We start from the raw sequence: 57,500 nt of genomic DNA on the forward strand, positions 1-57,500 counted from the left end.
ATTTTTTTTTAACCAGATTTTTTTATTCAACATCAATTTAAACCTTTTTGAACTAAGGTTTGCAAACTAGTTTCAAAAAACTCCTGCAAAAACATTGACAAATTCACCCAAAATCCCCAAATTCACTATATACTGTCATAATTCAGTTTCGATCGTTAAGGATTCACATCATTTATTGTGCCGAAATGTATTTTATATTTTCCACACACACTACAGTAAATGGTGTAGTTGAATCAGCTTACTCAAAGTATTCTTGAGCTGGAGTAGCTTTGTAAATGTCACTGATTGTGCTGTTGTCAGCCCAGTCAGAGCAGTTTGGACTGTTCCATGTGTTGTTGCAATGCACCCAGGGGAGCTCGGCAGTGAACGAGGAGAAGAGGTAGAAGAGAGCCCAAGAGATGATAACATTATAGTAGAATCCAACATAGAGGGAAATGAGGATCACTGTAAATCCTACACCTGTGATACAAAAACAGTCATTGTTTCAAGTAAACACAAAAACATTTGAAAATGATGTAAATATTCACATCTATTTATTTAGTGTGACTGGAACTACTGTGGTGCTTGATATAACCCTACATCACTGTAAATTTTAGTGAGCAGCTTCAGCGGTAGTTCTAAAATGAACCATACAGGCTTCACTATAAGTAACACATCAAATACATATAAATGTAAATATTATTATAACAAGATATAGTGGTAAAAGAACTAAAAAAATAATTGTAATTCATGTTAATTTATTTTTTAAGGTAATTACAGGACTCATGCATCTATCTATCTATCTATCTATCTATCTATCTATCTATCATCCATCCATCCATCCATCCATCCATCCAACTAGCTAGCTAGCTAGGTATGATCAATGTCAAAACTTTAAAATTATATTTCCTCAAAACTAGGAATTTTAACAAATTGTTATATTTTCAAAATGTCAATTTTTGAGCTACCTCTATGTGTATACGTATAACATATTAAAGGGACTGACTGTCAGCGTAACATTAGAATCTACCAATACCTCAGTATTTTCTAAGACATTACATTACATTTTTTTCGAAAAATATCTCTCGCACACACGCACACACGCGCACACGCGCACACACACACACACACACACACACACACACACACACAAACGAACACACCTATGTGACATTAGCAAAACAACGTTGCAATTCACAAGCTTTCAAATACAATAGTTTTCCTACAGCAATGCCTTTTATTTGTGCCACATGTAGCCGCACTGTCTCCACACCACTGATTCTCATCCTTCCTTCCTTCTTTTCTTCAGATACATTGATCTTGGGGGAAAACCAGCTCGTTGATCAGAATAATTACTGCCAATATAGGCATGTGTATGTATGCATTTGAATAATTACTGTTATCCCCCTGCTGAGAGCCAGAGAATGACAGTGTGAGATGTGTGTGATTAGAATGTCAAAGTCTTCTTTGGAACCCTGACAGACAGCACATGTTCACAAACAGGAGGCCCACGCTTGCATCCTCACACAAACACACACACACACACACACACACGCATACGCACACGCACACGCATACGCAGTCACACACATGGGGCTTAAACACAACTATGATCCACCTTCAGCCCGAGAAGGGCATTACTGGCCACAGGGTGGATGTCTGATGGCTTGCTGAGAAGCAACAGATGGTCTTCAAAGCAAAAAAAAAAAAACAGAAAAGAAAAAGGAATACTTGAAGAAATAATAATCTCCTCATTGCTTTTATGTCATCATTGTTTGCAAAGCACCTGTAGAGATTTTCAGCCACTGTTTGACAGAAACGTTTGGACAACAGTCTAAAAGCCTAATTTTCATTTGTTTTCCATCTGAGTGCAACCAGAACCTGATGTTCGAGGAGGATAAACAATGCCTGTCCACGCTTGACACAGACAAGTGAACAAAAGGACTGGCATGTGAATGGGCAGGCAAGTGGGCAGGCAAGCAGACGCATGGACGTGTAGGTATTGAAAGAAAGTCAACTAGTTGACAGTGTAGGAAGGTAGATGGCCATGGATAGATGGAACATGCCAAACATGTACAGTATGTATACTGGCATTAGGTACACCTACAAACAATGAGCTCCAATGCAAGAATAGTTACATTATTAGTGGTGAGTCTCCACAAAAAACTGATTTGATACAGTTTTCGAGATGTGAAACGATTCCGGGATTGTTTGATTTGAAAGCGATCCAATAGGTTTGATTTAGTGGAATGGCAATTCGAGTGGATATGGTATTGATCACTTTGAGAGAATATGATGCAATTACTTTTTTGTTTTATTTTTACATACAGCCCAATGCTCTCAAGCTCAAATTAAGAATAAAACAAAAAAGATGTTTTCTACTTCTGTGTAAAAAACAAAATTACACATACGATATTCATGTGGAATAGTTAGGGGGTTCTAATTTCATTCCTGCAAATCTGAAATGCTTGCTCGGAGAGAGTTAATGAAGTTGTCATCACTGTAAATGTGCCAGTTGTTTTTAAGATACTGTATATCTCTCCAGTAAAAGAAACTGTCATTGGCATTTTGACACTTGCTGAAAATGACATAATAGTAGCTCAAAGCTCAGGTAAAGTACTTTATCTTTCTTTTCTATGATAGGAAATGAAAAAAGAATCTGGACTTTTATTCTAATTTGTTTAAGTGAAGAATGTCAGTTGTATTTTTTCATTGTATGGATACTATAAATATCTGGAATGTCTGATTGTTTGTATATATTTGTGTTATTGTTCTATGTTTAATTGTATCGACATGTTATTGTGAAATGTAAAGTGATTATATGTCAATAAAATAAAAGACCCTCTATTTTCTGGGGTGGTCATGTGACCTTGCAAACTGAGCAGTGATTGGCTATCACCTGAACCATGAGCAAAAGTATAGCATATTTGCATACATTTACAAATATACATATGTATTTATATATATTTCTTCACAATAAATATATATTTATTTATATTTATGTATATAGATGTTCACGTCTTCTCTCTCTCTCTCTCTCTCTCTCTGTCTCTCTCTCTCTCTCTCTCTATATATATATATATATATATATATATATATATAATTTTTTTTCTCATATATTTTTAACTAACCACTTCAATAATAACATTTAAAAATGCATTGACAATAATAAATGACAAGACAAATACAAAAAAATACAAATCCATCACTCACCCAGGTACACAAAAAGTCATACCTTTAAATATGGGACATATTTTCCAGACCCCTGCAGCTCCCTCTCTGTTGTACTGTCCCAAGGCTAGCTCCATGTAAAAGAGAGGCATGCCTGCTATCACCATAAAGAACAGGTATGGCACCAAGAAAGCACCTGTACAGACACAAATACAGTTTGTTTTAGTAATATTACCGAAACAGACATGTCAATAATGCATGTGTCGTTGGACCGATTGTCCTTGAGAACAGGGTGCGAGCCTTGACTATGGCTCCAGCTTTTAAACCTAATGAGAGCTCTATGTTAAACAGCCATAATTAGTGACCATAATTGTTGGAGCTAATGTATTCAGAGCAGCTGTGGTTGTTTTTTTATCCTTATTTTGATCTCTTGAAAGGGATGTGAGAATTGGACAAAAAGAAACGGACTACACACACGTCTTAGACTCCTACAAAAACAAGAAAGATTCTTAATTCAAGCATGTGAAATTTCCACCTTCGTTTCACCTTTTCCAGATGTCTCTCAATATAACTATAAATGAAGAATGTCACCCTTTCATTTCCACCTCAACTATTTTAATCGAGGCTGATTTTCTGTCACACCATCTATTCCGTCTTTCATCAGAATGTGGAACTGCCAAGAGTAAACTGAATGGTGAACAACAATCTTCTTTGTTTTATCATTATGTCTCCAGAGCATGATTTCTGTTTGGCGGTTTATCCTATAAAGCTATATGGTAGGTGCAAGCACAAATCAATACCCCATTTTGAGGGAAAACAATGGAAATCATGCACTGTGGACGAAATAATAAAACTATATTAAAGACCTAATATATCATTTTTACTTAGTTTTAAAATCCCATGAATAACACGCATCAGAGTGGAATCTCACCCCCTCTCCCGCCATAATCACTCAAAAAGTTGTTTTGTTTTTTTCAATTCGGTTTCCTGATTTGCTGGTGTCCTTCATTGTCAGAGTGAAAAATATGAATGGATAAAGATTCAAAACCTACATATGAAGTCTAAATGATTTTAAATATGGGATAAAAACCATTATCTTTTCCCATACCTGTGGTCTTTGAAAGTAGTTGTAAAATCAAGTTTTCAAAAATACTTCGCGATGTAGGCATTTGAAATCATCTTTTGAATTCATTTCCTATTATCTTTACTTCGTTTTTAAATCTAACTCTAATTAATTTTAAATGTTTAAGTGATTTCAATGACGCGTATTGAGTTGGTCCCTTGGGTACTGCCTATTTATTTATTTATTTATTTCCCCACATTCGCTGAGGTAGTGTTAGTCAACCGCATGACATGGCACAAAATAGGGAGTGGGTGGGGGAGTGAGCCCAAAAAAATGAAGGTCAATCGAAAACAACAACAACAACAACAAAACACTGTGTTGTTAAACAAGTTGACCGTTCGCATGCCCATGCTTCCGAGAGGGATTAAAAAAAAAAAAAAAGTGTGCCTTGGTCATTCATGCAATAAATTACGAACTGTGCCAATGTATAGTACAGGTTATTTTGAAGCAATAACTGGACTTCCCAAGACATTTTGTTGGTATTTCACTACATTTCTGGCCTATCCCTTTTAGTTACTGCCTGGTAAATGTGTCTAGCTGGCCTTGGACATAGAAAAAAAAAAAAAGCTATGAACCCTAAATAGCTATAAATAAAAAAAATATTGGTTGTTGATAGGAGTTTCCTCCACATGAAGTCTGGGCTGTTCATTAGGGATAGGGTGAGAAGCTCAGTCATCCGGGAGGGACTCTGTTGAGAGGAGCCTGTTGAGTTTGCTTGGGCATCTGGTTAGGATGCCTCCTGGACACCTCCTTGGTGAGGTGTTCAGGACATGTCCCACTGGGAGCAGGCCCCAGGGACAACCCAGGACACGCTGGAGAGACTATGTCACTCGGCTGGCCTGGGAACGCATGGGATCCTCCTGCAGAATCTGGATGTAGTGGTATGGGAAAGGGAAGTTGGGTTTCCCTGCTAAAGCTGCTTCACCCATGACCCGACCCCAGATAAAGTAGTAGAAAAAGTGGACGGTTGATAAGCCGTGTTGGGCGCCCATCATATCATTATAATGATGAGGGGCCATTGACTGCGAAAGCTTGGTTGGTGGAAAAGGAGCTCTCGAGACAAAAAAAGATTATTTTTCATCATATATGCAAATATTCTTGGACCTACTTGCAAATACATTTGAATGCACTGTATTCATTACATGCAAACATAATTGCATATACTTTTCAACACATTTCCAGATAAAAATGTTTACTCCCGATTATCAGACCCGCGCTTTTGTATTTCTGTACTTTTCCACTATGACATCAAACTTCTCAGTCATCCATCATCTTTAAACTCACCTCCTCCATTTTTGTAGCAGAGGTAAGGAAACCTCCAGACATTGGCAAGGTCCACCGCAAATCCAATCACTGATAGCAGGAAATCAATTTTCTTTCCCCAGGTTTCCCTTTCCTCCTCACCACTAGGATTGGTCTGAGTCGTGGTCGGAGCCACGAGGGTGGTGGAGGTGAACTGGACCCCATTCTGCTCCTTCACAAGGATCAGCTCAACCTGGAGGGTTAGTTTCATGGGTTAGCATGGTTAAACACATATATGGTGACATATATATTAGTATAGTTTTCAACATCATCAGGTCTCAACTTTTATTTCCCAGCAACAAAAAGGTTGAATGTGTAATCAAAGTGTGAGGAACACAATGTTAGAATGCTTGCTGTCAAATATTTGCACTATTTACTTGATGCTGTGTAATAAATCAAAGAATAAGCATTTTCTCTCATTTTCTACACAAATACACATTCAAAAATATTGAATCATTTGCATTACAGTATCACACACATGACAAGCATGCTGCACATCTGTACTGACCTCTTTTGGACCCATAGCATTGGTAGGGCTTTTTTCTGGGGCTACGACTGATGACATCAGGCTAATCGGGACTCTATCCTTCAGCATGGAGTGGTACTCGGCTTTTGGTAAAAGGCCAATAATCCTGATTATAGAAGATGTAGCCAGATGACTGCAGAAGAAATGTACACCATAAAACATAACAATTCCACTTCATTAAAAATGAAGCCCCCCTGCAGCAAACAAAATACATTGATCTTTTTCCCTATTTTTTTATCATAATAAAACCACGGGAGCTGATACTAGTAGATTTTTGGCAGGAAGTGGATTACACCCAAAATTGGTCGTCAGTAAATCATAATGCGGTAAGGCACATAGACAGACATTCATTTCCAGTCCCATTCACACATTTACAAGTGTTTAACAAACACAATCTGCATGTTTTGGGAATACGGGAGGAAGCTCGCGTAACAGAAAACCCAGAAAAGCAGGGGGAGAAAAATACAAGCTTCACACAGCAAGGCCAAAGCCGAGATTGGAACGAGCCTAATTAAATTCACTTTAAAGTGTAAAATGCTGTTAAAATAGAGAATGTTGTTGTTACTTTTGTTTCTGGCTTCACATACATAGAGATTAAAGGGAATATGCCAAAAAGCAACAGGGGGGTATTGTAGAAAAAGACATGCAAGGGAGGGAGTGGGGTTACTTCTATGCAAGGCCATCATTGCACGGGCATTACACTTCACACTTGTTGATCGCCATTTTGCTAACAACTAACCTTAATAAGCTCTGTACATCATTCGCCTTGGTGATCAGTTTAGCTTTGCTTCACTAAAATGAGCTTAGTGTAAAACATTATGAAGTAAACTATTAGAACAATTACAACCAGTCTGAGTCCCTGTATGTATATTGAGATTTTATGAAATATAAAGCATGAATTAAATACTTTAATAGATGATAAAAGTAGTAAAAGAGTAATTAGAGAAATGTATAGTTTCACTAGTTAATTTGGAGGGAAAAATATCCCCATCTTTTCTGTAAAAACATTGTTTGACATTGAATTACTTTAACAAACCTTTTAATGCAATTCCCTAAAATTAAAGAAGTAATTTCATATGCTCTGCAAACATTACTATCATACATAAATGATTATCAAACTACATAGTAAACAATTCCAATGCAAACAGTCAATCTTGTTTGATACAAAACTCACCGTTGATTGGTATCAAGTGAAAAGCTTCCTCAGATGACAATGTGGAATTAACTTCCAGTGGTTGAGGTTCCTTGCTCGCTACAATATAATAGTTGACATGTTTTTTTGATATGTTAGAGTTTAGAAACTATCTCAAATGAAAAAAAAAAAAAATGATGGCAAAGCCAGTGGTATATGGCTATAAAGACAAGAAACGATCCAAACAACTGCTAAATGATGAAGTGGCAGTCTGTTTGGCTACCAGAAAACGGTGTGGTCTGCTGTCGGGATCTGTCTGCAGGACTACTCTTGAAATATGAGGAACAATCAACAACACCCCCACCAACACCACTCGGTCCCTCTGACCCCTCCCTTCTCCCATCCTCACTATGCCTTTGTCTATTCCTCTCCTCTTCACCAACCAAGTCAGTCTATTTTTTTTCTGATCAGAATCAGCCAGGCTCCCTGGAAATTGAGGAGGTTAAATATTCTCAAACATTCACATTCTCGAGCTGTTGGGCAGAATCCACCACCAAAGCAAGATAAATAAATCCATTTGCCGAAATCAAATTGAATATGTTGGCGATGTAGGTAGTTACCAAAACCATGGTTTTATCTGGAAAGACATATTTACACCCTTTATAACTGCATAGGAATTTGTTATCTATTTGTCATTTAAAAATCTATTATTTCAGCACATTCATACATCAAAGATACGTCATACTGGATATATAATAGTTGCTAGACAGATGGGAGTTTTCATTCATTTGCCCTTGACCATTCCTCATAAATTTGCAGGATCATATTCTGACAATTTTCCCTGATGTACCAACAAGACCACATAAGTAGTCATCTGTAGTGAGGATTTTTGTGACATTTCACACAGATTAAGATGAAATCTCATCATAAACCTTAAATGCACTATAATCTTTATAGATTAATTTGATTTAACTTTTTGTGCTTAGCATAACACTAAATAAAGGCATGCACCCAGTCAGAGAAGCAAATTTAGCAATCTAGTATTATGACTCCTGTCAACAACAGTACGTTGATTTATGAAAACTGGGGCGACAATGTCATTGTTTACCTTTCAACAATTAGGCAGTCAGATTTTAGCCCCCAAAGTTTAGACTGTACAATCGGATGCAAATGGCATAAAGAAAGGAAAAAAGAAAGCAGCTGCTTTGCTCATCTCCAACTATTGTGGAGTGAAAAGTCTTTTGGGCCTCTCTTGTGTTGCATCTATTTCTAAGTTCCAACGATAGTGGTATGTAGCTTACCAGCCAAAGAGGAGTAATGGGACTTTTGGCTCTTCAAAGATAGCCATTCTTTCAGTTCAAAACATGAATAAGAAACAAAATACATTGATTATAAAATCCTTTTCAATTATTCAACTGAATACACCACAAAGAGAAGATAATTTGTTGTACTTCTTTTGGACAAATATTCAGTATGTTGATGTAACTTGTTCAACAAAAGTTGCGACCAGGATTGGATTCAAAATCACCTTTTTTTTAAAACAACATTCCATAAGCACTTTTCCATAAGCCTCACTAAGCACTGAAAGAGCCTAGCTTGGTTGCAGATGTTTGCGTTTCTATTAAACTTTCCAAGGTGGAGCGATTACTATTGAACCACTTTGCAGAACCTCCTGGACGAGTTTCCGAAATGTCGACCATCAAGTGGGGTCAAGTAGAGCCGTATTGTCACTGTCATGTGATTGGCCGAAGGCGATACAGCAAGTCACTTCTCTGCACGCTCCATCCCTCCGAGTCAACGACTCGAGCATGGTGGCTTTGGTTGGGGTGGAGTGCTTTGAGAGGCAGCAAAATGAACGAAACTGAGCTCTCCAATGGCTGCGAGCCTTTTTTTCCGCTCACAAAATCATGATCGCACCATACATGGTGTGTATGAAATCGGAAAATAGGGTTCAAAACACTTTCTATATATGCAGATGTGATGTGTTTTCACAAAATTGGGCTCATGGCATAGAGGTAGCTCAAAAATCGACAAAGTTATGGCAATTTGAATGAGGTCAATTTGAAATTCCTTGTTTTGAAAAATTTGCATATTAAAGTTTTGGCACATTCATGTTTTAATGGTCGCATTGTCTACTAATGCCTTAGTTTCATAGACTTCAAATACAACCTTACCCTTTTTGGTGCTGGGAAATGAAAGTTGAGACCTTAAGAAGCTTGTTTTTGTAGAGATCCATAAGCGGCTTCATCTGTTGAAAATGTGCATTTCTTACAGGAACTCAAAATCAGTCACCGAGTCAAAAGCCTAGTTTTTTTTTAACACATCACATATGCAGGGTCAGGCAAAAAGATCTGAGACATTTGTAGGTTTAATAAAAGACAAATAAAGTAAAGAAACAAAAAAATGATTTTTGTTTTCCAAAAGTATATGTAATGCCATTCCATTGAACTGAAGCACTTACCGCTGCCACATTTTCTGGAGTTCTGGCAGTGCGAGGCCAGCCGGTTGATTTTCCTTCCAATGTAGATCCAGTAAGTGAAAAAGGAATGCTCGTTGTGTTGCAGTTATAGATTCGTTTGTTTTGATAAACATTTCCACAATGAAAGTGCAATGTTCACCAGTCCAATTCATGGCATCAACTGAAAAAGAAACAAAAGAAAGTAAAGACCCTGCCACAGTTTGACTTTAGCCACAGGTGCTTCTAAAAAACTTGCAGTCAAATGAGGTTGTTAACTTACCTGTTAAGTGAAAGCACAAGTGCTAAAGTCAAGCGGTGGAAGTGTTTTTTTTTTCTTTCTGGACCTGATTTTCCCATCTTGGCTTAAAAACTCAAGTAGTTTTTCCGTTCATATGTGAAAGATTCTACGCAAGTGGCTGGATCATGAGGCGACAATTCTTATTTCCTAATGAAATGTTGCGGTGAATCAATCCCGCCCTCACTTGTTAGAAGGCATATACCCAGTTCAGTTGATCACAGCCCCATTATGGCCAGTTGTAATGGAAATGCAATAGACGCAATTTGGTGTGGTGCACAGCTAAGCAGAGTGTTGTGTTGTAATGTGTGCTGTTTGGGGCTAATGGAAAAGCGGCATAAGTTACCCATCGCCCCTAACACAACCCCATACCATCATTCATGCTGGCTTCCCAAATTTGCGCTGATACCGATCTAATCTATTCTTTTTCTCTTTGACCTGGATGACATGTCAACCATGAATTCCCCCAAATGTTAGAAATGTGGACTCATCAGACCACAGCACAATTTTTCAGGTGGCGTCAATCCATCTCACATGAGCTCAGGCCCAGATAAGTAGAGAGTGTTTTATTCTGTTTTTAATGTGCTCATATGTTTTTCCCCTTGCATGGTCGAGATTTAACATGCATTTGTGGGAGTGAACATTTGACTGACAATGATTTCCTCAAGTGTTACTGAGACTATGTTGCAACATCCTTTGCACAGTGACGGGTTTTCTCACCGTAGTGCCTGAGGGCTCAAAGGTCAAGGGCATTCAATTTTAGTTTCTGGATTTGACATGTTTGCGGAGAAATCTTTCTATGTTCTTTGAATCTTTTGATAGTTACAGAATTTGTATGATGAAATCACCAAATTCTTTTCAATAAAATGTTGACAATTGGTCTTTTTCATTTTATGGATTATTTTCTCATACAATTGTTGAAATTGCCTATGTCTTGCTTGTGTTTCCAGCTCAACTCTATGGAATGTTCAAAAGAGGCATTTTTGATCATTCCTAAACTTTGACAGTCATTTTTCTCCCGTAGAGAATTTTTGGTATGATGAGATGTTCAAATAACATGTTAAAAAATGATTTGCAAATTATTCCACAGTATATTATGGCCCAATTTCATTGGAATTTGATATGTGGGCCTAACTATGACGAAGCTAACTATCTTGCATACTAAAAATATTTTTACTTACAATGTCCAGCTAACTTACGGACTGTTCGTTGTGACACCTCGACCTCACCCATTTCTGGTTGAACCATAACAAGACAGCGCTACCAAATAACACAATCAGTGAGCTCCCCACGGACAGATTTATAGTCTTTATATTCAGAACGACAGCCTGTTGCTTGAAAGCCAATCATAATGATTAATCAGCCACTAAACAGCCACCAAAGCCCCCACGCACCCTCAGTGTACAATCATCCATCAAGCCTCAGGCCTCATATCAAAAATCATTGGGTCGATGTAAGCCGTGGTGTGTGCATGAGTTTTTTTCTCCAATGGTTCAGACAACTATAATCGAGTGGGTTGTTTTCATAAATGCAACAGCTGTGACCCAGAGACGAAGGGCAGAGGAGGAGGAAAAGAGCAAGACAAGAGGTGAAGGGAGAGGGACACGAGAAATAGAAATGGCAGATGAAATGAGGCAGGACACCAAGTGGCATCAAAAAGGGACTTAAATGTTTACCCCATTAGCACAGAGAATGCAATTACATTCATTTGCAAGGGATCCTTCCTTCATTGATATAGTATTTTTCGGACTGTAAGAAACATTTAAAATGCTTTAGATTTTTTTTAATGACAGTACAGTACATGATGACCATTTAGTTCGGGACTGATCAAGTTACTGACATACCCATCCAATCAGATCATGTTCAATACACGAGTGTGAAAAATGTGGAGACAAATGTAAGGAATGGGGACACATTCCTTGTGTATTGAGGCCACTGTCACCATTTAGAAAATTGGAATGTTGCCCCAAAACACAAACTTCTAAATTACCTGCTGAGAAACCCAGTGGGGAAGGGGGGGGGGGGGGGGGGGGGGGGGGGTCGACATGCCTGCACACACACACACACACACACACACACACACACGCATATATATACATAAATAAAGTAAAAGCATTGTATTTAACATTTACAGCAAGACACCGATGCATTGCTGCAATTATTTGCTTAAATTTAACATTTGACAAAAAAAGTCTTGAATGAAATTCTTACCCCATTGGCACATTATTTATTTATTTTTTTTTTTATGTTTAAAACAAGAACGTTTGCCTAATTTTGTTCAAATCTTTTTCCTGTATTTGGTCCGGCACTTTTTGCAGTACTGTGTCGACCTCAACTTTAAACCGGTCATATTATTTGCTCCATCATAAGCACATTTTTCTCAAGCACCCTTATGAAAGACAGACAGGTTCTTTTATGTGTGTGTGTGTGTTTTTTTAATTAACTCCAAAGAGTCACATTAACAAGTTGCATCATAACAGTCCTTAATAGACAAATGCAAACTAGCTCGCAATAATGACTCCTCATCAAATCACATTTCTAAAACAAACCTTGAGTATAGAAAAAGAGGTGAAGTAAAGCTACAGAGGAAACAGTTGTTAACAGTCCATGAGCAAAGAACCATCAGAAAGACAATATCGCTCTTTCAAGAGTACACGGCATCTTTCTTCTTCAGCTCAATGATGGACAAACCGTTTGTGGCAAGCAGCATAAATACAAGATATTCAGAGGGACAGCATGATGAAAAATGCAGCAATAAAACCGTAAATGTATACAGGGTCTGTTACAGATGTACTGACATAAACATGTTTTCATTACCATTCTTTTGACATTTGTAACATGAAATAAATAAAAAAAAGGTACTTTTTGTGATTTAAAACCGTTGAGTCAAGGTTAAGTCCTTGCCATTAAGTTTGAGTAGTATTTCACAGTCATGTTTCCACTCTGAATGCACAAATATGGATTCCTTCACATTTACATGAAGATTGTGTAATTAAACACACATTAACATTCAAATACTTTTCCACTGTGTAGTGCAAGCATATCCTGTTCATTCTAATCTGTTTGAATGTTTCCAAGTTTGCAAAGTCATTCATTCTCATGCTGTAAACGGTCCACAATCCAAGACAAAGCAGAAAGGTCAGCCTAAAAATTGGATTGCAGGCATTCAAATTAGACCAAGTTTGTCTAAAATCCAGGGGAGGAATGGTGCAGTTTCTTATAAACGTTTTGTCGTTCATAATAGGGAAACTATTGCTGGTAAAAAAGTAAACATGTTTTGTGTGACCAAAATAAAGAAAACTAAAGTGCAAGAACAGATGCAAACATACTCTAAAAAAAATGAAGAGAAAGCAATACTACAAGTATTGTGATTCAGTTTCAACATTTGATCTGAATGTGCATACTATGGAGGGTTTGTGTCTTGCGGCCTGTCATGCGGTGCATGTCACCTCAAGGCCTGACATTTTTACACTCACAGTAAGTCTAGCTCAACACCTAACCTCAAGAAAAGGGTTAAGTCCAAAGTTTCAAAATGTACGATTCGTTTTTAAACAAAGATTTCAGTTTGCTTGGAGTTGCTTCTGATTGTGACAAGATTGTCTATACATTCTCTTATCAAGCATAAACATTATATTCAAGGCTATCGGTTCCCCTACAAAATCTGCATTTCGGTTGGGAGCAGTCAACTAAGAATAAGGATAAAATAGCCAGACTTCAGACTGCTTGAAAAACACTGCTTTGAATTATAGGTTGAAGAGGGAAAACTGTGGCTCATTTTTTTTTTTTTTTTAAATCAAGAATACAGTCTGCGGAGATCACAAAGACTGTATTCATATTCATAAGATAAAATACTGAAGAAAAAAAACAAACATCATATACGTATATTAAAGATTCACAAAATGCCCTGCATTTGGAATATTCAAAATACTGTACATAACAGAACTCCTTGAAAGGCTTAAAAAGTGGAATAATGCTTTACCAAAAGCTGTAACAGACAAACATGCAGGCATAATCTATAGACAGTGGTCTAATACAAAAGGGATCAACACTATTTTTTAGTCTTATGGAAACACAATCCCTCTGAGTCAAACTTGTTCAAGAGTGGTGTTAACATCCCTTTTATATTTTTAAACACAAAAACAAGGAAATAAATACAAAATAATTGTTCACTTTTTGGGCAGTGGCCAAAACGATCATTGCATTATGCTTTCAGGCTGTTTGCACACGTGGCCTTAAGTAGCTGAGGGCAGCACGTCATTGTTCTAGGACTTTATACAAAAATAAGTCTTCAGCATACTTTTTTTTCCTTTGATGTAGTGATTGTAGCCTATGTATGCTCTGAATTGAATCGGAATGGTCATATGGCAATGCAAGGCAGAAAGGGAATTTGGAATGACACGTTTGGTATAAAATCCGCCTAAGCCACCAAAACAAGATGTGCTTTCAACGGCCACACCCAAACACCCCGCTTTTCTGTTTTAAAGCCGGTCCACCACCGACTGAAAGGGACAGTACAGACATAGCGGGTGACATAATCACCAAGCACATTTTTGGTCCACATTGTGTCATTTTAACAAGAGAAAGATGAATGCAAGTGAGCAAGAACAGTACTGATGTTATACAAAGTAAAGACGTGCTCAAATCCTGAAGTAAAAAAATGATGACATCATACAAGTATATATGTCATTTTTGTTACTGAACCCTGAGCTAAATCAAAAATTTTGTATAAATATATGTATTTAATAAGCTCATAGCAAAAATGTCATCAACTCAAGAGACCCGAAAATACCTCAAATTTAGCTTGAAGCAGCAAAATTGCTTCAAGTTGTACAATTGTCACCGGTAAACTCGGGTGGACCTTTGTTATGTAAATAATTCTCAATACTGCCTAAAATGCCATGTGTACACAGCCACTCTCTAGCCAAAAGGCAGCTACCATAAAAAATAAAAGGGAGAAAAATATATAAATTTGAAACTCGTTTTCCCAAATGTCTTTCTTTTCATTGTCAAGGCTTGATTTCCTCTTGCGATAAACATGCACGGCCTCTTCAAAAATGCAGCTGAGGAAGAGAGAGGGAGAGAGAGAGAGAGCGAGAGAAACAAACAAAAATTGCCCCAACTTTTAATAAGTGCCCTTCAAGTATTTTATGCATTGTATGGGAAAAAGCCAAAGAACGGCCTTCTGACAACCCTTGCTACAAAAAAAAGTAACAACCATACAACTGCTATCGTGTAGAACGCTACTTAAGAAAACCATCTTGATATAATACTAGCAAAAGTTAAATGTCTCTTTTGCAGTTACGGAAATATAGTCCCTTCAAGTAAACAAACAAAAAAATGCAACCATTTTTACCAAGCATGCATCACATAAGAACCTCTCACCAGGAGAGGTGTTTGTCGTTCTACAAGCGCACCCTTATCTCTTAATTGTGTTTCTTGAGGAGTCCATGTTTTGTGCTGTCAAGATCATTGGGGCTGAAATCGGGGCATATGCCGTTAGTTGTTTTGGCGTTGGCAGTGTCATGCGCATTGTGAAGAGGCAGTTTTGACTTTGTTGAGGTTTCACTGAGGAGGCCAACATTTTCAGGGTACAGGTATTCCTCTGCAAAATCCAAGCGTTCTTCCACAAAACTCCTGAAATTTTCTGCAAATACCACAAGAGGGAGATAAGACAAAACAGCAGAAAACCTTTCAGATGACCACTGCTGTATATTAACAAATGCTGAAAAATGCTTTCTTATTTTTTAATCAGTGCGGTACACTTTTCTTGTGAAGCCAAAAGAGCTCCTGTTTTTTAGGGGGTTCAAAAATGGTTCCTTTTCTCACCAAATGTGATCTTCCCTGTGTCTTCTCTGTCAATGGCAGCAAATAAGCAGGTTACACTGAGATGCGTCACTCCCAAAGCAGTTTTCAGGATAGTTGCCAACTCCCTCTCTGTGATAGCGCCATCCTCCTCGGCCTCAAACATCTTCAACATAAAAACATCTCAAACATCTACAAACTTGCATTATAAACAGAATATTATGTACAATGAGTTGATGGTCATGAAACAATGTTGTCACCTACTTGACTTACTCTATGATTATAGAATTAAAGGGGAGAAGGTGAGTAGGTGTCTGTAGATTAACTTTACAAAACATTTTGTTTCAAATATTGAATGTGGTTTGAAAATCCAACAACCACAGAAAAAAGGTTTTACATTGAATTTACTCAAGTTTATTTCAAAGCAGTTACACAATATAAAACGAGTTAAATCTGAGTAAAGTACAACATAAAAGCCAAATGTTTAGAGACACCTTCCCATTCAATGTGTTTTCTTTACTGTCATGTTTATTTACACCACATTAAATCAACATGTACTACATATTGCACAAAATACAATCATATTCATGTGGATGAAACATGACTGTAATGCATGTGATCACACAAAATTATGAACAAAATTCAACTCTGCGCTTAGCTTGGGTTAAAGCTTAAACCAGAACTTACCTTGAAGGCTAATTTCAGTGTTTCCAGACTTTTAGAAGGCCTGCATACGACAGATAAGGCTATCACATATTCTCTGATATCCATGCTATTGTCTTCATGCTGGAAAAAAGGTTATACCGAATTATACAGATGAAAAGGCGTGACCGTGACCACATCCATCCGTTTTATTTTTGTCAACCTAATGCACTGTTCATACTTCAAAGCTTAAGACTAACCTCATCAAAAAGACAAAACGTGTCCCGTAACATATCTGAAACGGGCACATCCAAGAACTGAGCAAAGACATCCAAGCAGAGCTTCTCTCCTCCCATTTTCCTGGATCTGTTCCCATAATCCTGCAGCACCTTTTCAGGGTTTTGAGGTTTAAGACTGTGAGAGAGGATCATTAAACGTATGGTTGGTAACATTAGGAAATGCTTGTAGCACAGAATTTCACACGAGTCAGATAGTTGTAGCACTTTATTTTGTAACTTTAAAAGCGAGACGATTGGAGTATTGCTTCGAAAAGATAAGTGACAACAGCAAGAACAACATAAATAAAGATCTATTTACCATCATGTGAGATTTGGATGACTTACCCCAGTCTCCTGACAAGTCTGGCAAACTCCAACAGGCAGGTGTCAACGGGCAGTCTCAAAAGGCCTTCTGCCATGGCGAGCTGGCAGTCCTCAAATGAATAATCAGTGATGGGGACCCCAAGGGCTCTGTGACAGTGAAGGCAATGGCATGTTAAAGTTTGGACGACTCCCAAAAATACATTTCAGTGCATGCCTGTCATGCCCGCAAAGGGTTATGGTTGAGGTACAGTAACAAACATTTAATCAAACAAAAGACTTTCTATTTATTATTTCTAGACAGACAAAAATCCTAGCAGCTCACATGAAATTGCCAAAGGATTGGTAAAGCCTTCATTATATAATGCCCAGCCTACGCAGGTACGCATGCGCGATAGAAATCACCGATGCGTAACATGGCGTGCGTCCCTGTGCACTTCTGCGTATCTACCTACTCTCATCCATGACAACTGAACCTAAGCTGTACAAATGTTTTGTTCTTTTTTTTTCTTTTTTGAAAAGTGGCTCCAAGATGTACCATGGCTTGAAGCACACTTAAATGTGGTGCAAGATTTACCGCTCATACCCCCAGCTAATTTTCAGTCATCCTTTACTTGACGAATATGAAAAAAAAAAAGCATGTGAATGTAGCACAAGTTATTGCTAATGTAGGCTCTGCATATAAGGGAGGTGTCCTGGGGTGATGACGTGAGTGGTGGAATAAGCAGTTGTTGGCTGTTCCGCTCCCAAAGAAGTAAAAGTGCTGTGTTTCCTTCCCGTCTAACGCAACGTGTTTGGAACAGCTCACGCATGACACGCTACACTAACAAACAAGATGCTCATCCCTGTCAATCCTGATACACCAGTACATATCTGTGTATAATCTCATACAGAATTTGTGATGTGTGCACAAGATAAAAACAAAACATGGCATACAGAACATTAGCGATTTGGTCACTGGTGTTACCTCGCTTCACACCTTTCGTATATTTACTTTAAAAGTTTTAAATGAATACAAAAATAACATTAGCAAAATAATTCATAACGTTTTAATATTTTAATATGTTTTTGACTTATCAGTTCAGTATTTACACTATTACACTATTTTCTTTAAGAATACTTTTTCAATAAGGTTTTACTTTGTGAGTGGTATCTTCAGAAGGAAAATCCCACACGCTTTCTGGGACTCTTGCTGGCGGGACAGCTTGCTAGGTACAGCGTACATGACGCTGTATTTAGGAAGACTGTATTTAATGAAAGAAATGGTACGTACCAAATACTTTGTCTTGGTACTCCTGTGACTAACCCAGGAAAAATAAATGTGGGCACCTCTGTTAATACCTTATGTTTTCGATACAAGAAACACTGTTTAAACTTTATTTTATATTAGCTGGAAACTGCCCCACTGAAAATGTTTTACAGCAAACAATTTTTTTGAAAGTTTGTTGTAACGCACAATGTAAATTTAAGAAATATAAACCAAATAAAACCCATGTGTTTGTTATAAAGCGAAATGTAGTCAGTAAAAATATTGTTCTGAATCTACAATTATTTTATATAATTTTCAGCTGGACACTCAAATATGAAATATTAGATCGCTGCAGCTTTACAATCAACCTCCCTTATTTCTTTATCTTTTTATTATTTAATAGAACGATCGCTAAATTTTCCCAAGATTAACCTGAAAAAAATATTTTGTAAAAATGAATATGTTGCTCCGTATATGAAGACAACGATTAGGGAAATTGCTGCTCCAAAAAAAAAAAACAAAAAAAAAAAAACACCACACTACATAGACAAAATACTACAAAACAACACTTTAAAAATACATGTATTCAAAACTTACTGGGCCATGACATTCCTCACATTGTTTGCAAAGAGAGCAGGATTTGTTTTCTCTTCCTCAGATGGAGTGTAGATGGGAAGAAACTGCAGAATCAACAAATAGAACTCCACTTACATTCCCGAGATCTGGGATTTATACACAATGACGATGAAAACTGCTGTACACACTTACCTCTATCTCAAATACATTGTGTAGCTGGCATAGTGTCAACCACAATATCTTAAGCCTGCATTAAAAAGAAAGAAAAAAAAAAACTTGGTTGCAGTGTAGGTGCACATGTTGCAGTTATTTTTAGATAGTCTAAAAGTAACAACACTAATTTGAAGTATTGTACTACAAGTACTGTACTGTACAGTAGCAGAGTGAAAGCAAAATACTTACGCTCCAGGACCTTGCCATGTCCATGTGATTGTATCCTTCACAAGACAAATTAGACAAGTAAATAATAGGAACATACATTTCAATGTAGTTATACAGTTTGCTACACAGTTCAATATTGTTATTTGATTGTGCATTGCCTAAAATGGCCACCAGAGGTCTCTGGTAACACTTTATATAACAGATTCTTTATAATAGGAACCATATCAAATTGACAGGGCAATACCAGAAATTAGTTAAAATCATAATGTACATATCCAATTATTTTTTAAAGCATAGAAGTGAGATACAAAATGTATACATGAGACATGGTCATGAAAAAATTCTAGCAAAGTAATTATGTTGGCGTACTAAATAAGATTTTTGTTCTCATATTTGAAAAATCTAAATGAAAATACTGTGCCATGAAGTATTTGCTATATAATTCTTTTATAGACATATGCCTTTCCAAATCATGTCCAATCAACTGAATTTTGGATTCAAAAATTTTGGAATTTTGAATGAGGCTGTAACAACTTAAACGCAGTGATTAAAAAAAAAAAAACATTTTGGAGGGAGGCTGTATCAACTTAAGTTCTGTGAATAAAAAAACAAAAAAACAAAAACACATTGGAATATGATTATTTTTTAAAAAAAATTTCAGCCTTCATACTAACATAATCAAGGGTCAAACACTCATACCAGTTTGTTTGGGTATCTTATCACAACCGGCTGGACTGGTACTGCTGGGATGAAGGCCCCTAAAAGAACAAAATGAACACACTTTAGATAACGGTTCAATCATGTTCAAGCGCAATCATGTTTTTATAGCATGATACCATATTTTTTGGGCTATAAGCCACACCTTTTTTTCTCAGGAATTGAGCCCTGAAGTTTATATAGTCCAGTGAGGCTTATTGCCGTTTATTTATTTTTGCTAGCCACGAGGAGACAATCCACCGTTAAATAAAATGAGTGTTATCTGTTCAATGTGTCAACTTATGGAACAATTGGTATTGATATATGACCCCTCCATTTTTTACTGCAATTTGGATGAACTTTACAAAAATGTGATTATAATTCCACCCCTGACTTTAGTGGTTGCATAGATATTGCATGTCCAATTAAAACACAAAATGTGAACACAAAAACTGCTGGGATGAAGGCCCCTAAAAGAACAAAATGAACACACTTTAGATAACGGTTCAATCATGTTCAAGCGCAATCATGTTTTTATAGCATGATACCATATTTTTTGGGCTATAAGCCACACCTTTTTTTCTCAGGAATTGAGCCCTGAAGTTTATATAGTCCAGTGAGGCTTATTGCCGTTTATTTATTTTTGCTAGCCACGAGGAGACAATCCACCGTTAAATAAAATGAGTGTTATCTGTTCAATGTGTCAACTTATGGAACAATTGGTATTGATATATGACCCCTCCATTTTTTACTGCAATTTGGATGAACTTTACAAAAATGTGATTATAATTCCACCCCTGACTTTAGTGGTTGCATAGATATTGCATGTCCAATTAAAACACAAAATGTGTGTTATTAAAATGACACAATTACTGTTTTTTAAGAAGCATTTCTAAATTGTATATCAAATATCATACTGTTGCAGTTATAAGGAGGGCGGGACAAGACTGCAAGGAAATCCATGCATGCACGTAAATGCAAATGGTGAAAATGATGTTGCAGCAATAAATAGATTTGAAATTTCAATGCTTTATTTTTTTTTGACTCAGCTGAATATTAATTTGTCTAAAAGTCATTATCACTAGCTGACACGCCAAATAGCTCCTCCCATTTCAGTATAGAGATATAAGTCCCGAACGCTCTTCTTCATCCTTGTCATTTGTTCAAACATCCTCGTTATTTTTTCACAGGTAGTCATCAGACCCGTCCAATTTGTTTGAAAAGGGAGTCTCCAAAAATGCTTTGCTGAAATTTTCTTTCCCTAAGTGACGACTGTGGCGAGATCAGAGAGTGGATCGGTTGTCCTTTGCTGTGTTTCTCCCACCACCTGCTGACATCCACGCGTGCCACCGCTCTCACATTTTTGACTTGAACGGACAAGCCAAGCTGTCTTTTCCTTTTCATAACGCGTCAAAGTCCGCCGAAAAAAATTGAGCCATGTAGCGTTGTTGTTGACAACAAAGAGGCAATTTGGCAGTGTTTGACGAAAGTGCACTTTTGCGATGTTCTGTGCAAACACTCCAAAACAATGTATACTGTATTGAATTAGAGGTATATTTGATCATCTTGAGCCATGTTCGAGAAATGATGTTATTTCACATTCATAATAATTTTATTCAAACACAGATATGTGGAGAAAATTGGTCTATATATATATATATACACACACACACACACACACACACACTGGTGGGACTTTTAGTCTGAAAAATGTGGTGATTGAAATCTATATATATATACACACACACACACACACACACACTGGTGGGACTTTTAGTCTGAAAAATGTGGTGATTGAAAAACCAATGTGGACAATCATTATTACTGTGCTCACATACATTTAAATCTGAAATAAGGCTGGACAAGAAAAATGTTAACTAATTTACCTGGTTTAAAGGTGATTAGGCAGGATCTATTAGTACAGGTTCCTTCTGGAAAAATCATTATCTGAATGAAAGAATTGCAGATGTAAAAAAATTGGGAGTAAAGGGTGCAAAATTCATACAAAAATATTCATATAGTGGGCCCCCGTGTTACAAACTTAATCCGTTCAGCGGCTACGCTCGTAACTTGAACTGCTCGTATAACGGGCAATCCAAACCCATGTTAATTCGTGAATGCGTGCAACGCGCGCAAAAACCTTAGGTAAAAACATCACGACTTTATACACATATTAAAAATGAGTAACATAATCTACTGTACAGTTAAATTAAATAACATATACAAAGGAAAAATGACATTTACCTTTGGGGCGACGTGACTTGAGCTGGGTGGAGGCGGAGGGGAGCAGAGACCAACCCGCAGAATTTATTTATTTATTTTCTTAAAAGGCAACTTTTCTCAAACTAGAACTTATCACCGACGATTTCCTTTTCTTTAATCCATAATAGAAGAAGCCTCTCAATTTTGTTGTTGATCGAGGTCCGTCCCCCGGCAAGGAAAGTCTTGCCCTTGGAAGATTGCCGAGTGGTTACGGCCATACTCACAAGCCATGCGTGCGCCTCCTTCGTATTTTTTTTTTTTTTTAATTATCTCCTGCTTCGTTTCTATTGTCATCATCCTCTTACTTCTTCCTTTACCGCCACTAGCAATTTTAGAAGCCATGTCTAACAGATAAAGTTTGCGAAGTCTTAACAACATTCCTTCCTTCCGTTTTTGACTGATTTTCTCTCCTTCCTTCCGTCCCGACCAGCTGTGCCATCAAGCTAGACGAAGGCGTTCGACCAATAGCATATCGGCATTTCCGTCACTGACAACGTGACTGAAACAGTGACTGTGACATTGTAAGAGCAATAGCATATCAGCATTACCGTGTTGTGCGTGAGCAGATGATTTCGTTGATGTACCAAAGCGAAGTCAATTGTACGTACACAATGACTGGCAAAGCGTGGTGAAATCATAGTTATAACCATCACGAATATACACTCACATTTAAAATTAATACCATAATCTACTTTGCAGTGCAGTTAATTAAATTAACATGGATACACAAAGGATAAATGACATTTTCCTCTGGAGCGACGTGATTTGAGACGAGTGGAGACGGAGGTGAGCAGAGACCAACCTGTAGAATTTATTTATTTATTTTCTTAAACAAGAACTTTTCTCAAATTATAACATATCACCGGCGATTTCCTTCTCTTTAATCCATAATAGAAGAAGCCTCTCCATTTTGTTGTCGAGCGAGGTCCGTATTTTTTTATTATCTCATGCTTGGTTTCTATTGTCATCATCCTCTTAATTCTTCCTTTACCGCCACTTGCAATTTCAGAAGCCATGTCTAACAGATAAAGTTTGCAAAGTCTTCACAACATTCCTTCGGCCAATAGCATCTCCGTGACTGACGCCGTGACTGAGACAGTGACTGTGACATTGCAGAGCAATAGCGTTCGACGTAGCCGTGAAGAGCGTCAACTTCTAAATTAGTTGACGTAGCCAAGCGAAAATAAATGTACTAACACAATGGAAGACACAATGGACCGTAAGACGGAAGGTTTGTGCGTAAGTGGGGGACAAAAAACTCCGCGGTCCACGCTCATAAGTCGAAATGTTCGTAAAAGAGGGTGTTTGTAAACCGGGGGCTGACTGTATATATATATATATATATATATATACACACATATATACAGTCGGCCCCCGGCTTACGAACACCCCGATTTACGAACAATTCGCCTTACGAGCGTGGATCACGGAGATTTTTGTCCCCCACTTACGAACAAACCTTTCGCCTTACGAGCAATCCGACATGCCGGCCATAAAGTATGTGAATATGTTTCTCGCTTAACTGCGTCAACAAAATCAGCAGATGCGTCATTTAAACCTTCAGTAGATACTTGTGGCAGTAACGTGAACGCTATTGGTCTTACAACGTCACAGTGACTGTCTCAGTCACGGTGTGTAAATATATTACCATTTAAGTGTAGTGTTTGTACAGCTAAAGGGAAAAACAGCTGACATGAAATTAAATGTGCAGATTGCAGGACAAAGAATTGTCATTGGTTTAAATGTGTTTTTTTTTTTTTTAAATTAATTGTCAATACATTCCAACCGTTTAAAAAAAGTGCGAATAAGTATCAGTCAGTCACGGAGATGCCAATATGATATTGGTCGATTAAGGTCACCCGGTCTCACTCACGGAGATGCTATTGGCCGGCGTCACACGTCAATCACAGAAGTGCCGATATGCTATTGGCCGAACGCCTTTATCTAGCTTGATGGCACAGCTGGTTGGGATGGAAGGAAGGAGAGAAAATGAGTGAAAAACGGAAGGGAGGAATGTTGTGAAGACTTTGCAAACTTTATCTGTTAGACATAGCTTCCAAAATTACTAGCAGCGGTAAAGGAAGAAATAAGAGGATGATGTTTTAGTATCTCCGTGATTAGCACCCTGACTGAAAGAGTTACTGTGACACTGTAAGACCAATAGCATATCTACTTCGCCGTGTTGACTTTGAGCGATGGTCTCTGCTCCCCTCCGCTTCCACCCAGCTCAAGTCACGTCATTCCAAAGGTAAAAGTCATTTTTCCTTTGTACTTATTATTTAATGCAAATTTACAGTAGATTATGTCACTCAATTTTAATATATGTGTACAGTCGTGGTGTTTTTACCTAGGGCTTTTGCGCGCGTTGCACGCATTCACGAATTAACATGGGTTTGGATTGCCCGTTATACGAGCAGTTCGAGATACGAGCGTACCCGCTGAACGGATTAAGTTCGTAACCCGGGGGCCCACTGTATATATATATATATATATATATATATATATGTATATATATATATATATATATATATATATATATATATATATATGAATATGCAAATGAGGACGTTTTTCATTTTTAAATTCAATTAAGAAAAATGCAAGTGTAAAAAAATCGATTTAAAATAAACTACCATCATTCCATCTACTTCATGTATGAGTTTTTTCATGGTGACCTGCATTTATTTTCTGCACAGGCACGTGGCTCAAATCCGCTCGCGCTCTCTGCCTTCCTATCTCTCTCTCTCTGGTGCGCTTTCTCTCTCTCTCGCTTGCTAGCTCATTGCAAGCTCATAGCATACATCCAACAGTCGCCCTGCCCTTTTTCAAAAGCAGATCACTTCCCACACAACTGACTTGATTTGTTTAGAATGGGTAAATGTTCGATTGTTTGCCATCCCCTAGCTATCAGTCCTGCTTTGAGCGGTATCACATAAAGTGCTCCGTGAAAGTAGCATATGATAACATGTTAGCGACATTACTTGTGGTGTTTAGCGGGCGAAGCAGTAAATGGACAACCGCAGCTGTAATGTGATTGGCTGCTGAAGCCTAGGAGGACTTACGTATGATACAATTGACAAGAGGCTCCCGCTGCGCGGTGTATTTTTCCGTTAAGTCATTCGAATCGGTAGGGAAAATAACTTGAAAACAAATTTAGACTGTTTTAAATAACCATGACTTTTAAAACCACGATAAATCGCCAGTGCGGTTACCCCTACATGCTTGGTTGCCATAAAGGTTAAATATTTGTAAGGGTGTATTTTTTAGCGATTTTAGATTTTTCCAAGTTAAACTCGTTTACTACTACTGATTAAGCTACACATACCATTTGACAAAAGGGTTTCCTCCAATTTAAACAAGTCAGAATACAAACATCATCAGTAAACAGATTCTTTTCAACTTTGGAGGTTCCACTGGTGCCTTTATATGGATGTTCAATTTAAAACACAACAGTGCCAGATTTGTTTCAAAGTGTATTCTTTTACCTGTGGCCAATCGCCTCCTGAGTGGGCTCTACGTTTGATCTCTTCCACAGTTTTTTTTCTTGAGTCCTGGTCTGATCGTGATACGAACACAGGCCTGATGTACTTTATCAAAGCTGGAAAAAAAAAGAACAAAAAAAACAACATAAATAATTACCAAGGCTAAGCAGGGTCTCTTAATCACTCTGATAATAACGTAAAATACAGCCGTTAGACCAGAAATGTTAAATGTGTTTTTGAGATTTAAGCACTGTCGTCAGAAAATGATTAGTTCAAATGATTAATAAACAAACTAATGATTTACAAACATCAATTAATGATTTCATGTTGCTGGCATCAGGCAGAGTTCTTGTATCTCTAAAATGATCCATTTTCAAGACACTTAAAAGGTTTTGTTCAACAGTTAGTATTGCTTCATGGAAGAGAACAAGCCATTTTCAACAATAGAGAATTCACAATTGATAATTTCTTGTAAAAAAAAATAAAAATAAAATAAAAAGTAGCATCAGAACATCTGGATTGCTCAATAATATTTATTTTTGAAAAAAAAAATGCATTGGCCAAAATGTGACTTATGAAGTTTTGGCCGGACAGCATGAACCTATTTTTATTTTCTTTGCAAAACCTGAAAGTTTCACAATGAAGCCATTCCAAACCCATTAGGCAGGTATGGGAAACTTGGGGCCCCTGGGCTAGTTGCTTAGACCTGAATGCAGGGTTATAGGCTCCTTCCTCTGGTTACTTTCATGTACTGTATTGTTTTTGTTTTTTTCCTCAGGAGTGTGAAATACAATATGGCAGCACAAAAAGCCAACAGGACGCAGATTGTTGGATTTTACTGTTATGCATTATTCATACCTGTGTCCTCGAAAGGTTTCATAAGTTCATCAGTTATGTTTTGCGCGGTTCACTGGTTTAATTAAGCAAGCAAGTCTGAGGTAAATTCTCCGCCACTGAGAGTGACAACGTAAATGGTCTCATTTATACCCTCAAAAGAATGATACACAGCCCTCCACAGCAAGTCCAAGCCACTTCAGTAAACAAACAAATATCCTCTGAATAGGATGATATGGGACGTGAAAGCTTAAAACTATACTATATATATATATATATATATATATATATATATATATATATATATATATATATATATATATATATATATATATATATATATATACATATATATATTTTATTTTTATTTTTTTAATTTATACACAGAAAACTATACTGTGGATTCAACATACGTTGGGTCTTGTTAACGAATGAGAGCGGTTCCACATCCTCCATATTCGTCGCACTGTGCTGCCGCGGTCAGAGAAAAATATAAAATGTACAAATAACTGGAAACCAAAGAGAGTCATGACACTATGTTCTTGGCGTGTACTTACACTTTACTGCAACCTTACACTCTTCCACTGGAAGGTGTCTCAGTTTTTGTAACAGAAGAAATGTTGCTTCAAGGAGGGTTTTAATACTGTAGGTATGTATGAATGTAGCATGTCAAAAAGAATATTTTATTTTACTGCTGGTCCTTCTACTCCTGCATTTCATACCACAGGAATTTGTCTCAGTGTTCATTTAGTAAATTTTGACTTACTACTAGCGTTGGGCGATATGGCATAAAAAGTAATACATCCGTTTTATTTTCAGCCATTCTGGAGGATTATGATTTTATTATTATAATAAACCCAGAAAACATTTATTTAAGAGTTTGATTCATTTAAATAAAAATCCCAATTTTTTTTTTAATGGTAAATGGACACAAGAAAGCCCTCGCTGAAATGTGAAATCCGCCAAGAAGAACCTTCTCGTCACCCAATGGACATTGTGCGTAGTGTCTTGTTTTGGGTACAAACTTTATTTTTCTTTTCCAACACGTAGCAGAGTGCATCAGTGATTAATGAGTGCTAACTTTCTACTCTCAATTCTGGCCGCAGTACGGAGCACTACCAGTACCCCTTCCCCCTCCTTTTCCCACCTTGCAATTTCTTAAAGGGCCAGTTTCAGTCTGTTTTGTCACTGTTCAAACTGCCCACGGCCTACCGCCTTCCCCACTGTCAGTTCCGCACATTTGTCACACATAAGCGCACAGCTTCAGAGTCATGTAATTCTTGACACCCTTAAGTACGGCCAGATGTAGAACAGCAGTGGTTTAGTTTTGAGCAACAGTGCCTTCATTTGAACGAGATTGTGTATTAGGGCTGTTAGAGTGCTTCAGATGACACTTTAGGACTGAGTGTGGGAGTGTTGCAGTGCGTCATGTGCCGCTGGGAAGTGACGGCCTTTGTAAAAAAAATAATAAAAAAAATTGTGACGCAGCAAGGCCACTATTTTAACATAAACATAAGTCATATGTTGTACAGAAAAATAAGATATTAATAGCTTGTGTGTAACTTGCTTATATGCCACAATTACGTGAAAAGTAACTATGTAAGCATGTCTTGTGCACCACCCAAGCACTTGCCACAAAACCTGTATTTTACTATTTAGCCAAATTTCACTTAATTTATTTTTTAAATGATGAATTGTATTAATTTGATGCACTGTTTTTTCAAGCCCTAGTTACTACTAGTTTTTAAGCTCAATAGGTCAAATGGAAGCCACCACGATCACGCATTTGTTTAAATTGTTAACATTTATTGTATCATTATGTTCATGTAGCCCATAATACGTTTTGTATGTATACATTTGTTATAATTATTTCATATTACGGTCTTGTCATGTGTACTCAAACAGTGAAGGAATAAGAGCTAGGTTACCATTTGAAAGAACTCCGTACACCAATGATTCTGATTTGTTTACATTTTGCTGAATGTACGTTTTGCTCACAAACAAAATAAAGATAATTTGGGGATAAATTAATTCATCATCATCATGCACAAAACAGACACTAAAACATACTCAAGTATGGCCCAGAAACCAAGAAACAAACTGTAAGCTCTGTCTCCAGGTGCACCTGTAACAAATAATATAACTTGTATCCTAGTTGCCATAATATAATTTGTTTCTGGGGAAAAAAAACAAACAAAAAAAAACAAAAAACAAAGCAGAACAAGGATAGAATAGGATGAGTAGTGTGTTCATGCAAAGAATTCAATGATTCCAGCCATGAGCCGAGGCAAAAGGATTAGGACTACAACCCTAAGAGACGCTTTGCACACGTCACTGTGGCTGATCAGGTCTTAATGCCTATTCTGGAATTCAACTCGCTCAATTTGGGCATTGGGTTCCGGTTCCTCCCACAAATCTGACAAGCACACCAAATTGAAATTGGTAATACATGATTACATGGAAATTTAAGAGTGGTGCGGGAAGCCCACTCAAAATTAAAAAAAAAAAAAAAAAAGAGAGAGGGAGGTGGGGGCTAGGGTGACCACAATATGTCTTCACACATTCCCAGGCATAGTATATCAAGTCCAACCATTTTAATTTATTTTTTTAAATAGCGGGAGTTATCTTGCTTGGCTGCTTTTTGTTTTTTTGTATACATTTTCACCGATGATCACATCACTTTACACTTACGCTAGAACACAAATAAACTAATTTAATCAACTTATTTTAGGCTGTTTCATGCTTTAATGAAAACGAGTGACGACTGCTGTCTACATGCATTATTTGGCAATTAAGTGCGTGTTTGTTGAAAGCTTGAATTTGAGGGCGAAAAAAAAAACGTTTTTTTAGCACCCTCTTCAGGTTAAACACTGGGACAAACACAATCTGTTTCTTTGTTCTCTCATTAATTGAGCACTTGGAGAATATGATTTAGTCCCTCTGGCTCGTACACACCTATTTAGCAAGCTGGAGTTGAAATATATTATTCCTGCCATCAATCGCAGCCAGACTATGCCAAATCCTCTCGTTTCTTGCAAGCCCAATGGTACTCAAGGCAATGCCCTCTTTGAGGGCCGTTTCAAAAATTTGGGAGGGATGGAGCAAGAGTCTGGTAGGCGTTTGGGTACCCCTTCAAAAAAAGCTATGCTAGGCTTAGGTAGTTGAAGAGGGTTTAACATTCGCTGAGACTAGCTGAATAGCATTCTTAGTATTAGTAAGTACATTTTTGAGACCCATTTTAATAAGATTGTATTTGCGGAACCCATCTTACCAAGTCCGTAATTTCCAATATCACAAGATTGTACTCTGTGTTCTTTATATTGAGAAAAAATTGTGTCTGTCAGTAACAAATCAACACGAGAGTTGTCATCTGAAACATGGTTTCAGGTGTCAAAAATAAGTCACCGTAATAATAATAATAATTGTAACTGAGTCAGAAATATTTTTTGACTATCTTGTTAATTGTAAGTTTGAGTCATCAGTATTTTTTTGTACTATCTTGTGATTGACAAGTCCAGCCCTAAACATTCCAAATGATAAAATTGAGTGATAGTTACTCACTTCCCCACAAGGGTAGATCCTTGCTCTCAGCTTTCATGACAATAGAGGCCATTGTCATGGTGACTGGGATGGCATCAAAGTATGAAGAGTGGGGTGCCAGAGTAAGAATGGGCGCTTCGGCAGGTAATGCCCTTTGCCCTTTAACAGTCATCCAATGGAAGCCACCCGCAAACCACATGACCCGCATGATGATCTTCAAAATAATGTCGACCAGTCTGAAACCAAGAGGAGTCAGGTTAGAGGCTTTGGTAATTTGACGTTATAGATAGACAAATATATTCATATTCAATTCAATAACAACATATTCAATTTTTCAACAAGTATATTTGTTACTTTTTAACGACACTGAAGTTTAGAAAATAAAAATTGAAAATCCCATGCGTCCTTATAACAGACCGGGTAAATTTCCCCCAAACGTTTGCTGCCAATTATTCAGTCAAAAACAGCATTGGCATTTCTAGCTTCAATGCCTCCTTAGCAAGCAATTGTAGACAGAAAAGACATTTTGACAATTTTGAAAATGATTACCTTTTGAAAATATATTAAACTGGTTAAACAGGACTTAAATTGGTGTTCTACTTCGACAATCTAAACTTTTTTTCTCTTCTGATTGACTGGTGAAGGTGACTTTGATGCATGAAGTCCATTTACGGTACACACGTTATTTTAATGGATAGTATTTACATTCAAAAAACATTTTATTCATGAAAAAGTTCACATTATTTAGCAAGTGCTCAACTACATCAACTTTAATTTAAACGTGCCGTGTCAGTCTGAATACAGCATGAGTAGGGAGGGCAGCCTGCATCGTGCTAATACTGTATTGGATGTTCCTACTCAAAAAGCCAAAAGAGTCTTTGATGCTTCAAGTTGATGAAACAATAGGACCGGGTGGTAAAAGCATGATTCCTGTAAAAATAAAAATAAAAATAATATATATATATATATATATATATATATATATATATATATATATACTTTTTTCTACAGAAAAAATAGGGACTTTGCAGTGGGACCTTGCGAACTGCTGATAGTATTTATATGTTACTTTATATCTGAGAAAAAAAAAAAACTTCTCATTGCAATGAAGTTCTCATTGCACATGTACTATCCATTTTTACAGGTGATATGATGAAGTCCTGTGGATGGTTTACCGCCGTTGATGAAACTATAATGAAGGTCCCACACCCTTTGTTTCTACATGGGGTCGCTTCTTCATTCTGCTGCTATTATATCTTGAACCTAAAATATGCTGCCGCTGGATCGTCATCGTTCATTCAGAAGTAAGGATCACGCTTAACCCATTTAAGGCCAAATTTTTCCTGGACATGAACACATCCAAATCATGCCATTCTTAAAGATTTGAAATAATCAGTAACTTTTTTTTAAGTGGAATAATTGATGAAAAGCTGTGTTTTATGACCGGTCACAACAATGTAGTTACTCATTGTGCAAACACAGCAAACCAATTTGAGTGACTGCAAATGCATATATCATCTTAAAGATAATGTGTATGAGAAATCTTTGTTCTATGTTTATTTTAACATACTTTACTAATGGGACTAATTGGGACCTTTGAGGCTGTCATCTTTCTCTCGAAGTGTAACCACAAGGTAAACATCTATGGTCATGTGACAATATTATCGAAACACGTGACATTGCACACATTTCATTTACACATTGTAGTATTTCAGTACTTCATATTAAAACAGTACTTCATATTAAAAAATCATGTAAAGAAGCCTAATAAATAGAAATGTCTTCACGAGTTAAATGGGTTAATCATGTAACTCACATTATAGTAGAGGCTTCCATCTTAATGTTTTTGAATCTAAAAATCTTGAAGAACTTGATAAATGCTGCCTTTGCTAAGTGAGTGGTTGGCATAGGTTATTGCAGCAGCATGGCTTTCATTCTCCAGATTACTTTTGAAATTATTAGTTTTAAGAAAACTTTCTACAACGTCTTAAACACTGTTGTATAAGGCATGTTAAATGTTTGAAGTTTATTACTTAAAAAAAAGGTTTGCACTAGTTGTTCAATGCTGATGCCTGTGTATTGTTAAATGTTTGAGTTGAACCCTTCATAACCCTTCATCACTTTCTCCTGTCTTCTCAGCTTACCACGAAAGCCTGATTCCCATGTTTTCATTTTGAAACGATTGAATGGCAAGTTCCTGCACTTTCTCTGCATTTTAAAATGGCTTTGGAAAATTCGACAAGGAAGTTCGACTATTTGGCATTGATGTTGAATAATATTTATTCTTAAATAAAAATGCCATTTGGCTTTATATACCATTTACTGAGTTGTGTGTTGGTGAAGGGTACAGTATTATGTAAAAATGTAAATTCACATTAGTTTCACAATAGATTACTGGGAAATGTTAGCATGATTTCCAAAGAACAGTATAGAGTGTAAAATCACAGTAAGCTATTGTAAACACAATGTAAAAGTTGTGCAAAAGGTTGTAAATCCCCTGTAAAGTACTGTAAAATCACAGTATTGTTTGCTGTCAAGTCACAGAATAGTTGTGCTTTTACAACAACACATTGTAATCTCGCAGCTGTGATATTACAGTATGTTTTTGTAAATGCATTCCCAGAATATTGCTGTAATCATTACTGTGAAAGTAATACAAAATTTATCCAATAATTTAATGTGGAATCACAGTGAAAATGTTTACAGCATAATAGCCCAATGTTCTGTTCTTCCAAATGTTACAATGTCTATCTACTGCAGGCAGAGGCGGCTCACACTAAGCAAACACTAAGACAAACAAGGCAAAAATCTGAAACTGTTTAAAGATAAAGTAATCAGGTCGAAAACATCCCAATTGTTTTGCGGACCCCCACAGGAGACAGACCCCCGGGGTCCGATGAATAATCAGAAGCCCTTGGCGGGGGAAATCAAATTGTTGATCTCACAATATAGTGGCAGTGCGCGCACAACGCAGGGCTCGGCGTCTCCTCAGTTTGCAAACTAGCAGTGATATTTCTGCTCTTTTCGGGTCTGTTCGTGCAGAATAGCTTCTTAGCGAGCTTTTATATTATATACCCATCAGGAGCTTTTGGACACTCGACTGCAAAATTACAACCATTTTATCAGTGATCTTTGTTTCATCCCCGAGCTAAAAAGAACACCCAACGCTTCGTAGTCTACCCAGCCGACCGGAACTGCTTAAAGGCGGCGTAGAGAAAGCAAACAGGACGGAGAAACGCAGTAAGCTGAGAGCTCGGCTAAAGCTAAAACCACACCGGATCTACCAAGCATTTTCCCCGCTAATGTGTGATTATTGGGGAAAAATATAGATGAGTTGCAACTCTGGATTGCATAGCACTAGAAACTCATTGACTGCAATGTCATGTTACTCGCGGGAACATGGAATACCGAACAATGATATCTAACTGGCTGGATGCTATTTGGTGACAAGGATAAGACAAAGGGCTGAGGATTGTGTATTTACTTGTACTTAAACTTAATTATACCATTGGACTGATGCCTATACATATATAGATTATTGTTGATTGTTTTACTCGATAAATGAATTAATGAATGAATGAAGCTTTATTTTGAGAGAGACAATGCAGTCAGGTTAACAGGTTTGCATCTGATGTGATGCATGTTATAGCAAATGCTAATTCTCAACTCTGGCTCCTTGTTGGGCTCTTCAACAACATTACAAAACAGTACAAATGTAAACGCATACAGTACATAAAATACAAAAAACAAAAAAATGAAATAATCCATTATTATATAAAATGTCCAGGTTTTAGTTTTAGAAGTGAACATCATAATGGGGCTCTAACATGAAAAGTCAACTTTTTGGAGCTTTTAATGACTGATGTTGATTTCTCACTCTAAACATCGGCAACATGTTATTTTCCTTTATTGATGCGATTCTAAGCATTCCTTGCTTATTCTGCGCGCTTACATTGGCCCTGCCCAAACAAGTAAAAATTACTTGAGAAAAGCTCATGATGAGTAAATACACACCGACTTCAATCACGTCTTTCACTTTTGTTTTAGTTCCAGAATTGAGGGAGAGACATTTTGCAGCTATTTGGCAAAGTAAATGGCAATATTTCATTTTTTAGTTACAATGTTTTATTGTAGAAAATGCCAAAGTGGCGTAAATGTGTTTGGGACGCACACAGCCAGACATTCAATGTCAGTTACCCATGGGTGAAACCTTTGTTATGCATACTGGGTACCCTTGTCGGCCGATTTCATAGGAGCAGTAAAACGCCTCTTTTTGGCTTCTTCATCTACTCTGCAATGCTCGTGAGGCTACAGTAAGTGGTGAAGATGAAGGCTGGATGGAAGTTTTGTGGCTGATGACAAACTAAATGATCAAAGGGCCGTAGCAGCCAGATGGTGAGAAGACTCTCTGGCAGCTTTGAAAATGTGGGCAATACTAAAGAAATCAGATAGCTGGTACTTCGAGGAATCTGTGTTTCATTGCATTGATACATGCAATAATGTCTGATCCACTATCTCAGAGCAGTTTAACAATCACAAACTAAAAATGACGAATTAGAGGAATATAATTTTGCCGTTGATTTAATGAAACTTTAGGCATCGTGCTATATTGAAATATACAGTGATCCCTTGTTAAAATCCCCCCAGCCACATCATGCCTTCACCACAGACTGACACACCTGCATGGTTAGATATAAGAGCAGCACCAACACACCTTGAACAAAGATTGAACATATCCGTACATAAACAAAAATTACCATCATCTTATTGTAGTCTTTGTTATGTATACAGTAACTGTCCTCTACAATGAAATCTGCATGTGCAAAAAAAATCCCGTGTCAAAAAAATAATGCATTGACGCCTTTTCCTTTTTGTTACTTCCTCAAACAAGGAAGAAAAAAATGCGGTTGCATAATAAGAAACGTTTTTTTTTTTGTTTTTTTTTTTTTTGCATTTGCGTTGCACTGAAATTCACTACTAAAAAACAAGCCTGCAGGAAAAGTCTAGCTTGGTTTATACTTGACACGCATTTTGCAGCACTGTACTGTATATTCGGGAGCGGCTTTCCTCCCACAGTTCGACGATATTCTCCCATACTATAGGTGGCAGGAAATTGATTCTACAGCATACAAACAACACTATTCTATAAGAGAGGTAGAGAATGATAGTAGATTGAAACGATCTAAATTCTTCCAAGCGTTTTTAAATAGACTCCTCATCTCTCCCCAATGTGGTGCTCATCAGGAGTTGTTTATCGTACAGTATTCGTTTTCAGACGAATCATAAAGGTGTTTTAACCAGCCAACCTCCATAAGCAATAGTTTGTCCGCCATGTTGTCAGTTCGATAAAAATTTCTGGAAGATACACGCTGCGGAAATTCTATTCTGCGTGGACTCCGCACGGAGGGGCGTGTTTGTCAAAATAACGTCATTTTGCTGCGTGCAGCCACGCAGGGCTTAAACCAAGCCAACACTTGAAGATAGGATAAAGTAATAAAGATGAAAGATGGATGAAGAAAAGTGAAAGACATTATGCAAGAAATTGATATAAGTATGAAAATGAATGCTTATTGTAGATTTGGCAATTTCTTTCTTTTTTTGTTTTGTAAATGTTTTGTTTTTAACTTCAGTCAGATTGTAGCTTGCACAACACGTTTTTTAAGTTTACATCCAAGACATAGATTTGCTTCAGTGAAAAGTCCCATGTTGTGAAAAAAAATTCTGGCTGCAAATATGGTAGCGTAGTAGAGTTTTACTGTATTGGAAGAGCTAATTTAGTACGATTCGTCTCGATGAAGAGATCCACTGCAGACCACTGTCTAACTGCCCACACCGTTTTTAAGTTCTCTTTTTGTGCCAACCATATGTCAAAATATACCATGAAAACAATATATCAAACATTCATACACAACAGGGTACTTACCTCCTCCAGAGGCACTGGGGTTCAACAGCAGTCTCAGAGCGTCCTGCTGAGGCCAGAAACGCAAAAGGCCAAGCCAAGAGCATCATAAATGCAGCTATGAGTAAACGGATGGGGAATAGCGTGACTGTCATAACTGCCATCTGAAAACAATGAGAGAAGAAAATAAGGATGTATAAAACATACCCACTGCTTTCAAGATTAATCAAATAATTCAAGCTATACAAAATAAGAAAATCAAACAAACCAAAAAAGTAATACAGTGTGTACACACACACACACACACACACGCACGCACGCACGCACGCGCACACACACACACACACACACACACACACACACACACACACACACACACACACACACACACGCACACACACACACACACACAGTGAGCTCCCGTGTTACGAGATCCCTAGTAAGGGGAGCCTTGGCTTGATTATCTCCAGCTTCGTTTCCATATACAGTAAATCATCTACTTCTCTCTTTAACATCACTAGCAATCTTGGGACCCATGGCTAACCCTTTCAAGTTTGAATTAAGCAGTAAAATGCACTATAAATACAGTTTTGTAACCACTAGCGATAGAACAAAGCTTTACCATTTCGCCATTTTGAAACGAGTGAGACCGACCAATTGCAGACCAGCATCTCCGTCATGTGACAGCATCAGAAAATAAGTGCAATTACCTAAAAATGCCTGCCGATGGAAACAGAGCAACACAAATACAGCCAACCCCCTAGGGTCATGACAGTTGTTTTTGTCGCAAACCCGGAAAAATACCGTTAAAATGGGACGAAAAAGCTCAGTATTCCATGTCGCAACATGAAGAAAATGTAAGCCAGGCACGCTGTAAAACGGGGGTCCAACACTACTTCGCACTTCTACGTTACAATTCCTGCCCTCATTGGTCAATGGTTGCGCCGGGAGCCAATCACGTGTCTTATAGAGCTGCCAATCTCCCTCTTGAAATCACATTTGAGTGTCTTGCAGGTAAGGTCTTCCATAAGACACACGGTTGGCTCTCGGCGCGACCATCAACCAATGAGGGCAGGAGTTATAATCTACTCCCGCCACAACTCCCGCTTGGTATTCAGACCGGGACGTGCCGGTCGGTCGGTCTCATTCGTAAAACACGCAGGATGTTGCTTCTCCAAGAAAGAAGAGCAAAGACCTTCACTGGACCGTTGGAAATCTCTTACCTAGATTTATTTTATAATAAAAAGTTTTTTGAAGTGTAAACTCTCATTGTTATCATGTTTGATCATGTACAGATTTGACTTTGATTCGACTTCCAGGCACCGCTAATATGACTGCGGCTGTCGCAAGTCTTCAAAGGATGGGAAGGGGTAACTGTTCAGTTACTGTTTAAGGTTTAATAATGTAAGATTTAAGTAAATATGTGTACAGTGCTGCAGTAATATGTCTTTAAACAAATATGTATAGATAGAATGAAAACTTCACACTTGATAAAATTCAATTAATATTTTTTTTTTAAATCCAATATAAAATAAAAATTTTAAAAATGTGGTGGTGGTTGGGGCTACTTTGCGGTTTTCACTTATTGCGTAGTGGGTGTAGAACTCTACAATGTTGACACGTTTGTTCTCTGATGGCCAACAATGTGCAGGATATCATTTTTTGTCCCCAGCAATCTCATTGTCCTTGACAAATGTAAACATTTTTCAAAGATAGCACATTCTGATAAATGTTTCTTGTTCTGGTTTATCACAACATGTTTTGAACTCTGGCAAACCTTCCTCTATAATGTTCTTTAATTACATAAATGAAGGAATCTTATCTTCAAAGCATTTTAAACATGTCACTGAATAATTTCATGCAGGGGATAACTACATATTTCCATGCAGTCAGTGTTATATGGATTTGGAATAACTACATTAATGATAAATAATGATGTAACAATAAAGATACGTAAAGATGCATAAATACTGTACATGTATATAACACATGGCATGGGATGAGGTACAAATCCCACGGGACGAGATATCTCACGAGAGTGAGTCCAAGAGATCAAGATTATAAAATGATGTTTGCAAAATGTTCAAATGAAAAAAAAAAATAACTGCAAATATCAGTTTTCCAATTTCAAAAGTATCTATTTTTATTAAGCAGGCTGCAATGAACAATCGTGGGTTTTTCCAAATGCTGTTGCAAAAAAAAAAAAAAAAGTTGCAGCTGACCTCTGTCATAGTTGAACATGAACAAAATAAAAATAAGTTATGTTTAAAAGGGACACTGTGTAAGATTTACACCGTTTTTCATTAAAAAGTAATGAAATAAATTATTATAAATTTCAAAAGCTTGAAAATAAATGTGTTCTTAATGACCAACAGCATGTTTTAAATATAATTGCAGGTCTAGTTATCATTCAATTATATTACATGAGGGGTAGCACTTTTCCGGAGGCTGCCATTTTTGTTATAGCTACAGACAATGTTAAATGCAGCACCTCCTGCTGTCCGTAGTGAAAAACTGTAAAATCTTACACAGTGTTCTTTTAAAGTGCCAAACAAACAAATAAACAAGCAAAAATTAATGTAATTGTAATAGTAACTACAATAGTGATTTTACTTCTGGGCACCACAATAGACTGTCCGTTATGCAGCAAACTAACAGGTGTCTCATTTTTAATGGTCATGTTCTTTTTTAGAAATACAAGCCTATCCACAGATGATTCAAAAGTTATTGAAGCATCGTGTATTCTCCTGTGTACTCCATTGAGCGCTTTCTCTGTCATGGTGGATTTATGTGGATATTGCCACTAATATTCGAGCGTGTAGCACTCGCGCCTATCTATCAAGCTACCATATTTTCTGGACTACAGTATAAGGCGCACCACATTATAAAGCGCACCTTCAATGAATGGCCTATTTTAAAAATATGTTCATATCTTGGGGCGTACCGCATTAGAAGGCGCATAGAATAGAAGCTACAGTAGTGGCTGGGGTTGCGTTATGCATCCACTAAATGGAGCCACTGTCAACAATCAGATGTCAGTCAAACTTTAAAAATAGACAATCGGAAGTTAAGAATAAAGATCATTTGTGGAAAGTACGATTTGAAGAATGGGGTAAAGCCTCTTGATTACATTAAAAGACTAAGTCTTTGATCTAAACTTTAGATCAATGCCAAGATGAAAAAAAAGAGTTTAAAAGATTATAATTATTGATTCAATTAAATACTAAAAGTTATGTTTTGTTCAATCATTGCACCCAAAACCCTTAAAATTTAGTTTTGTTGATTTAAAAAGAGTTTCTGGATTTATTTGATGAAATCATGCTTTACTCACAGTTTTTGTTCCTTGTCCCCGTATAAACTGCATCAAAATTGGAGCATATATAGCACATCAAACAGGATGTTATAAAATTTGTAATTGTAAAAATACATTTATAACTGAATTGCAGAAGTAAAAATTGAAGAATTTAAACGGCAATTAAGGTTTTTTTTTTCTGTCTTAAAAGTATGTTCGAGACAAAAAGTATGAAAGAAGGTTTGCAGGTCAAATTGTGGGAGGAAACAGAACAACTAATTAAACGTAATCAACCATCTTTATTGTTGACATTTGCCATGAACGCTTTCAAAACTGGGACAATCTTTTTGAATGGAATGATTCCAAATTACCACCTTTTTTAAATGCAGTACTTTAGTTCAGTAATTATTTATGTTCATCTTGACAGTGCATTTGTCTGGACAAGGATGCCAAACTGTGCACTAAATTCACAAAAGTCCATTCTGTTCACACAACATAATGGGAAACTGTGAATCTTTCAAGGCCTGTTGTACATTCCTATTTGAGGGAGTGATGTGACATTTTTCTATCGTAATTTATTATAAGGCTTAGTAAACACTATGTCTAAAGTTAACTCTTCATCACAAATTATAATTATCAGAGAGCGACCACTAATAAGAAAAACTCCTGCTTCATGTCATATAGTAATAATATCATAACTACTGTATATAACTCCAGGGTAACAACAAACAACTCTTCCGGCACAGTTTGCAAGTGTGAATAACATTGCTGTTTGTGTCACGAAAAACTCCTGGGCAATTTGCAAGTGGGAATAATGTTGCTGTTTGTGTCACAAGAAAAAAAACAAAACAAAAAAACGCTTGAGCAATGTGACGGTGAGTAGTTACACCTTCGATTTGACATCTTTGCTTCTCAACGTAACTGTCGCCGTCCAAAAATGTACTACGTGGGACGTGTGCAGCAGCAAAATAAAAATAACTGTCTCCTGTGACGTAAAAGCGACGTAGCCTAAAGTAAATAATCGACCATGTGCTCTTGATATTACTAAAACTGGTCTCCCTTGACGTAGTTGACGACGTCGGCTAAAGAAATAATAAGCCATGTGGTCTTAATGTTACTAAAACTAACAATAGTGATTTAAAGCACCAAAACGTTACTTTAAAAGCAACAAGCTAGGCCCATCATGAATGGCCATACTCAGATGAATGTAACGGTTCTTCCAATGTCTAATAAAATATCGTTTAAATAGCGCGTCTTGAGAGTTTTACAGCCACTTGTGATCAGCACATTCACATCCAAATGGTTCCTTCATTTTATTGTTTAAAACCATTCTAAGAAAGCAGGTGAGAATGCAACATGTAAGCTAATGTTAGCCGACTGGCTAGTACTTGCACAACTGATTGAAATACATATGCAGAAAAAGGAAAACAATCATGGCAGTCTTGTTGCATTATTTACCAAATACTGCCATTCCAAAGTACTGACACAAATGCATGCATGCAAAATAATTACCTTTGCTTTTTCCATAGGGGTGAATTTCAAGACATGTACAAAAGGGTTTCTGAACGGAGGCGCTTGGTCCATCTTCTTCCCATCACCCTCCATCGCACAATGTCTCTGAGTCCGTACCCTCATCCCGACAAGTATGTGTCGAGGCTACTCTGAATTAAAACAAAAACGTGATAATGACTTTAAAAGTCAGTCTTTCCCCGAGCAACGCAGCTTTCGCCCAATCTGTATCCTGCTCAGCGGCTAATTACGGCGACAGTGCGTGGTTATCAACGCTATCTCCCGTTATCGGGCACCAGGGAGGGATAATGGTTAGCTCAGGATTAGGCGGGGTTATTTGAAGAAGCCTTTATCTTTACGCCGAGACGCCTTCTTTCATGCGTGCACCGCGACGCAATCCGCTAGCCCGAAGTGCTAATGGAGCCACGATTCCGCTTCTCCGTCTCCGCGCATGCGCACAAAAGGGGTCCAACCACAATTAAGGATGGGAACAACGCAGGCGTTTTAAGAACCAAGTTACAAAACTTCTGCTTCTTTACCTATGTACATGTTAAAGTATGAATAAAATAAATTGAAATCGCCTATATTTGTAATTCATATTTGATTTCCCACGGACGTTAATTTTACAATGCACATAGTTTAACGGGACATACGTAACTGTCGTTGTATGTGCACCGGATACGAGAGGACATAAAAAAGGATCATTTCATTTTTGGTATTTAGATTTTGAATGGACACATCCCACGACCCTAATTTCGACATGCAGACTGATATGTGTGTCCCCCTACCCTATAGAAGTGATAAAACAAGCCACCTTATCTGACCTATTCTTTGCTACCCTCTCGTGGCAATACGCTCTCTTTACATAAACTACTTCAACACTGGCAGACAGTGATATGGGAGGAACAGCATCCCCATGTGGTAATTACAAGAATTGTCCTCACATCTATCTATCTATCTATCTATCTATCTATCTATCTATCTATCTATCTATCTATCTATCTATCTATCTATCTATCTATCTATCTATCTATCTATCTATCTATCTATCTATCTATCTATCCGCCAGGGTGGCTTTTATATCTACTAAAGTAAAGACAATCAGGCAAATTAATTAATTAATTAGTTAATTAATGGTCAAATGATAATGACTCTAGTGCCTCATCAAAACAAGAAGGCCATGATTTTGTGACTAATTAATTTCATGCAAGAAGTTGTTCAATTAATTGTCTCACACATTCTCACAATCATGCGTTCACACATTTTTTTTTCTTTAATCGCAAACGGGCTGCACTCGGAAACTACTCTACAACGTATACACACAAACACCCACACACACACATTACTCCGTTTTCGTTTTTGTCGAGCATGCATGCAGTCAAAGTACGCCGTAGGCTGACGTATGAGCAAGTGGCATTTGCATTTGACGCGAATCACATCAGACATGCTTAATACTGCAGAGGATGGAGTGAGAGAAGAAAAAAAGCACAAACGCTTTCCCACATTCCACCTCGTCCCCCTCACCTCCTTCCCTTCAATCTCATAGCTGAGGTGCTTAAATTAAAAAGGAAGAAATGCAATTTAAAGACATGGGGTAAACAATCACAAAACACTTGTTTCTGGAGGAGACACAATTTGCTGGTGCCTTGTCCAATTTCTTATGGCCTGGAGGGCTGCTACTGCACTTTAACACCTGGTTGTACGCCTCTGATTAAAATTGTAATGTCAGTGTTGAATCAATCCATATGACATTTTCGAAATACACAGGTATCAGGACATTTTATACATCCAGCATTTTTTTTATTTTTTTTATTGTTTTCTTCGGTACCAGTAAGGTGACTCACACCATGTTTCAAGACCATGCCTCCCAACTGTTTTGTAGGAGGGAAAGGGAAGTTTCAATATCCTAGACAAGTATAAATATGTCACTATCATTGTTGTATGGTGCTCATACCAAAGCCACACTGGTGCAATGCAGAGCCTATAGCCCAGAGTTAACAAATTTCATTTCTGCTTTGGAGATTATTTTAGCTGATCAACCAATAGGGTGTTTTTCCCTTTTAACATGAAATGTCACACAGACAAAACAAAATTGCGGACTTCCATTTGTCGGATATTCACTTGCAACTTTCTTTTAAAGTGGGTGATGAACATTAACACACGGCGCACCAGAAGGTTGAATGTGTTCAAGAGTCTTTTAGGGAGGTCATGGCTGTGGAACAAGACTGAATGATGCTGAGCAATAGGAGGAAAATGACGGATAACACACATCTAAGTGTGTTTAACATAAATATATAGGAAATGTAGTTCTAAATAAAATCATTGGAATACAAGAAATACAAATACATATTGTATGATTCTATGCTGTCATGTAATAAAAAAAGAGAAGGGAGAAAATGAAACTGTGAGAGGATGTCCAGGTTTTTCAACCACTATTAAACCTGGATAACCCCTCAGGCCAAACATCTGAGGCCGAGTGACATCCAAACCATTGTTTGCTTCACGCCACAGTAATGTTTTACTAGCCCTTGCGCCCTTGTCAATCAATGGCCGTTATGTTCCAAAACATATTCAACACACAGAGAAAACACATTGGCTTGAGGAAATGGATTGTGTGCATGATTGGCAGCCGACCCGGTGGATGTGTCAATCAACTAACACTCTTTGTTTTTTGCTCCTGCCCCTACTCTGCAGGGTACAAGTCAAAGAGGTTGACCATTTTTGTATTACTAAACAAAATATTAATGCCTATACTAGCTTTTAATATTTATTTTTTAGGTTAATCTGGAGTAACATTAATTATTTTGGTAATTATTACATCATATTAATCCCACAATGAATTTTTCAGTTTGTTACCAGACACTATTGTAGAGTAGAGGACTTGAGATGACTGATTTGAACTATATAGGCCCTTTTTTCATGCCTAGTGCACAGCTTTGTACAGTGGTGTCAAACTTATGGCCCGAAATGAATAGAACTCTGCTGTCCATTATCAATAGACCAAAATTCTTACTTTTACAAGCGACGGCCAGATGAGCACTGCAACTTACAAGTGGAAGCGACCAATTGCCACATAGCTTGCTGTTCGCTTCAGTGAAAGAAATTGGAACATTACACTAGTGTTCACGTTAGCATTAGCATCTAGCTAAAAATCAGTCTTATATTTCTTTCAGCAATTAGCACAGAGCACTTCCATATTTGACATATCATGATTTCTTCTTTATGAGTTTTTAATATCTTCTGTCATGTATTGTATGGAATTATCTGGGTGCTGCCCACTGTCCAAAATGAGACACTGCGGTGCTGTTTTATCATTTAATTTTCTTTGCACTTACTGCACTCCTTGAAAAGTTGCCAAAACCACATATTTTGATTAAGGCATTTTCCTTTCACATGATTTCATTTCATTTCATTTATGTATTTATTTAGGCAGCATGGGAAGAGTGGGTAGCACATCCAATTTACACTTCAGAGTCATGAGTTCAATATCAGCTGACTCCAGCCTTTCTTTGCGGGGTTTGCATGTTTTCCCCGTGCCGGCGTGTACCCTTTTCTCTGGGCACTCCCGCTTCTTCCCACATTCCAAAAACATGCATGGTTGGTGTATTGGAGACTTAAAGTTGTCTTTTAGGTGTCCTTGGGTTCGTGCATGATTGTTCATGCCTGTGTGCTCTGTAATTGGCTGGCAACCAGTTCAGTGTGTCACCCATCTACAGCCCGTCGGCAGCTGGGATAGCCACCAGCAAGCCAGTGACCCAAGTGAGCATAAGCGCTTATAGAAAATAGATGACTTTTTTCATTTATTTATGGCATATATTTATTTTTAGTTCATCTTATTATGTGTTCTATACAAAATATGTATTTTAATATATTTTTCACAACGATATATTTTGACAAAACTCTACGTATAAGTGACACTAATTGTTTTTAAGTTAAATGCCATAATGTTTCCTGTTTACTTTAGAATAGATTTTCTTCCATGCCCTTCCAAGCCCTGAGATAAAATGAACTTGATACCTCTGGTTTAGTAAAATCCTCAGTCTAACTGTGCAAAGATGGAGTTTTTTGTTTTCGGTATTTTACTAACTGACTGCATGTAAAGGGGGATGATTTGTGGTGAACTAGTGGAAATATTCTAGTGGAAATGTCGTCATTCCCCAAAAATTCAGTGCAGAGACGCACATTCTACATGGCTGTAAGACGCACATTCTACATGGCTGTAATTGCACAAAGTCAAAGGACCTACTATTTGCCATGAAAATTTAAGTCACAAATCAAATTAATGTTACTATAATATTACAATTAAAATATGTTGCTTCTTACAAGCCGTATTATCTTTGTTCATTATATTTTCAGTGCTTAAATGTACATTGACTTGTTAAAGAATATTCTCAAACATTGTTCACATCTAAAAAGAATGAAGTGTTCATTTAAAATGAGTTAAAACAGACTGATCAAATTAACACCAAGGGAGCAAGCGAAACACGGCAGTCAGTCATAGCCACTACGCAAACGTTTGCTTTTTTAGGCTTTGTTTAGAAACATGGCAGTGAATTTCGGTGCTCATATACATGCATACACTCATACACGCATCGCGCAGCGCACAGACTGCTACTGTTTAATATAGTTTTGTGGTCATTTTTTTGGTTTATCTGAAACTGAGATGAACATGATATATATGTTAAAGCAACAGATAGCACCAACAAACTGGTATATTAGCAGTTATTACATCCTCCGGACACAACATCTTATTAGTGTGTCGTATTTGAGGGCTGAAAATCAAGTGAAGGACACTCACGTAGTAAAAAATAAAAATGCTTTAAAATAAGGCTATAAGGCTGGTAAATGCAAAATCAAAAAAGTTCTTATCAAAATCTGCCAATCTTCCTGTCTAAATCCGTAAAAGGTGGCCATGTGCCGGAAGTTTTAAAGACTGCATAGACAGCTCAAAGACTACTGAATCTAAAAATAATAATATAATGTATCTTAGGTAGAGTGCTGGCTGGCACTATGTTTGTAATTAATTAGTCATGCACTATTTCATTGTTAATTTATGTTCAACACTGTATTGTATATGCATGTGTGGTTAGGGCAGGATTAATATGTTAATGGTGGTGAGGTGACAATTAGCAAACACAAATCCAGCTTTTATCAATACAGGTATTTGAAATCGGAAAGAGCTGCCTGCCTTTTTGCTGGGAACAAAAAGATGCAGCTTCCTTCAGTTTTGTTGTTGCTGTCCCCTTCCCAGTTTTTTTCAAAATAATTTGTCCAGGTGCCACAGCATCTCTCAGCGCCGACATGAATCCGTGCACCATATACATCATTTGTGAAGAGGAAGCCCCTTTTCAGATCATATTTGGAAGACACCCTCCATCATCCGTTATGTTCCGGCAGGAGATGAAGGGACTTCTGCTCGGAGAGCTACTTTTGTAACTAAAGCCACATGTTGGGCAGCACACAGACAGTTGTAAGACAGGAAAGATCTTTGTGGCAAACACAAGTGCTTGGCTGTCCTTGCATCCTTGTGCATGCCTGTCTGTCAGCAGTGCTTTGCTGGACTTGGGCACCTGTACAGCTGTACAACTGTAATATTCCACAGGCAAACAAAAATACCCTATAAAGGCAGCAGATTTGTGATGAAGGATTATAGAAGGCATGTGCTTGTATCCTGTTTTTCCTCAAAAAGTCTCAAAATGTCTTTCCTGAGAGTTTGCAGAGGAACTTTCTGGCTTATCAAAATGACTGCCTCTTCAGAGATGAGGCCAATATACCACTCACAATTTTTGTCTACACTCTAAAATCACTTGGGTTGAAAATAAATCAATTTCGAGTCAAAAAAGGACCAAACCAATAGGACAACATTGATAATAATTATAGTTATTATTAGTTGACCCAGCGTTCTAGATTTTTTGCACCAATCAACCCATAAAATGGGTTGCTTTGTACAAGAATATTTGAACGTACTTTTCAGACTTTAAAAACATTTATCCAATTATGGGTAAAAAACAAAACAAAACAAAAAAAATTTTTTTATGTAAAACAATTTTTTTTAGGTTGTTTTGTGTAGAATAACCCAGATATTTGCTCAACCTGACCTAAATATTGGGTCCCTCCTTTTTTGAACCATAAATTTGTTATTTTTAAACCAAATGTTTTTAGAGTGCATTTTATGAAAAAATTGTGAGTGGCTATAATGTCAATTTGCCAATATACCAATAATATCATTAAACAGATCCAAGAAAGAAAACATTACAACAAATACAATCTTTTGTTGCCATTGTTAATATTGGGTTTCACCACCTTTACAGTCACCATTACAATTTTTCTTTTTCCCAACTCAGAATTCCAAATCAGGGAAAATTTCAGGGTTGAATTGATCATTTTAATTTAGCACATTTCAATGGCCATCATTATTCCCAAATTTGGCTGGTTTTAGACCGGGCTGGTCCCAATCCCAAAGAATAGTGTGTGTAAAAAAACACATTTTTGAAATACATATACTGTCTATCTTTTGATCGGATTGGTGATTGTTATATTTATTTATTTTTTTAAATTCACTGATTGGTGATTGGTGAATCCCGATTGCCTAAATATAGTAAATTAGAATATATACTGGATGAAAAAAAAAACCCTTCACGACAGATAGAATAATTTCCACAGAGTGCAACCGGTCAGCTGCAGCGGACTTATGACCAATTCAAGATTTACAGTGCCACTCGCTCAATGCCAGTGGGGATAGGCTTCATTTCACCCATGACAATAAAGTGTATGAAAAAATTGATGAATAGATGACAGGTAGTGTGTGCCGATGACAATTGGAAAATAGTTTGGATTAAACACTGAGACCATGTTTTTTTTTTTTTTACATAGTAAATTCCCATCAATTATATCTCTATCTTCCTGAGGACACAATACAAACACACAGACACACACACGCACACACGCACGCACGCACACACACGCACACACACAAAACGTTTTTAAAGGTTACATTAGGATATGGTTTAATTTTGTTCTGAAAATGAATCTAATCTAATGATAATCTAATCATGTCTATTAAACCATAAACACACTTTTAACTACAGTAAGTGTGCAAGCTTGGCAGACACACATTTGTACATACACAAAACTTTCACTATTCTCATGTGTTATCTGACCTGTGTTAGGAGTGCATAAAATAACAATAAAGCTTAAAGGGACAATGTCTAAGATTTAGATCGTTTTTCATTATGGCTAGCTGGAGGTGCTGCATTTACCATTGTTATCAGCTATAACAAACATGGCACCCTCCAGAGGCATGCCACCCCCCATGTAATATCATTTAATGATAACTAGACCTAGGACTATATTTAAAACATCCTGTTGGTTGTTAAGAACACATTTATTAGCAAGTTTTTAAAATGTGATATTTTTTTTTCTTTTTAATGAAAAACGGTTTAAATATTACACATTGTCCTTTTAAGGACTGTGTCTTTGTGTTATTAACACATTTTTGGATACAACCATGTACAGTAGTAGGAATTAATGTTCCTTATTTAGAATTTCCTGTAACAATGCTCACTCAATTCTGTGCCAGCCTATCATCATACATTTATTCCCTACAAGCATCTCTGCGGTTCCTGAAGTATGAAACAACTCCACCATCATAATGTGGCAGGTGTTTTGCTTCATAATTTAGTGGGAATAATCCATTATGCATATAATTTGGCTAAAACGCATCTCACTAAAAGGCCTAGCAATCACATCGGCCAGCATTTCTTGAAGAAGTCGAACATTTGAATGGTTCAGTCTCTTCCAATTTAGCTGCAGACATTGTACATGTGCTGAAACACATCGTTGCATATTTTGTCATTTGGTGAATTGCTGAGCACACATTTCATGTTTTTAATATTGATATTTTTTTCTGAAGAAAAATCTCATGCACACTAATTAACTGTAATAGTAATTTTATCGAATTAAACCTGTATATTGAATGGTAACTCAGATGTAGGTGCAATATAATTTAACGTTGTGTTGTGCTGGATTGCAGTACTCGGGGTGATCAAATGGAGGCACTCTAGTGATGCTCTTTCGACCACTAGGAAGCGCATGCAGGACAGCGAAGTAACTGATGGTGCGTGAGTACATCTTCTGGAATGCTTGCAGTGTCCTCAGAGTTACAGAATGTGTGTTACTGCTTTTAGAGTATGTGTGTTACCTTCTGCACACATCCAGTATGTTCAGATCACATTATTTAGCATGTTGTCATTGCATATGCAAGTTCCCACATATACACTTTGTTGTAGAAGTGATCAAAATGTTTAGATACGTTTTAAAACTGAGCTTGGTTGTATTATTTTGTGAAGGGAATCATATATTAGGTTGTTATCATTATGTGCTTATTTCATTGTTAGAGCTTGGTTGTATTATTTAAAATAGACTTTAAAAACATACAATAAAAAGTGCAATAATGTGCATACAAAGGACGAGTATGAAGGCAAATGCAATAAGAATAAGAAAAACGTTTGGGTATACAATAGTTATCTATAAAAGTTTATAGTTGACCCAACTAACAAAAAGCTTTAATTAAAAATATCAGAAATAATACTCTCTTACAGCATGGAATTATAAACCACCACATTCCTTATTTACCTTTTTAGGTTTCACTGGAGAAACTGTACAACATTTTGGCACAATTCACAGAATATAATGCTTTGCAAGAGTTTTAGGATACATTTTGATGTGTTGTGGGCGGTTTGTTGAAAGAGCAGTGAGCAAGTCAGCATCACAGTACAGAGTCCTGTCTGAAGTTCGCATGTTCTCACATAGCCCGCGTAGGTTTTCTCCGGTCCAACCGGTTTCCTCAGACACACCAAACACATGCATGAAAGGTGTATTAGATTCTTTAAATTGTCCTTAAAGTGTGACTGGGTTGTTTGTCCCTGTGTACCCTGCAATAGGCATCCAGTTCAGGGTGTCCTTCATCTACCGCCCAAAGACAGCTGGGATAGGCACCAGTCACCCTGCAATCCTTGTGAGGATAAGTGGCTATAGAAAACGGATGGAGGGATGAATTTGATGTTTTGATGATTTGTTGTTTTAGCTATGCTGTGACAATTACCTATATGGTTCCATTAATGCCATAGTGAATCATGGAAAAAAATCCTTAAAAAATAATAAATAAATAAATAAATAAATAAATAAATAAATAAATAAATAAATAAATCTGCACCCTTTTGCACATGCTCACCAACATTAATTTGTTCACAACTGCCCACACTTGGTGGTGCTTCTAGAGGTCGTGGAAGCCCACCAACATGTTGGTGCCTTCATGCATGGAGGATTGGATCCTTAAAAATTAACATACGCTTAAAAATAATAATGTAGTAACTGATTTTGTGGTAAGTAATACTAGTGTGAAGTTCTTTATCAGTAAAACAGAAAAATGCAGAACTCTATGGAAGGATGACGTTAAGTTTGACACTGGGATCGCAGATAACGTCTCTGGAGTTAGCTCTAGGGAACGCCATCTACTCCGATTGTATGTGTCCATGAGTGCCGCCCACCCCACTAAGTTACGTCGGTGGTGAGGGTGATGATTTTAAATATATGATAAGAATGTTGATAATAATGTGTCCTTTAATTGACATTAACAATCCAATGCACACTGTAGATTTATGAAAGAAATATATATAGTCGCTTGGCTTTATATATATCTGCCTTTGCCTCGATTACATTCACCATAATCCGTTTGAACACCCAGCACCAATACTTAGAGGTGTTTCCTGCAGGTTTAATGTTTAGTCCACTTTCAGCCACCAAATTGTCAGATGCATGAGGGAACGTGTCAAAAGAAATAGTCCCAGCATGCTAATATGCCTAGCCAAATTCAAAATGCTCACCAAGGCTTGCTCTGGCACAAAAATCACCTTCATACACAACATGGAGTTCCTTAATGTTTAAGCTATTCCTCCTTGTAATTATGTGTTTTACCAATTTGATCATGCTGTTCGTATTGTTGCACTGGCAGCTTTACTCGTCCTTATGATACACTGAAACAAAATAGTTGGTTCAAATAAATAACTCAAAAAGTTGGTTGATATCTGCTTCACCCAACCTTTTTAAAACGGGTGTGTTGGTAAACTAAATTCTTCCCAGTATCTTGTTTGCTTCTTTCCTTCTATTTCCTTCTATTTTTGAGTGTGTATCTTTTGTATTGGATGCCAATATATACAGTACATTGCCCTGTACCTAAAACTGTACAATATTTTGGGGACAGGGAAATTAAAATGTAATTTTATATGTACTGATGAAATGAAGTACCGTCAATTTGAGTATTCTGCATTGTATCTTTTTTTTCAAAGTATCTTCAAATTTAACTTTTCACTTTGTTCACCATTCAAAAGTGAAGCAAATATATTATGTGAACATTTTCTTCTCTGCTAAAACCCATCTGTTGTACAGCCCGAACATGGTGTTAAAACTATCACAGCACAAAGCTTGACATTGGTCATGTGGTAGACAAAAAAACTGCAAATAAACAATGGCCCTACATGCTCCTATCAAACTCTTTTTTAAATCCTCTCTTTTAACACGCTTTCATTCGATGTCATTCTTCCTTATATCTGGAAGGGACTTACAAGTCTCTGGCTGTGACATAAGGGATTTCATGTTGTCCATTTTTAACAGATTACACAAGGACATGAGACAAAGGGAGAGACACTTGGCCTGTGCATTTATTTGCCTCTATAAAGAGAGGACACGAGAGGTGAGGAAAGTGAACATTTTATACATATGGTTTCGCAAAGTTAAAAAAAAAGAAAAAAAATACTAAATTGAATGGTATAAAAAAATAAAAAGCAATGCATTCCTTTCTACTTGGTGTTTATCGCCAGTCCAAGCCGGCATCTTTATTCTAGGAAGGGAAAATGCTAATCATCAATCTCAGGCTGCGTGCTACGTCTCTGTTTAATAGCTGATAGGGAGTCTCCACAGGCTGCTTTGCCTCTTTGTTTAAAATGACATATAATGGGACTGGGCCTTATCAGTGTCTCAGTGCCTTCTCCCGCTCCCTCATTCTCTCTTTCTCACTGGGTTTGTGGTCTTTGGTAAAAGAATAAGGGGATGCAAGCCACGATTGATTTTGAGCCAGGGATAACTTAATCTATCAATTTAACATGACATGAATATGCAGCAGTGAGAGGGAGTGGAGCAGGGGAAGTCTAACCTCTTTAGCAATGACTTAAGTGGAGAACAACACATGCAGAAAGACAAAGGTTAAAGTGTATAAGTTGTGAGTTTGAAAAATGAAGCTTTATCATCAAGGCAAATCCATCATTAGTGCTTATTACTCCATGATGACAGGTGAGATGTACTGAATAGCAACGGGCAATACCAGTGATTTTGGATTCGACCCAATACCAAGTTACACCTTAGCCAAATATTGTGATACCGATCCGATACTGATACCAGAAGTATTTTTTCTGCAAACAAGACTGCATGTGCGCTCACACCAATGGGGTCGCACATACCATTTGTTAAACCAAACTACTTTCATTGTCTTGCCACTTCAATGTCATGCTTTCACATGGTTGTACTGGCGAATTGAAAAAAATATTTGGCATGGGTTTGGGATCTAAGTGTGCGCACGAGCCAACGGTCCTTTCGTGCGTGCAGACGGCGAAAGGAAAAGTAGTTTGTATGCAGAAGAAATCAAGATTAATTTCACGTATTATTTTTAGATATTGACATTTAAGCTCAAGACTCAATACCTAAAATGGATAGAAATATCAACATTTTGGTATCGATCGGTTCTTCCCGGATGCTTCTTTTCTAGATACTAATTACTCTAGTATAGATAGTAGAAGTCTAAACAATATTGCTTGTTACTGAAAATCACCAGTCGCATCGGTTGATTAGTTGAAACATATAATTGTTGCTGTAAAGTCATTTAATTACAGTAAATTGTAATGACCAAATATCGTTACTCCTTCAATGAAGAGATTCTTTGGTGGCTAATGCAGATCATTTGTCCTTTTGTTTAAGAACATTTTTTTTTATTTAATTTTAGAAGTTTGAATATTATAAACACTCTTTTGCATTAACCTTTATTTTGAACCCAGAAACCTTCAAACATAGTTGGACTTCTGCAATTTAGATAAATTAATGTCATAACATTTTTTAGCGTTGGGTAACTGTTTGTTACTTCCTGGCCAATTTATGGATTTGATCATATAATTACTTTGTGGCACATGCCAGTGAGTTATTAACTGTCCAGAAACAGTCAATGAACACAAGAAAATGAGCTGTTCCTTCTGTCCCGTTATCGAGTCCACGGCATCAGTGTTTCTGCTAGCTGCCCTGAGCACAGAAATCCACTATTAACATTTTGTTTCTTTTCTGTCAAAATGTTCACAATACAATGCAATAACAATGATGCATACTGAAAAGAGCTGAACTTACCCAAATTCACCAATAATTTTATGTTATTTAAAGTTTGCAAACTGGAGTGGCCTCAAGAGTGGTAAAGTGATAAACAAATAATATTGCAAATTATTTCATGGCCATCATGTACTTAAAGATTGGTTGTGTTTATTATGGTTTCGGGTCAGCTACTTGTCTGTCACATGATCAGGGAGGAAGAAAAACATTAACATGGAACATGGGCTGGAGCAGATGAAAGCTCTTGGCCTGACTGTCAGTGCTCTGAGGTGATGAAAGATGTCATTACTTATTCATGAGCTCTAAATGCAGAGCTGGGGAGATGGGCATGGCTGACCAGGAATCATAAGGAGTTGAATTATGTGCAAGTTTTGGTGGTGCTTGGTGGTGATGTGGGGTGCGGGTGTTATATTAGATGGTAAAAGTGTGATTGAATCAAACCCACAACATTAGATGCGATGTGAACTTGATCTATCAGGCGAAATATGATAAAAGTAAGACAATATGCATTTTATTTAGAACAAATATAAGAGCAATAATTAGATGTTAACATCACTTTACATACTAGGGTATATTCAACTAAATTTCCTGTTGAATTTATTGTCAAGTTTTAAAATATGCCTGAAAATTTACATAACCCTGACTGTACTGATCGCCAACAAGCATTGTCAAAAACATATGCCACAAAAAAAGCAAATATAAGGCTTAAATTTCCCTTTTAGGAAGAAGGCTACCAATGATAGCAATGAGAAAAAAATGCAACGATGACCACAGAACAAGAAACAACATTCACTGATGCATACTCATACTGTAAAAACAGTTGGGTGAAAAATAACCCTTTTGTCAGAAAAAGACCAATTTACAAAAACAGACCAGTATGTGGGTCAGTTTGACGGAACCTTCTCGTTAGGTTTCCACAAAAAAAAAGAAAAAAAAACGTTTTCTACAGCACAACCTTGAACTTGAATTATGTTACTGTTTTTTTGGTGTGGTTCTAATTTAGCAATACAGTATTTATAATATGCTGGAAATTTCACTGCATTATACTAAGATATAAAGTTAATATCTTGGTTGTGATATGGTATGAAATATAGATCATGTAGGTCTCAGCCAAGAAAACAAACTAATAAACAAATTACTAAACTAAACCTCAATTTGATTGTCTAAATTAAAACCGAGCATTATTATCAGAGGAAAAACATCTGGAAAACTATTACTGTGTTAATCTTGTGAGGCCACATCAAATAAGAACTCGATTTAGGATGAATAAATACATTTCGCATGTACTATGATTTTTGAATATTATTCTGATTTACAAAGTCAAAAAGATCAGAGGCGGCTTTTTATCGTAACAGTCATTCATGTTGTTTCATAAGCGCTGTTTTGCTGTCTAAAAATTCAGACTAATAGACTATTTGCCATGGAAACATGACACTCAAGGTCAAAAGAAACACTTCAGCGATGTTCGCTTGTCGGCTCACGTTAGACCCAAAAGAATAATAAAGCTTACGTTCATATTTTTAGTCTTTTTCATCGACACCTGTTCATGTTTTCTTGGTCTGAACTCTTCAGTTCGCCTCAGTCAGCTCTATGAGTTGAGTTCCACCGGAATCCTTTGGACAAAATATTCTGTGGGCCATATTAGCTATCCGGTGCCTTGATTTCAGTCTGAATATGGCCCTTGTCTGCTCAGAGATGTGTACGCAGCTGAAGGCGATTTTGTTTCAAAGCAACTGGAAGTAATCTGTCATCATTGGAGGGAGAACAAGTTAATGGATGAGTATTATGACTTGTGTCAGAAAGCCAAGGTACATCAAACACAGCACTTGTGCACGCATTTAGGTGCTAACTTGAGATACCTGCAGAACGAGGAAATTACAAAAGCTTTAGTAAAGCGGTTGGGCTGTAAATGACTTTTTGTGATAAAAGTTCTCATTGACAGACAAGAAACTAAATTAAAACTAGATGACTAGAAAGCCTGTTTCTCTCTTTAAAGACAATGGAATTTTAAAGACCTTCTGCCATGAAAGGAAAGGTGATGAGAAGTTACACGGCACAGAACGTTGAGGTCAATATCATGTTACGCATTCGTTTTGATAGAAGCAGGTGTAAAATGTGCAAAACTAGAGTCCAACACCATCACACTATTACTTCTAGCTTGTCATGGAAAAGCACAAGGAAATATTAATGCTCATAAAACCTGTACCGTATATATTCTATTTAAATATACAGTGGGGAAGAAGTTGAATTGTCCCTCACTGACTATTTTTTTTTTTTGGCTCAGTCCTTATCTGCATTTGCAGGTTTCCCAGATCCATCAATGTTTATGAAACCGAGGACAGTGTAATTCTAGCACATTTGTCCAACTGGAACACATACACCAACATGCACATCAAAATGCATCAACACACACGTACACTTGTGTGACTTTTCCATTATGCCGTGAATATCTCCTGCATGAAGCGTATTTTTTTAATATCCAGATGCCCAGACAAAAATCTTGAATTATTTTCAGAGGAAAAAATTCAAATGTTTTATAGTAGATAAAGTCGATAAGGCAAGAAGGCGGTTCCTTACTGGGCGTCACACAGCGATAACTTGGCTTTATTAATGACCTGACACTAGTGCAGCCTAAAGTAATTAGGCTTTTTCCTGTCTCCTTCTCTACTCCCTCTCTCCTATTTCCCACCTCGATATATGGGTGAGCAAATTTGGGCGATAGTTTGATAACCAGGGGGAACACCGGCAAAGCGCAGAATGAATGAGTGCAAGTAAAAGAGGGATACCACTGATGTTATCAAAGTTCATTTGATTTGTGGCTGAGAAAGCAAGGTGCCTATCGGGTGCTTTCACCTGTGAATGCTTAATTATTGTGCACATGCAAATTGGCGAGTCATTAATAACACTGAGGAACCAATTATTCGGTTTTGTTTTGTTTTGTTTGTTTTTCCATTGACCGGCTTTACATATTTCTGATATTTAGTTAACAAACATATTATCCCCTTCTCGAGAACCAAAAATTAATTTCTAGCCTGCATAGATGAATATTTAAATAAGCAAAGGAGGCTATGCTGACACTACTTTTTAACTTGTGTAATATTAAGGTAATTTCTTGAGATACACAAAAAAATGGTTGAAGGAGACAAAATGTGTTTGTTTAAATGTTTTGTAATTATGCTGTCCCTAAGCAACCATGTCAGAGCTAAACTTAAATGGGAAAACACAATGTTGTGGGAATATATAGAGTTTTGTTGTTTTGCTTCAAAACGACTTTCAGCAAAACTGTATTGAATAGCATTGTAAAAATCATATCCATCATGCGTAATGTAACTTTGTCACTGCTAGAGTAAAATAGGACCATGTAACACATTAATAAGAATAACATATGATAAAATAAATCCTCAGTCTCATTCTCTATCATTCAATTATCTCTGAAAGACACATTACGCCTGTCGAGCGACAATCGCTTTTAAACACCCATTTTTCATTTGATCCATTAGCGGAAGCATCTGCAATCTCTCTCACAGCAGCTGTAGTCTGGTGATGGCTCGGCTGGACATGCATTAATACGTAAAGGTTGGTTTGTTAACTATACAAATGTTATGTCAAACATTTTCTGAGTTGTTAGTCAGAAGCTCGATTTGACTGTTAATTTTTAATGATTTTTTAAACCACATGGCAATGAACAAATATTAAATTGTAGTTACAGCATTAGCTGTCCTTTCTATCAATTCCATTTTGTCTTCTAACTCGTATTTCTGTGTGTGCGTCAGGTATAGGCCAACAAACTGGGTTACAGAGAGCCAATCCAGATAGATCCAATGTCAACTTGCACGAAAGGAAAGGATTAGGTGGTTATCTCCGAATCAAAGGATGTGTGTGATACCTGAACTGCACTTGTAAAAAAAACATCTCAGTTTAAGTCGTTTGCTCTGGTACTTGAGAGGTTCTTTGCCAAATCCTTTCCCTTGTTTGCAGTTGTGATCACAGAAATCCAACATTGTGAGACTATTTGGGCGAAGCCATGTTCATGCATTATTTTATAGCGTTGTGTTCTTTTCCACTTAGTAAGAAACAGCTTGCTCTTTACGGAAGAGCTTATTGATGCACAAACAACATGATGTAATGGAGATTTCTAGAGAAAAGCTCGACATCTTCCCCCTGGCTTACAATCAACACTTATTTGCAGCAGTGTATAGATCTAGTTATAGATCTATGCGGCCAAGTCATGATGAGGCACACTGCCAAATATTGAAACACCAACTTTCCAGATACCACTTTACTTTTTTCACTGTACTTTTTCCCCATTGCACATTGAGTAACTTCAT

General features: G+C 37.2%; 2 protein-coding genes across 2 annotated transcripts in view; both read right to left on the bottom strand.

Moving 5' to 3' along the window:
• slc6a3 (solute carrier family 6 member 3) overlaps positions 1-7,535 on the bottom strand; it is an 18,028-nt gene extending 10,493 nt beyond the window's left edge. Inside the window, exons 1-5 of the mRNA XM_088409571.1 lie at positions 7,276-7,535; positions 6,084-6,234; positions 5,558-5,768; positions 3,215-3,346; positions 243-459 (exon numbers count right to left, since the gene is read on the bottom strand). Of these exons, the coding sequence (XP_088265697.1) occupies positions 243-459; positions 3,215-3,346; positions 5,558-5,768; positions 6,084-6,170 (647 nt within the window). The 5' untranslated portion in view covers positions 6,171-6,234; positions 7,276-7,535. The remainder of the gene's footprint in view (positions 1-242; positions 460-3,214; positions 3,347-5,557; positions 5,769-6,083; positions 6,235-7,275) is intronic.
• A 4,871-nt stretch (positions 7,536-12,406) lies between these two features.
• LOC148425610 (lysophosphatidylcholine acyltransferase 1) lies at positions 12,407-41,178 on the bottom strand. The gene is made up of 14 exons (XM_088409572.1): positions 40,753-41,178; positions 35,973-36,112; positions 30,071-30,285; positions 25,679-25,791; positions 21,818-21,878; positions 19,935-19,993; positions 19,257-19,291; positions 19,047-19,101; positions 18,876-18,958; positions 17,054-17,179; positions 16,691-16,844; positions 16,476-16,574; positions 15,813-15,954; positions 12,407-15,630 (listed from the first exon to the last, which is right to left on the bottom strand). The coding sequence occupies exons 1-14, from the start codon at positions 40,873-40,875 to the stop codon at positions 15,410-15,412; spliced, it is 1,626 nt and encodes a 541-aa protein (XP_088265698.1). The 5' UTR covers positions 40,876-41,178; the 3' UTR covers positions 12,407-15,409.
• Between the last annotated feature and the right edge of the window lie 16,322 nt (positions 41,179-57,500).

Source organism: Hippichthys cyanospilos, chromosome 3 (assembly GCF_059441005.1).
Source record: "Hippichthys cyanospilos isolate Australia breed blue-spotted pipefish chromosome 3, RoL_Hcya_1.0, whole genome shotgun sequence".
Classification (NCBI taxonomy): Eukaryota; Metazoa; Chordata; class Actinopteri; order Syngnathiformes; family Syngnathidae; genus Hippichthys; species Hippichthys cyanospilos.

Coding starts and splice junctions, on each gene's coding strand:
- LOC148425610 (XM_088409572.1), bottom strand. CDS start 40,875: ATGAGGGTACGGACTCAGAGACATTGTGCGATGGAGGGTGATGGGAAG. Junction 21,879..25,678: donor CAGGAGGCGATTGGCCACAG/GTAAAAGAATAC, acceptor TCTTTCATTCAG/ATAATGATTTTTCCAGAAGG. Junction 19,292..19,934: donor TAAGATACCCAAACAAACTG/GTATGAGTGTTT, acceptor TGTCTTGTGAAG/GATACAATCACATGGACATG.